Source organism: Salvia miltiorrhiza, chromosome 5 (assembly GCF_028751815.1).
Source record: "Salvia miltiorrhiza cultivar Shanhuang (shh) chromosome 5, IMPLAD_Smil_shh, whole genome shotgun sequence".
NCBI lineage: Eukaryota > Viridiplantae > Streptophyta > Magnoliopsida > Lamiales > Lamiaceae > Salvia > Salvia miltiorrhiza.
Genome location: NC_080391.1, coordinates 46,537,729 through 46,609,817, shown reverse-complemented (window position 1 = coordinate 46,609,817; position 72,089 = coordinate 46,537,729). Strand labels below are relative to the sequence as shown.

General features: G+C 39.6%; 2 protein-coding genes across 2 annotated transcripts; both read right to left on the bottom strand.

The window, feature by feature from the left end:
• Positions 1-12,741: 12,741 nt before the first annotated feature.
• Positions 12,742-16,680, bottom strand: LOC131026016 (uncharacterized). The gene is made up of 2 exons (XM_057955797.1): positions 16,150-16,680; positions 12,742-16,092 (listed from the first exon to the last, which is right to left on the bottom strand). Exons 1-2 carry the CDS (start codon positions 16,678-16,680, stop codon positions 12,742-12,744), a joined length of 3,882 nt encoding a protein of 1,293 aa, XP_057811780.1.
• A 3,113-nt stretch (positions 16,681-19,793) lies between these two features.
• LOC131026015 (uncharacterized) lies at positions 19,794-71,506 on the bottom strand. The gene is made up of 5 exons (XM_057955795.1): positions 71,081-71,506; positions 70,651-70,987; positions 70,150-70,583; positions 69,183-69,723; positions 19,794-20,035 (listed from the first exon to the last, which is right to left on the bottom strand). Exons 1-5 carry the CDS (start codon positions 71,504-71,506, stop codon positions 19,794-19,796), a joined length of 1,980 nt encoding a protein of 659 aa, XP_057811778.1.
• Between the last annotated feature and the right edge of the window lie 583 nt (positions 71,507-72,089).

The following is a 72,089-nucleotide window of genomic DNA, read 5'->3' as shown; positions in this document are numbered from 1 at the left end:
ATTTGGCAATGGAATCGACTTTCGCCTTGTCCACTTCAATCCCTCTTTCTGAAATCACGTGCCCAAGCACTATCCCTTCCCTAACCATAAAATGGCATTTCTCATAATTAAGGACCAGGCTTTTCTCCACACATCTTTTCAAAACAAGCTCTAGATGCTTCAAACATGTGTCGAAAGAACTGCCATATACGGTGAAGTCATCCATGAATACTTCAATGCAATTCTCCAATAAGTCGGAGAAGATACTCATCATACACCGCTGAAAGGTTCCCGGTGCGTTGCAGAGTCCGAACGGCATTCTCCGGTATGCAAATGTCCCAAATACGCAGGTGAAAGTGGTTTTTTCCTGGTCTTCATGTGCCACAAAAATTTGCATATATCCAGAATACCCATCTAGGAAACAGTAATAGGCATTACCGGCTAGTCTCTCCAACATCTGGTCGATAAAGGGTAATGGGAAGTGGTCCTTTCTGGTAGCATCGTTCAGCTTCCGATAGTCAATGCAAACTCTCCATCCAGTTTGCAATCGGGTGGGCACGAGCTCGCCTTGATCATTCTCCACAACCTGTACCCCTGATTTCTTCGGTACGACATGGACTGGACTCACCCATTGGCTGTCGGATATGGGATAAATGATTCCCAATTCCAACAGCTTAAGGATTTCCTTCAGCACTACCTCTTTCATGACCGGGTTCATCTTTCTTTGAGAGTCTCGAACGGGTTTGACTCCCTCCTCAAGGTAAATGTGATGCATGCACTCCGTAGGGCTGATGCCTTTGATATCGGCTAAGGTCCAACCGATGGCTTCCCTATTTTCTCGTAGTACTCTCACCAAACGCTCTTGCTGCACAACAGTTAGATCAGAACTGATGATAACTGGTAGCGTCTCTTCTGGTCCCAGATAAGCATATTGTAAATGCTTAGGTAATTGTTTGAGCTCCAAAACGGGTGCTTTCTGGATTGAAGGTAGCAGCTTCTCGTACTGCCCATACTGAGACAATAACTCCGGTTTGCTTATCTCTGCTCCTCCAGCTAGATAGACTTCCTGGATTAATTCCTTGATCTTCTGATCCACCTCCACCTCGGCTTCTAAGGTGCTTTCTCTGAGGGAGTAGAGTTCCATGATAGCTTCCTTCATTTCATCGTCCTCCATATGCTCAGCATCCCGATCCGTTAGACCATACTGAATCACCTTCTCTGTGGTATCCCTGGAACCGAAAGTAATTCCTTGTTCCTGCACCAAGGGTTCAAATACGTCGACCATGTCCACCGTCTCCATTGCTTGTTTCCTTTTCATAGTCTCATAGATGTTGAATTCTACTTGGACCCCATCGAACTCACATGTCAATATTCCTGTTTTCATATCAATCTTGGTTCCGGCGGTCATCATGAATGGCCTTCCCAATAATATGGCATTCTCTCCAGTTTCAGGTCCGGTATCTAGGACGTAGAAGTCTGCTGGAAAAATCAAATCCCCGACCTTGATCAGCACGTCCTCCACTACTCCTTCAGGGTAAGCGTTGGACCTATCAGCTAACTGTATGACCACACGGGTGTTCCTCATCTCGCCAATATTTAGTCTCTTGTATACGGCCAATGGCATCACATTAATGGAGGCTCCCAGATCCATCATCGCCTTATCCATGTTGGTTCCTCCTATGTTGCATGGAATAGTGAACATCCCTGGATCCTTCCGCTTAGTGGGTAGCTTCCGTTGGATCACCGCCGACACACTTTCTCCCATCACGTATCGGACCTCTTCCTCCATTTTGACTTTTCTTGAACAGAGATCTTTCAAGAATTTGGCATATTTAGGAATCTGCCTGATGGCATCGAGTAGAGGTATGCTCAGTTCAACTTTTTGAAACATCTTCATCATTTCACTTGCCTCTTTCTCTCTGGCTTTCTGCTTCAGGCGTCCTGTGTAAGGTGCTTCGGTTGGGTTACTACCTCCAGCTTGTTCATCAGTTGGACCTTTCCCGTTCTTATTCCATCCTCCTCGAAGCAATTCAGCCTCTGCTAACAATTCTTCCTCCTTTTCTTCCCCCTCAGGAAATTCGGTTAACACCACTTGGGCATGCTCTCTGGGGTTGATTCCCATGGCTGGGAGTTTACCAGCGTTCTCCTCTAGTTTGGCCACTGCCTTAGTCAAATGACTAATTTGCTGGTTAGTTTGGTTCATGCCGGCTCGAATTTCATTGCGAAACTTCTCGCTCTCCTTAGCCATGCTTTCAATTGCTTCTTCCCAGGGTGCTCTCCGATGTGGGGGTTGGTAAGGAGGTTGTTGCTGATTCTGGTTATGGTGTTGATGTGGTCCTAACTGGTACTGTTGTTGTTGCTGGTTCTGATTATACTGAGGACGTTGCATTGGTGCGCCCATATTGTTCTGTTGCTGGGGCTGACCATCCTGCTTCCACCGAAAGTTGGGGTGATCCCTCCATCCGGGATTGTAAGTATTTGCATAAGGATCGTACTTTCGTGGGTTCCCATCATGTCCTCCGATAGCATTGACATCAACAATATCTTCACCAAAATTTGGACAATTTTCAGATTGGTGTCCAGTGGCATCGCAAAGGCCACACTGGCGAACCTTCTTCGGTATAGTCAAGCCCGACAGAAGTTCTTTGAGTTCATTCATGCTCTTCTCCATTGTTTTCTCCAAATTAGACATCTCCCCTTTCTCTTCAGCTTTCCTTGGTCTCTCAAGATTCCTTTCATGCCCTTCATCACGTGATTCTTCTGCCATGGTGCCCAATAACTGGAAAATCTCCATCGGGGTTTTGCTCATCAATGATCCATTACAAGCTGCTAGAACCAGACTGCGATCGTTCCTCCGCATGCCCTTTACAAAGCCCTCCACCTGATCTTTTGGAGAGATTTGGTGATGGGGGCAATTGCTTAACATTCTCTTGAATCTCGTCCAGTATTCGTAGAAGGATTCTAGCCCATCTTGCCTGATGCTTCGGATATCCCACCGCATTCGCTCCACTCGTGCTGCTGGGAAGAATTCTTCTAAGAAAGCTTGTTGCAGTTGTGCCCATGTAGTAACACTACCCGCGGGTAGATCATACAGCCATCTTCTTGCGTTGTCCACCAAGGTAAAAGGGAAGAGTATCAACTTGACATACTCTTGCTGCTCATCGTTTGATTGGTGCATGATTGTCATCTCAAAATCTTGGAGATGAGTATGAGGGTCATCTCCTTGGTATCCATTGAACTTCGGTAAGATCTGAAGCAATGAGGGCTTCATTTCATACCGACGAGGTGCGAACGGATTTGCGGGTAAGGTGATTCCGTTCGGCCTCAAGTTGAGGTTAGTTGGGTACGCCAACTGTCTGAGGGTCTGCTCCGGCACGGCTTCTGCATGTGGTGCATCTTCTGCCATAGCTTCGCGTCTCGCTATCCGTGCTCCTGCGCGTAATCGTCTTTCGGTGCGATCAATATCAGGGTCAAACACCAACGCTCTTACAGCTCTACGAGTTCCACGCATACACCAGTAGCGGAAAATGGAATGAGGAGAGAACAAAATTGCTGCGCGTCACTCCCCGGCAACGGCGCCAATTTTGACACACACCCGTCGTGCGGTGTGGACAAAATACCTGTGTAAACCCAGTACGGACAATACACGCTCCTACTTCTCACGGCAAGGACTTAGTCTTAGCGGTAAGCGTAGGGTCGAATCCCACAGGGAGTGAGGAACCACTTTGTTCTCCAACGACAAACTGAGGTGTCACAATTCTCAATCTGTATACTCTGCACAAGAAATAACAAAATCAATGATAACAAAGGGGTGAGGTTATTCGGTTAGGTCATAACTGTTGTTAACATTCGTTTCGGTCATAGGCACACTGATGATCCGTCTATGATCCATGCAATTCCGAGGCGTGGCCCAAAGACATCGGGGCGTTTCACGGGATTACACTTCACATATAGGATGGTTGATCTCATTGTGGTCACTTGGTCCGAAGGTCACACGATCCCCGGTCACAAGGCAGTGCTTCACTCCTCCTTAGATAGTAGTCATACCCGTTACTCACCAAGTATGACCCTCACCAACCTTCTCTCCCGAGGTCCCCAACTCCGCACTAGGGTGACACATGCCTCCTGGACTCAACTATTTCCGGCCTTGTCGACCGACCAGTCATAGACATGCTACGGCGCCGAGATTGCTTTCCTCGTTTGATAACCATGGCTTTATGCCTCGTCACAGTTGATGGATATTCTCTAGAGAAGCCCAAGACTGAGGGAGGACAGTGTATCCCATCAATCCTTTCCCCACCTTCCGGATCTACAACGTCTTTTGTTGACGTTGCTCAGCTACTCGGTCTTTGGTATACCGGTTGTTGTTCCTTGGTACACCCTGGCCTTTGCTTGACACGGACAGCGTTTTACCGAACGAGGGTCTCCCGCTAGGCCTCTACTGCCCATGATATCGAACAGATCCTTCCGGAACCACGAGACTCAACCGAAAGAACAGATGCCTCACGAATGTTTACATGTTAACAACAATTATTTCCTCCCCTCAAACCTCACCTAAAGGACTACTCACGCATAATAAAATTCATAGATGCGAAAAGAAGTAAACACATGATTGAACGAAATGAAATACTGAAAAATAGATAAAGTAATACCTAGGCTTCAAACCTTCGAACTTGTTCAAAAGTAACAACACGACGGAATTAAAGTACGGAAATGTAAAGTGTTTTTGATGCCACACGCGGCGAATAAAAGCAATAACTGATGAAAAGTAAAATGTTCGGGGTGCCAAGAACTTCTTCACGTTGCACAACATTAGCCTTTTATACTGCCGAATGGTAGAGGCCTAACCCTAGCTGCGCCGGTTCCAAATCTTCGCCGGGATCTTCTTTCCTTAATTAGCTCGATCTTTGATTGATCCTGATTGAAGATGGCGTCCAGCTGCAAGCTTAGTCAACCTTTCCCATCCCTTCGGTCCTTCTAGTCTCTTCTTCAACCTTCCGCTTGTTCCATGAGATCTCCGAGATTGACCTTCCTTTTATGGCTCTGGCTGCCTGCTTCTTCCGGTAACGATCAGATCGACTGCTCTTATCGGTGTGGCTCATACCAGGTGGTTGCTCCAGGTTCCCATGCCCCAAGTTGAATTGGAGAGGTACTTGTTGGCCGAAGCTTTATGCTGGTAAACATGATGTAGCAATCTGGGCTTGGTAAGGCCCATACTGACCGCATTTCTTCCGTTTCCGCTCCACTGATCTTCCTTCCTCCACAACTTTGTTTTCCCCCTGGACAGACCTGAACTGACACAAATAAAGAGAAAAACAGGGCCAAATGGCCCAAAAGTCGAAGACGCATCACTCCTCTCGACAAATATAGTAGACTGGGGGCCCAAAACGTTCCGTTTCATCAACGCGTGGACTTCTCATCCTGATTACATGAAGGTGGTTAAGAGAGTGTGGGAGGACTGGGATATCTCTGGGTGGAGTTGTTTTATGCTCAAAGAGAAACTAAAGAAATTGAAACTTGAGTTGAAGGAGTGGAATAAGCTCTCCTTTGGGAATATAGATCATTCTATAAAATCTCTAAAGGATGAGCTGCAAGCTCTCAACATCCTTGATGATACTTTTGGGTTGGAGGAGGAGGAAACCGTTAGGAGAAACGAGATAAAGGCCAATATTATCATCCACTCGAGGAATAAAGGGAGATTTCATTCAAGTAATGGCAGATTTCCATTCGAATGGCAAGATACCAAGAGGGTGTAACTTGTCCTTCATCGTCCTCATTCCCAAGAAGGAGGGTGCTACTTCAATTGAAGAGTTCAGATCGATTTCACTGATTGGGAGTATTTACAAGATCATCGCCAAGGTTCTAGCGGGAAGGCTGAAAGAAATTATGGACTCCATCATTTCAGAAAATCAAAGCGTGTTTATCAAAGGTAGGATGATCCTTAATGGGGTGGTGATTCTCTACGAAGCTATTTCTGAAGCGGCAAAAAAGAAAAAAGAAAGGTTGATATTTAAAATTGATTTTGCAAAAGCTTATGACTCGGTTGAATGAGACTACATCGACGTTATGTTGGAGAGATTAAATTTCGATATCACTTGGAGAAAATGGATGAGAGGGTGCTTTTCGTCAGCAACGGCTAATGTTCTCGTTAACAGATCACCGTCAGGAAAATTCCGACTCGATAGGGGATTACGGCAGGGAGACCCTTTGTCTTCATTCTTATTCTTGATCGCCACCGAGGGGCTGCACTCTCTTACTTGCCGTGTTGTGGAAAGATAGTATCAAGGTCTCTCATCTCCAGTATGCCGTCGATACTATTTTCATTATGGATCAAGGTGAGGCGAATGTGACAATAGTGAAACATATCCTTAGCCCATTTCAATGGATCTCGGGCCTTGCGGTGAATTACAATAAAAGCTTGCTCATGGGAATCCGGGTTGACGAGAGCAGAATGGTTAGATTGGCTGACATACTCAAGTGTAAAGTCGGGTCTATTCCTTTCAAATACCTTGGAATTAAAGTCGGTGGTCGGAGTAACAAAGTGGTGGACTGGAGCTATATGGTTTGATAAAGTTAAAAAGAAAGTGGAGGGTTGGAAGAATCGAAAGCTATCTCTTGCGGGGAGAAGCACGCTGGTACGCTCGGTACTTCAAGCTATTCCTATTTACCAACTTTCTTTCTCTCTGATCTCAAAGTTTACGGTAAAATAGCTCATTTCCGTCTGCTGATGGTTTTTGTGAGGAGGGAGGGGTGTGGCGTCCTCTTCAATTCTATGGGTGAAATGGAATGATCTATGCTTGGATTTAAAAGAAGGGGGGCTTGGCTTTAAAAATATTGAATGGTTTAATAGAGCCCTTGTTGTGAAATTTAATAGAGCCTTTGTTGTGAAATGGGTGTGGAGATTTTTGGAGGGCAAGGGTGAATTGTGGGCTAGAGGTCTTACGTCAGTATACAGGGAGTTGAAGTGGGGTCTGGAGGATGGTACTGGTGTCGGCCTTAGGAGGGGGGGTGGTAGCTGGTGGGGTAAAATAGTGGGCATGGCTTGTGGGGTGGCCGGGGATTGGTTTAAGAAGAATTTGAGGCGAGTTGTGGGGGACGGGAGAGACACCAAATTCTGGACGCAGGTGTGGTTTGGGACGCAGCCACTCAAGAACTCGTTTCCTAGACTATTCCACATTTGCAAAGATTCGGAGGCTAATATTAGTGATTTGGGGAAGTGGGTCAATGGGCAGTGGGTGTGGGAGCTTAAATGGTGGCGTGAACTTTGGAGAGGGAGAAGGAAACGACTTATCATTTGCTTGCTAGGCTGGTGGGTTTCTCCCCTTGTGCAGATAGGAAAGATAGATGGGAATGGGGTGGAAAAAAAGATGGAGCTTACACCACAAGCTCGGCGTATCGTATTATCAAGGATCACTCCCAGATGAACCTGCCAGAAAGTGTCAGTTCAAATGCCTATGGTAAAATTTGGAAAGCTCCGGCTACTCAAAAGGCTAGAATGACGGCATGGAGAGCTCTAAAAAATTGATTACCTACCTGCGACAATCTGATTAAGAGAAAGGTGAAATTGGACGTGGTGGAAAGTAGTTGTAATGCATGTTTTCTGTCGAAGGAAACGACATCTCATCTTTTTCTTCGTTGCCCAAAGACAGAGGCTGTGTGGGATTGCATTCAGGGATGGATCAGTATTCATACGGTACGGCCGCTTGGCCTCGAGGAGCATCTCACGGCTTTCATACATCTGGCACATGGCAAGAGGAGCCTACACTTCCTGCTAGCATTATGGATCTGTACGACTTGGGTGTTGTGGAGACGACGCAATGAGAGCTGATTTGAAGGGAAGGCTTGGGAGATCAAAAATACTTTTGCTGAAATTCAAGCTCGAATGTGGAGCTGGACCTCTATCTTTAATGTACTCGAGTGTGGTGGAGCACTGAATCACCAACATCTAAACTAGAAAGTTGATAATAGATCGGAACCTGAAGGAAATAGACGGACGGATGCTTCTTTCACTCTTCAATGGAACAGTTCTTTACAAACACCAAAATATACAGGAAAAACTTGAGAGAAAAGATCGGTCCCTTCTACTATTACAGATATGCTATTTATAAGAGATGAAGAGGAGAGGGTAAGATTGTCTTTTCCTTCATGGCACGTGCTCGGTACGTCCTTGGTGTCGTTGTCACTGGTGATTGTCCTTGCTCCAACGGCCTTGCAGCTTTTGCCTCCTTCAGAAAGTAGTTGGGAATTCTTCGCTTGCGCCGGCATCTTCAGGTGTTGAAGTCTGCGCTGCCTTCTCCAAGGAGCGCTGGTGCTGCGCTGCTCTCTCGTAGGGTGGCGATGACTGCGCTGCTTTTTCATGGGATGGCGATGACTGCGCTGCTCCTTCATGGGATGCCGATCGCTGCGCTGCTCTCTCAAAGAGGGCGCTAACTGGGATCTCCATTCTTTGTCCTGCACTGTTAGTTTTCCTATTTTGTGCAATAATCATTAAGGCAGTAGATCTTTCATATTGGTAACATATGGAGTACGGGTCGTGTGCTGCGCTGATGAGGACCTTATCCCTCATCAGCTACTCCCCCCTTATTCTACGAAAAGAAGTAGATTTTCACGTGAATTTTCGTAGATGAAAAGTGTTTGCTTTGAGGTATGGAGGAATGGCCGATATTCGGGAAGGCAGTGAGTGAGCCTGCGCAGGAGGGCTTCATATCGCCGTCTGTGTCGACTGGCATGGTACAGAACTTGTCCCATCGCATTTAATGTGATCTGATGTTTTTGAGTACTTTGTGACGTCCTTCCACGCTTTTATTTTTGTGAGGATGAGATCTCGACCCTTCGTTTTCACCCACCATTCTGGGATGAAATCCTAACCTTCCATTTTCCTTTCGCACATCCCAACCCTAATGATTATTCTCCCTCCCTTCCCTCGATTCAAATTCCCCTCTTATAAATACCCTCCATCACCTTCATCTTCTTCTTCTTCTCCTTCTCCGAACTTCCTTTTAGACTTTTCCGATTTCTCCGATCTCTCGTCGTCCCCAATTTCCTTGTTAGGCTTCCCCTCCGACCATCACTTCTCCTACCAGGTTAGGTTCTCCCTTCCTTCATTATCCCCTGTGGCCTGCTCGCTTCCTCTCGGTTGTGTTGTTGCGTGCTTGTTTTCTTTTTGTTTTGTGTGTTGTTTTGTTGTTTTTTTTTTCGTGCGTTCGCCATGGCCACCGTGGGTGCCCGACAGCAACAAATAAATGAGGCGGATGATATGACGTGCCAAGGTTGTCATTTTCCTCGTTCCACCATCTCCACCGCCCAAATGGCGGAAGTACGGGGGTTGTTACGCATTAAGCCGGATGATCGTGAACTGAAAATCCGGATGCAGCGGGAATCCGGCGATATGCCTGATGCGGACGGACAATGGCGCCCGGACACCATCCCTATTTGGTATGCGCAGGTGAAGGCGGGTCTGCGCTTACCGCCTTCCCCTTTTCTTGTGGGAATATGTGAACGATTCGGGATCCCCTTTTTTCAGATCTCCCCTTCTTCTCTCCGGAGAGCCCATATTTTACATATCCTCTGCGCTGCTAATAACTACCCCCATAGTGTAGAGTTGTTTCACCAGACCCACATCCTAAAAAAGACCGATTGTCACTACAACTTTACTGCCAAGCCGAAGATGAATTTGACATTCCTAGGTAATCTTCATTCTATGGATAAGAAGTTTCGTGATAAGTATTTCTTTGTATAAGTGCGGAATGGGACTTGGGCGGACTGCGCAGGGACTGACGAGGTGGAGTGGCATCGGACGAAGCACTCCTCTCCTCCAAATAGAAAACCCCTAGGTGACCTAGAAATCGCCTTCATCGATCTTCTGGGCCAAGCCTTTGCTGCCAAAGATTTTGATGTCCTTAAACTAGTCGCTTCTCCCTCTGTCTTGGCTGGGGCTGGCCTCTTCTCCCGTTATCCCCCAACCTCCATCGGTATATTCCAAATGTTTGTATCGTCTTTCGTGCTAAAGATCTTCATTTCCTAATCATTCTCCTTCCTGCGCAGGTATGTGGAGATCAGCTGAGCACGGTACCATTGCTTCATTCAGTTTCCTTCCTGATCCTGTTGTTGGGGGAGACACTACCCCGTAGACTGGGTCTGCGCAGCACGTGTCCCCTGAGTCTTTCAATCCTGGGCGGCCCCGTCCGGGTTCGTCTGCTGCTGACATTCAACCTCTTCGACTCCACGACGAAGGTGATGCGAGTTCCGCTGAGGGTACTCGTAAGCGTCGCAAGACTCGACAGGTAGTCTCGTCCAAGAAGAAAAAGGTCCCTGCTTCTGGTGCCGAGAGTAAAGATTCTTTCGAAGCCTTACTCGATGATGTGCCTCGTCAAGCTGCGCCGGCAAGGGAGGGGTCTGACTCCGTTATGGAGATTCCAGGCCCTCGTGCTTTGAAGGATTTGACCGGTCAGGAGTGCCGGTCCCAGATGGAATCGCAGATCGCCTCTGTCGACCTGCGCAGGTACGATGTCATGAACATGGGGGACCTGGCCTTTGACATGTGCCTGGGCGTAGAGCAGGTAAGCTATGCGTGTTTTTGTTTTTGTGACATTACTATTGTGCGAGTATTTTTATTCATCCCCTGGATTGTGATTGTGTCTGCGCAGTTGCGGGTGAAGTGCTTGTCGGCCTCCCGACATATGACCCGGGCAGCCGTTGATCTTCATGAAAAGGAGGGGGAACTCATGGCCTCTCTGGCTGATAATACTGAGTTACGGGAACAGCTGCGCCAAGCTCAGGCTGAACTGTCTCAGATGAAGGTGAAGAAGGAGTCCCTCGAGACTGAGCTCGCTCGTGTGTCCCAGAGCAAGGAGGAAGAACTCAAGGCTCTCAAGCATGAGATGTCGGAGGAGTGCCGGGCAAAGTTGAATCAGATGAAGACAACGATTGCCGATCAAGAAAACCAAGCCTTCATGCGGGGGATACAAGAGTTTCGCCAACAATACTTCCTGACTGCGCGTGGTCAATTGTTCCTGCGCTATATGTTAGAGGATTCTCTTCAAGCTTTCCGCCGTTCCCCTGACATGCTCCTCTTGATGGGGCCTGCCATGCAGTTCTTGGTTAAGGAAGGCAGTCGGCTCGCTCTTGACCAGGTGGGAGCGACGCCTGATCAGCGCAGCAAATTTGACTTTGAGGCTGTACTGAAGCAAGTGGATGACACCAGTCTAAATGGGCTGTTGGGCGTCGATCCTTCCGCCCCTTCGACTCCTGGTTGGTGGCTTCCTGTTTTGGATAAGGCCCTCCAGCTCTTTGCTAGGGATGAGACGAGGGATGCCCTACCTGCGGCGCCGGTGATTCGGTCTCCTTATCTGAATGAGTTGCGCTGCCATATGCGTTCTCCTCGAGGCAACTATCCCGGGGGGAACTTGGTCTACCCTCCTCCAACTTCCTCCTCGGTCGTGCCCGACTCTCAGGGCCAAAAGGGGTCTAGCTCCCGAGCGGCGCAGGGTGGGACGGAAGTTGTGGTAGCAGAGGCTGCGCAGGAGGAGGTTGTGTTTCATCTGCCGGTGGTGACGGATCCGGTGATCGAGGAGATTGCGCAGCCTGCCTTTGTTGAAGATCCCCCTGTTGAGGAGTTCATCGTGGATCCTCCTTCTTCTCCCCAACGCCTTGACTGACCAACTCCCTTCTATGTTTCTTTTGTTTGTAAAAAGATTGTTCTTTTTGTAGACATTATCCCAATTGTAAAGTTTCTCTTGAACCCATTTTATATAATCGTATGGTTTGATTTTCTTTGAATGCTCTGGATGGTGTTATTTTATTTTATATAACCATATTTCGTGTTTATCTTCATGACTTCCTACTTCTCTGTAAAAGGCTCGTTGTTGAAATCTGACTAATTATGAATATGATCAGAATTCTGTTGAGTACTTATGTGTTGGGAAAAATGTATGTAAGCAACTATGAAGAATTTTGTTTTAAGATTTTAGCTCTCTATCTTTCTGTCATTTGTGCGGCCATTGTGTATCCCTCTTTTAAGCATCCGCTGTCCCGTTTTCTGCGCAGTCACATCTGCGCGTCCACTATCCCCTTGGTTTGCACAGTCACATCTGCGCGTCCACTACCCCCTTGGTTTGCGCAGTCATATCTGCGCGTCCACTATCCCCTTGGTTTGCGCAGTCATATCTGCGCGTCCACTATCCCCTTTGAGTGATAGTGCTATTTTCTTTCTTTAGATCCTTAGTGATAGTTTCTCTTGAATAGTTTCCCTCATGATGGTACGCCCTTAAGATGGAACACGGATGGTACACCCCCGCAGAGCGGCCCTCAAGATGGTACACCCTTAAGATGGAACACAGATGGTACACCCCCGCAGAGCGGCCCTCAAGATGGTACACCCTTAAGATGGAACACAGATGGTACACCCCCGCAGAGCGGCCCTCAAGATGGTACACCCTTAAGATGGAACACAGATGGTACACCCCCGCAGAGCGGCCCTCAAGATGGTACACCCTTAAGATGGAACACAGATGGTACACCCCCGCAGAGCGGCCCTCAAGATGGTACACCCTTAAGATGGAACACAGATGGTACACCCCCGCAGAGCGGCCCTCAAGATGGTACAAGTTCAGTGTTGGTGTGTGTTTAGGTGTTATGCAAGTAAGAGAAGGTTTCCCTAAACCATGAAATCCATTTTATTAAGATGTCCATGGCCCAAACCTCGTTAAAACCCAGTGGGAAAAAGAGTGTTTGGTCTACATGATGGAAACTGAAAAAGAGTGCTTACACGTAAAATTTCTTAAGGTTATTTATGTTCCATGGCCTGGTTAAGGGCCGCCCTCCTTGATCTGCTAGATGATAAGCTCCTCCCCCCAGGACCTCCGTGATAACAAAAGGACCTTCCCAGTTAGCTTCAAATTTTCCTACAGGCTTCAATGCGTCTGCCCGCTTGAGTACCAAGTCTCCTTTCCCAAGTCTGCGCAGCTTTACCTTCTTGTCGTAACCAGCTTTGATGATACTTTTGTATTTTGCCGCCCTCACCTGTGCTTCCTCTCTATGTAGCTCAATCAGATCCAAGTCCAGTCGGCGCAGTTCCTCATTCTGTGCAGTGTCATAGGTAGTAACCCGATGAGATTCCAGCCTTACCTCGGCAGGTACCACAGCGTTCGACCCGTATACCAAAGTGAAAGGAGCCTCTCCGGTTGCGGTTTTCGGACTGGTTCTAAGTGCCCATAACACTGTATCTAATTCCTCAACCCATCGTCCCTTGCTTCGTTCGAGTCTCTTCTTGATCCCTTCGCATATGGTGCGATTTGCCAATTCTACCTGTCCATTGGCTTGAGGGTGGGCGACTAACACAAATTTCTGTGTGATGTCCATCCGCGAACAAAAATCTTCGATCTTCTTGCTCGTGAACTGGGTTCCGTTGTCTGAGACCAAAATCCTTGGCACCCCATACCGACAACAGATGTTCTTCCATATGAACTTTTCCACTGTGTTATCATCGATTTTGGTGACAGCTTCCGCCTCGATCCACTTGGAGAAGTAGTCTACGGCAACTATGAGGAAGCACTTGCCTCCCGGAGCAGTTGGTAATTTACCCACAATGTCGATTCCCCATTTGTCGAAAGGATGCGCAGCATGCATGATCCCCATTTCCTCCCCAGGTATGTTGATTTTGGGAGCGTGTCTCTGACAAGCTTCACATTTTTGCACGAAGGCTTTCGATTCTTTGCTGATTCCGGGCCAGTAGAATCCTGCTCTGATTATCTTCCTTGTCAAATCCCTGTGTCCACCGTGATTACCGCAGCACCCTTGGTGGATCTCTTTTAAAGCAAACCGTGCCTCCTCTGGGGCCAGGCATTTCAAAAATGGATGGGTGAAAGACCTCTTGTATAGCTGATCGTCAATGAGGCAGTAATTCTCGTATTTGGCATACCGTGAGGTATCCTCCTCCATTCGTTTGCCATTTTTCAAATAGTATATGATGGGTGTTCTCCAATCGTCCTTGGTTTCAATGTTGTATACCTGTGCCACCACCGCTCTCTTGGGTTCGAACACCAAGGTAATGTCCTCGCTCCACGTTTGTTCGACTGCACTGGCTACTCTGGCCAGGAGGTCTGCTCGTTGGTTTTCTTCTCTCGGCACTTGTTGTATTTCAAATTTCTCAAACTTTTTCCCAATCTCTTGGACTTTGTCAAAGTAGTGTTTCATTCTCTCTTCTTTTATCCCGTAACCTCCTGTTAACTGTTGTGCCACCAGTTGAGAGTCAGTTTTAATCACTGCGTTGTCGGCTCTGAGTTCTCTAAGTATGTGGGCTGCCCTTAGCACTGCTTCATATTCGGCTTCGTTATTGGATAGTTTATCTTCAAACTTGATAGCGAATTGGTAGATTTCTCCTTCGGGCGCGGTGATGTAGATTCCCACCCCACACCCTTCTTTGGTGACCGACCCATCAACCTGTGCTGTCCACGGTCCCCTCATAGGCCACCTTGTTGCTTCTTGAATGAAGTCCGCCAGTGCCTGCGCTCTAATGGTAGTGCGCGGCTCAAACTCGACTTCGTACTCTCCGAGCTCTATGGCCCATTTCACCATCTTCCCCACTAGATCCGGTCGCCCTAAGATTTGTTTGAATGGTATTATTGTTCTCACAATGACCTTGTGCGATAAGAAGTATGGCCTCAACTTTCTGGCCGTGATCATGATTGTGTACGCGGTCTTTTCAACCTCAGTATAGCGTAGCTCTGCACCCTGGATGACCTTGCTTACGAAGTATATTGGTTTTTGTTGTCGATTCTCCTCCCGGACCAGCACTGAGCTCAGAGATTCAACTCCCACGGAGATGTATAAGTATAATGGTTCCCCCGGAGAGGGTTTTGTCAACACTGGTAGTTTGGTCAGGTAAGCTTTTAGGTCTTCGAAGGCTCTTTGGCACTCACTACTCCATTCAAACCGACTTCCTTTTCGTAGAACCTTGAAGAACGGGAGACTTCGCTCAGCTGAGCGTGAGATGAACCGACTCAACGCGGTAATTCGCCCGTTGAGTGTTTGGATTTCTTTGACATTCCTGGGTGAGGTCATGTTCAGAATAGCTTTAACTTTGTCATTGTTAACTTCGATCCCCTCCGGTGTTACCCTATAACCCAAGAACTTTCCTGACTGCACCCCGAAGGTGCACTTAGCGGGATTGAGCATGAGTTTATTCTTGCGGACTACTGAGAAGGTTTCCTCCAGATCGGCCACGTGGGAGCTGGCCTTAATGCTGCGCACCAACATGTCGTCGACATATACCGAGATATTTCTCCTCAGCTGCGTCCTGAAAATTTTGTCCATCATACGCTGGTATGTGGCCCCTGCATTCTTGAGGCCGAAGGGCATGCTTTCCCACCCGAAGACTCCTGTGCACACTGCGAAGGCGGTTTTGGCTACATCATCTGGATGCATCTTTACCTGATGATATCCTTGGTATGCGTCCATCATGGACAAGAGTTCACACCCTGAAGTAGCATCCACCAGTTGATCTATTCGATGGAGCGGGTAACAGTCCTTAGGGCAAGCTGCGTTGAGGTCTCTGTAGTCCACACACATTCTCCACACCTTGACCTTCTTTTCTACCATGACTGCATTAGATATCCATTCGGGATATTGGATTTCCACGATATGTCCTGCCTCTAGGAGGGCTTGGACCTGTTCCCGAATAGCTGCATCCTTCTCCGCGCCAAAGTGTCTTGTTTTCTGTCTGACTGGTTTAACCGTCGGGTCCACATTAAGACGATGTTCGGCTAGCTCTCTGTCTATCCCTTTAAGATCAGAAGTGTTGAATGCGAATACATCCGCGTTCCTGCGCAGGCATGCGGTAACTTCCTTTTGGAGGGTTGGTGCCATTCCCGCTCCAATTCTGGTAGTGTATCCTTCCCTGTCAGGAAAAAGTTCAATGAGCAAGCATGCATCACTCGTGGAAACGAGTGGCTGTTTATCAACTCCATCTCTGAGTTCCATGATTTCTCTGCGTTCGGGGTTTGACGCGGTGACTATCCCCATCTTCTCATTTCTCTGATCATTAGGTTCCCCCGGGACATTTGCTTGCTTTCGTTTCTGCTTTCGGGTGTTGGGATCGTCTCCAACACTATCATTCTGTTAAGTTAGTGTTTGCACATGACATTGCTTCGATGTAGCTTGATCCCCCCACACCTCCCCAATTCTTCCACCGTCTATCGGAAACTTCATTTTGAGGTAGAATGTGGAAACTACTGCCTTGAAGGTGTTAAGCGCGGGCCGCCCCAAGATGATGTTGTACGTAGGTTTCAGAGCGTCTATGATCAAAAATCTGATTGTTCTGGTTTTATAACCCTGCGATCGTCCCAAGGTAACTGGCAGTTCTACCATTCCGATTGGTACTACTGATTCTCCTGAGAATCCATAGAGTGGTGCATTCGTTGGTTCAACATTGACATCCGAGCCAAGGGCCTTCCAGCAGTTCCAGTACACAATGTTCACCGCGCTGCCTGAGTCCACAAAAACTCGGTAGACCAGGCATCCAGCCACGTCTGTTGAGAAGACTAAGGCGTCATCATGGGGGTACATTAACGGTCTGGCATCTTCCGGGCCAAAGGATATGGTGGGTTCGCTGGCTGCGCTGGTGATAGCCATGACCTTAGAGTTAAAGTGTCCTGTTCTCACAGCCCTGACAAGTTGTTTCTTCGCTCTGTTTGATGTAGGCATACCGTTTTCTCCAACGATCATATGAATTTCCCTCTGGAAAGGTGGTCGTTCTGGTGCCTCATTCCTTAATTCTCTTTCCCGCCTGTCGTCTGGGTCATTCCTTCTCTCCCCCCGTCACGCCTATGGTTACCCCGGTCACGGTTGTGCTGTTCTCCGTTCATCGCTCTCGGGGGTCCAGTGACGAATCTGTCTAGTCGACCTTGTCTCACCAATATCTCCAACTGATTCATCAGGTGTCCGCAATTTGCGGTTGTGTGCCCATAAGCGTTATGGTATTCGCATAATTGGTCATTTTTCCCTGGTTTGGGATCACCGCGGGTGTAATTCCATGGGGCTCGGAACCAAACTTCATCTTTGACAAGATGGAAAATCTCGTCAGCAGGTCTGTCCAAAGGGTGACGCTCATGTGTATCCCCAGTTCTGTTGCGCCGGTCTGGCTGCGCAGGTCTCGGAGAGGGAGGCCTTGTTTCGACCGCCATGGCTGGCATTCTCGGTGGCAGACCCTTATATGGTATTCTCTGAGAGTGTTTTTCGCCGGGATGCATCCCGTTGTCACCTTTCTTCACGCGGAGTTTATCGGCTTCAGCCCTACGTGCAGCCTTGGCATCCTCCAATTGTAGGTATCCTGGTAATATAGCCATGATGTTGTCGAATTCCTTAGGCGGTGTTATTTGTAATGCGTCGAAAAGGGGACCTTGCTTTAATCCTCGAACGAACGCATAACATTTGATCAATGATTCTGCCTCCGGTGTGTCTAACACGGCCATGTTGAACCTTGTCACGTACTCCCTTAACGATTCCTGTGGTTCCTGTTTGACATCCATCAAAGATATAGCGGTCTTTCCCATTCTCTTGGAGCTAGCAAACTGTCGCATAAACATGAGGTATAAGTCCCCATAAGAGTAGATGGAGCTGCTTTTCAAGTTGTGGAACCATCTCTGGGCCATTCCTGATAAGGTGGTGGCAAAAATTCGGCATTTTATGCCTTCTCCATATTGGTGTAACGATGCTAGGCCCTCGAACCGTGCCATATGTGCTTCCGGGTCAGTTGTCCCATCATAATCGAGAGATACTGGGCGATAATTCACTGGTAAGGGTTCCAGTAAGATCTCGTCTGAGAATGGACTATTGCTTAGTCTTGGCACTTGTCGGTGAGGTGCATTCCTCATTCTTCCCCCAGATGTGCCCATGGCCCTGCGCTTGTGTGGAGTTTCCCTTCGAGGTTCTTCCTCCTGTTCTTCCGATGAATATGCTTCCTCATCGGAGACTTCATTCCTTACGGTTTCTTGGGGATGCTCTCTCAGTTCCGTTTCTAGGCTCTTCAGCTGACTTTTAAGAAATGATACTCTCTCTTTGAGTCTAGTGTTCTCCCTCTGGGTGCCCCGACTGCGCTGTGGAGTAGTGCCGCTTGTAGAGTCGCCTACATCCTCTATTTGGACACTATTAGTGACAAACCTCCTCTTGTTCTTCCCTTGTCCTTCCCCGGTATTTCCCATTCCTTTTTGCGTGACCGGGTGTGATATGTTAGGTAATTCGTGGTTCCTGTCCTGGGTTGGTACTGTGGTGGTTTTCTTGTGTATGATAGGCTCAACTTCTCCCAATGCTGTCGGGGTAACGGGGGGGGGGGGTTGCATCCCTGCCAGTTGCCGGATTGTGGCATAGTTGAGCATCGTTAGCATTTGCTCAGTGAGCGTGACATTGAGGAGCCCTTGCGTGGAAGTAGGCACCGTACCCTCTGGTGCCGAAGTTCTGATCAAAGATTGTGTTGTTCCCGGAGTAGTCCCAGTAGGCCCCGAGGCCGGGTTGTTGAAAGTGGTGAAACCTGGCGGTGTGAGTTCAGACAAATTAATCCCTTGGGTCGAAGGGATCCCAGCCTTCCCGGTTCCTGACTCTCCTGCGACTGTATCAAAATCCTTAGCCAGATTCCTGTACGGGTCATCGGTTCCCATGATTGGTACCTGAAGGAAATAGACATGTTAGTATAAGGACATATGAAAAATTATCGCTGCGCAGGGGGCCTGCGCAACCCTGTTCTCGTAACCCCTAGAATCATTGTCTGCCCTGGTGGGACCCGTAAAACCCTAGAGAAACCCTGGAGAGATTCTTAAAACGAAAGATTCATAGAAGCCCACGAACTTCGGCCCATAGAGCCATTCCGGATCAAATGTACGGATTTCTTCGAAGAGAAAAGTTGTGTAGAAAACCCTTCCTCATAGATATTCATGAGGAACATCAAGCTTTTCTGGGAAATAAACCCAGAAAAGATATCTCCACATTTCATCGCCAGGAAGAAAAAAAAACCATTGTGACAATAAGGAGCTCGGTTATGTGGTAATCGTTACCAAAGAAAACAAACGTTAGTGAACATTGATATTATGCACAACAACATGTAAAAACAGAGCATGCATGTAAAATTTCAGAGCTCTCAAATCAACAAAAACTCTCGCCCAAACTCAACTGTTCCCATGTGCACACGAATGATAAGTGAACTTCTACAAGCGGAAAAGACTCATCTAAAGAACGAACACCCCATCCCCCAGCTAAGATTTGCAACAAACACATTAGGATCTAAGAATCATACGAGCTCAGTAGGTGTCAAGGAAATTTTTCATGTCTTCTTCCAAGATTTTTCATGCATAACACGCAAAGAACTTAGATCAAAACACACGTTTGAAAATTTTCCTCACAGCATACTCATACACCATAGATCTCCACTTATATCGAACAAGAACATGAAGAACAGAACCTCCAGACACACCCAAAAACTCACGCCTTAACTAGCATTTTTCCCACAGACGGCGCCAGTTGGTGGAGCACTGAATCACCAACATCTAAACTAGAAAGTTGATAATAGATCGGAACCTGAAGGAAATAGACGGACGGATGCTTCTTTCACTCTTCAATGGAACAGTTCTTTACAAACACCAAAATATACAGGAAAAACTTGAGAGAAAAGATCGGTCCCTTCTACTATTACAGATATGCTATTTATAAGAGATGAAGAGGAGAGGGTAAGATTGTCTTTTCCTTCATGGCACATGCTCGGTACGTCCTTGGTGTCGTTATCACTGGTGATTGTCCTTGCTCCAACGGCCTTGCAGCTTTTGCCTCCTTCAGAAAGTAGTTGGGAATTCTTCGCTTGCGCCGGCATCTTCAGGTGTTGAAGTCTGCGCTGCCTTCTCCAAGGAGCGCTGGTGCTGCGCTGCTCTCTCGTAGGGTGGCGATGACTGCGCTGCTTTTTCATGGGATGGCGATGACTGCGCTGCTCCTTCATGGGATGCCGATCGCTGCGCTGCTCTCTCAAAGAGGGCAGCTAACTGGGATCTCCATTCTTTGTCCTGCACTGTTAGTTTTCCTATTTTGTGCAATAATCATTAAGGCAGTAGATCTTTCATATTGGTAACATATGGAGTACGGGTCGTGTGCTGCGCTGATGAGGACCTTATCCCTCATCAGAGTGGAAGGATACCTTCTTAACATGATGTTCTAAAGACATCTCGAAGGTCTTGTGTACTTGATTTGGGCATTTTTGATGCCTACCTCCTTTTAATAAGTTTTATTTTTCGAACAAAAAAAAAATTATTGTAGCAAGAAAAAGTAATTATTGATATGAATAAAAGTAATGTAATTTTTTACTCGTTAGAAAACTTGTGTGCGTGGGTTGACGAAGCGGTAATGGGTTAATTCCTAAGGCCAAAGGTCTTGGGTTCGAGTCCCCTGTGGCGTTGCCTTTTAATTTCTTTATTTAATATTGTAAATTTATCAAAAAAAAGTAACTATTGATATAATGAAAGGTAATGTTTCAAAAATATTACATTTCGTCATGTCGATAATTATTTTTCATCATAATAATAATTACTTTGAAATAACATAGAAATAAATAAAATACAGAAAGATTAAAAAAAAATACAGAAAAAAAATCAAGTAATCATTCAAGTAATTATCGCCGTAAGAAAAACTAACTATTAATACGATGAAAGGTAATGTTTCAAAAATATTACCTTTATTAATGTCGAAAATTACTTTTCATCATAATAATAATTACTTTGATATAACATAGAAAAAAAATAAAAAAAAAATAACTATTAATACGAAAAAAGTAATGTTTATTTTAGTCATGAGAACTTGTATTTTTAACTATTTGGTCAATTAATCATTATTCTAAGAAAAATAATCATTATCGTAAGAAAAAATAATCATTGATATTAAGAAAGGTAATGTTTCGAAACATTACATTTCTTCAGGTTCAAGACCGCGCGCGCCCAGCCCGTCCAGCCTGCTTGCGCGATCCCGCGCCCAACCCGCCCAATCCACGCCCAGCCTGATCCGACCCACGCCCCAGCCTAACCTGACCTGTCTTTTTCATACATTTACAGGAGGCCAACTCTTTTCTATGTTCAGAGTAAAAATCACTTCAAATTTGCCCCTTTCTTAAACGAATTCGCCGATATACGAATGCATTTTATTTTTCGATGAACTATATTAATCTCATTATGTTTAATGATTAAAGTTAAAGGTCTTGAGTTTGAGTCCATTGTAACACAATAGTATTAATTTATAAAAGAATCAAAACCAAAAAATCACACATACACACACTATTGAAAAAATAAATATACATAACATTGCATACACGATAGTATTTTTTATGAAAAAACGTCATATACCAGCACTTTTTTTGTATATACAACGCTTGAAAACTCGTTTTTAGGAACCACATACTATTTTAGGAAAGTGCCAATTCTAGTAGGACAAACAAAAAAGGCAAGTGTGCCAATTCTAATGGGACGGAGGGAGTACAAAATTCACTATATTTTGATGGGAATAATCTACATTATTTTCCATCTCCAATATTAATGGTCAATTTATACACGGTTACACATGTGGAGTATTTACACTCTTAAAATATTCAATGAAATATTGTATTTTTTTGTCGGCGTAATTTTTGAAGATGTTGTAATTGCAAAATAATTAAATACATTATTATAATTGAAACAATTACATAAATATGCTGTAATTGCAAAATGTTTATATGTTTTGATTTTCAAGACTGGTATCCGTACTTTTAAACATAAAAAAAAAAAAAAAGTAAGACTACTATTTGTCGTTTGCGAGGTATTTATTTCCTATTATGTATATTATTTTTGTGATATGACCTAAATCTTTGGCTTTACGAATTTTATGATCTATAAAAGTCGGTTTGAGATCAGTCTCATCCGGTTCTCACCGAGAGGGTGATCTTGTGTACACCCAGGTGTATTGTATACTCGGGTCAAATTTGACCCGGATCCGTAAAGATAGTATATTAACTAAGGGCTTAGAAAGTTAATCAACTGAGCAATCAGCTCAGGCGGTTCGAACCCTTTCCTTTAATTTCAAAGGTTGCGCGTTCGATTCTAAGCAGGAGCATTCCCACTTCCTTTATTTTTATTCAGGCGCATTTTGGTGAATTAAGGCACTTCATTTATTTTGTTCTTCTTTTTTCTTTTTCTTTTTTCGTTTTTTTATTCTTTTTTTTTTGTTCTTTTTAGTTTTCAGTTTCTTTTTCTTCTTCTCTTTCTTTTTTTGTTTTTTTCTTTGACACAATTTTGCTTAATAAAAAAATATTATTTGCTTTAATAAATGAAACAATATTTATATTACAAATGACACTTTTAAATATATCTAAATAACACTAAGTAAATAACATTTTTAATATATCTAAAAATTACATTTTTTAAATTAAATAACACTATTTTTTAGTAAATGACATTTTTAATATATCTAAATGACACTATTTTTCTTAGTAAATGATATATTTAATGTATCGAAAAATGACACTATGTATATGAAAATGACACTATTATGTTTTACAAATGACATTATATGGAAATGACACTAACGCTATTATAAATGACCAAATAAACTAAAAGTACTACAAGTTCTCGCATTATAACATTTATCAAAACATTATTTTTCTTCATTCAGTGGTTATTTTTGTCTTACGATAATAGTTACATGACCAAATAATATATTAAAAGTACAAATTCTCGTGAGTAAAAATAATAATTATCGTGAAGAAAGTAACGTTTTACAAATATTATTTTTTTCATGTCGATTATTACTTTTCATCAGAATAATAATTACTTTGAATCATTTATGTTTTTCAACCAACTGTGACGCGTGATCCACACTCAGCTTTCTCCGATCCGTACTCTCCTCTGCCCCTACCCGCACCCAAACCCACCCCTCGACGACCTGACCGGCGGCCCAACTTCACTCCAATCAGTCTCTTGAATGAGGTTGATCTCATCCAAATTTTTGCGGATCTATAAAATCGTTTCGCATAAATATTTGTAAAAGAAAGAAATCGAACATACTCCCTCCGTCCGCCAAAAGTATGACACTTTGGCAGGGCACGAGATTTAATAAAATTAGTGATGATTTTGATGTAGTGGAGAAAGGTTCCCACTACTTTATGAGATGTGTGGTTGAGATTGAATTTGAGATGAGTTTTTTCGTAAATAAAGAGTGTTTGTAATGATAAAATATAAAAGTGGATGATGGGATGAGACCATTGTCTTAAAAAGAAAGTGGTATAATCTTTGCCAACACCCAATATAATAATTGTGTCATATTTTTGACGAAGGGAGTATTAATTATATGGTCTTAAAGTATTTCCAGATAAGAAATAAATAAAACACAATTATATTGTCATTTTAAGTATGTGGGTGAGAAAAGTTGTGTGTCCGGGAACATACATTCAAAAGAAACCGGCTCACTTTGTGCCGGATAAAAGTGGTTACAATAATATTTTTGTGACCCCATCACAATTAATAATCAAACTTTTGTGTTTCCTGTCCAACCATATGTCAATCATAGCTACATAGACCTAAATAAATATATAAATAAATGAATTTTGTATTATGCTAAATCCAGCTATGTAGTTTGGTTGAATTGTCAACCTCATAAACATGCAATCTTCCTAACAGTCGCCCTTGCATGTTTGTGACTCGTTTTAAATGGATAAGAGATTTTAAGTAAAAGTTAAGCAATAATTGTTGTGTTCGAATGTTTTTGTCTTAAATAGAGAACGGGAAAAAGGAAAATAGAGGTGAAAAATAAATCGAATTTAACTTTGCATGAATTTTTAAAAGTTCGAACTCGAAAATTATGTGTCATCCTTCATCTATATGGACTATGGTGGTTCAAAAGAAGACGTATAAGCTTTGAAAATGAATGTATATATATATGTATGTGAAGTGTGAAGTGTGAAGTGTGAAGTGTGAAGTGTGAAGTGTGCAAAGGGATTAAAAAATATATAGTTCAGAAGATTTTGTGTTAGATGGTCTACCGGTCATGATTCTTCAAACGATGTCTATATTTGAACTTTAATTTATAGTTGCTTACGTATTTGTAATAAGGAGAAGGGGCAAAAATAATCCTCCATGTACTAAAAAAATTCAAAATTAACGACGGAATATTTCATAGTTAAACCGCAGAAAATCACCATTCACGATGGAAAATTCAAAATTAACGACGACATAGCAGGCGTCATCTTATGCTTGGTCATATTGTTCACCTACGACGACAACACATAGTTGTTAAATTTAACGACTCATTAACAATGAAAATAGCGATGTAAACCTTAACGAGGACCACGTTAACATCGTTAATATATGTTTTTATTTTTCGTCATAAAGTCATAGCTATATATATATATATATATATATATATATATATAGGGGAGGGCTAGAATAAAAACACATTTTTTTGTATAAAATATGAACAATTTTTAGCCCTTAGATCATTAAGATGTACGGTTGATTCATCACCTTGTTGGATGAATTCAGGTCCTAAGTTCGAATCCCAAAGGTAGCAAAAAAATTATTTTTTCGCAATTCATACAGTTACACAATTGATACGTGTTCTACATAGAAGTCATACATTTTAATTCGTTTATAGTTTATACAAAAAATGTGTTTTTATTCTAGTCCACCCCTATATATATATATATATATATATATATATATTCCGTCGTAAAGGCGTAGTTAATCATGTATTATCTTTTTATTTTTATGTTTGCATTCCATTGTACAAACATCGTAAATTATGTAATATTTTTTATTTTTTTTACATTCCGTTGTAAAGTTGTCATTAATTTTTCATATATATATATATATATATATATAATCCGTAGTAAAGGCGTTGTTAAATATATACTTCATTCGTCTCACTAAACATGATTCACTTCTTTTCGACACGGGGATTAAGGAGAATGAGTAAATTGGATAAAAGTGATAGTGTTCACAGCTTTTCAAAAGTTAAATATTATCTTTTATGGAAATGAGTCATCTTTAGCGGGCCAACCCAAAATGAAAAATGAGCCATCTTTAGTAGGAATGAGGGATTTTTTTTTTGGTCTCAGGCCATCGTTTTATATAATCTTTTTTTTGTTTTCTAATAATACTAGTTTCCAATCTACCTAAAATACAACATTATAATAAATACAAACTAATAAAACTGTCTCAATAGATACATGTTATTGTAGTAAATTCATAAACATCTCAATAAGAACAAACTAATAACAATATATAATAAGTACGTACAAATCATGTATCTAGGGTGGGGGTGAGGGACGGGGGAACACTCCACCAGCCCGAGGATGACTGGAAGAGTGCATAATTTGAGCGAGATGTTGTTGCATCTCCAACTGTCAAGTTTCTATTTCTGCATCCCTCCAACGTTGATCCTTCACCTCAGTCTATAAAGCATCCTCCCACGGCTATGTCCGCTCTAACTCCGAGCGGAGAATACAACTAAAGAAAATTGAGACGTGCTTGTCGAACCAGAAAAACACATCTGAGACATCATACCCAATCCTAGTCTACGCCCTTGATGGTATGGCGTCACCATCTCTCTATAAATCTAGATGACCTTCTCTGGAGTGACATCTCATCCCTGAGTAGAGTGTAACTCCTCGACTCGCCATTATATCTTATGTTATATTTTGATGGCTGACGCACAACTTAAAATGTTATAAAAATATAATTACATGCTTAAAATAAAAAAATTATTTAACTTATGCCCTGAGTCTGTGCCCATCCGTAGAACTATCCTTTTTTACAATGTATCCCCATGAAAGTATTTTACTGTGCATCTGTGATAGAATTGTTTTTCTATTAAGCCTATAATGAACATAGGGGTTCAAAATTATATTACTGAAATATTTATTTTTTACAAAGAAAAATACGTTTGCAACAACTCACCAGATGCTCAGCGTGATCAATATCATTACTTGAGCTTCCAAAGTGGATACATATTCATGTACCTGGACTATCGGGCTCGAATCGACAATTCTTGCTCGCCTGGTGCAACTTAGCCTTGAATTCAGGCGTCTCCCAAAATTGCTTTCACTTTGTGACAATGTCTTTAAGAAGGAATTTAGGGATGTTCCCCATTTCAATATTAATCTTACACCCGTGTACAAAATCTTTATCAGCAATCCTAGTCAATGCGATCCATGTCGTGCGAATGACATCCGAGCTGTAAACTTTCTCGTCCCATGTAAATGCTTTCTAAAATATTTGAATTTGAAGTTAGTATAAATTTAGTGATATCTAAATAAAATAGGGTAAATATCACTTTAAATCTCAAACTATTTTCGCACTATCAATTATATCCTGAACTATCGAAAACATTTTTTCAAACCTTGAACTATCAATTTTGTATCAATTGTACCATTTGTTCATTTTTTTAGCTTCAAAAATTTGACGTGGCTCACCGAATACCACAATGTATTTAGAATAATTCTTTTCTTGACCTATATTATATAAAACGACGTGGTTATATGCATTACTAATTAAAAATTCAAAGGAGGAAAAATGGATAAAGGGTATAATTGATACAAAATTGATAGTTCAAAGTTTAAAAAATTATTTTCAATAGTTCAGGATATAATTGATAGTGCGAAAATAGTTTGGGGCTTAAAGTGATATTTACCCTAAAATATTTACTATAATATACCTTGAACTCAGTGTAATATATGTCTATGGAGTTGGTGTAGGAATATTAAACTTAATTAATACTTGATTTGCCCGAAGATCGTTTTTTGGATTATCTTAATTCACCATACATCGATTAAACCTAGCATGCTCCTATTAATTTAAGTGTTGCACCTTGGAGTTAGAATAACTTACTTGTGAATTGAACGCAGAGGCTGTTGACGATTGATTCAAAGACTCCAGTTCTGACCCAATTCGTCACTGAACAGGTCAGCCAACTTCAATTCTCTGTTTGACCCCTCAAACAACCTCCAATCGTATTTTTAGAAGAAATACGACTTCTTCGTCTTCGAAAGTGTTTTCCGTGGCTACCTGTTTCACCCCAATCTGAGTTATGTAGAGGAAGTTATGGCTATTTTTCGGAGACTGCCAGAACTTGGTTTCCTGCGAAAAGCTGACTCCAGCTCAGATCTTCTGAACTGTATCCCGCTTAGTTCCGAACATTGGATGGTCAACGAACTATGAGAACTCCCACAGAGAATTCGACCACCTAGAAATCGGCGCCCCCTACTGCTCTCTATAAAACCCTAATTTTTGTGTGTCTTATTCTGAGAGCAGATATCTGTATTTAAAGACAAAACACAGTCCTAGGGCTCCAACAACTGTAGTGGGCGAATTTTACTCCTACTAGGCTCAGGAGACTTTAGGCCAGTTCAGGGATCAGATACAAGGAATAAAGATGGGCCTCTAATGAATTAATTCTTATGATCAGCCCAGATCATAATTAATTCATAAGTATTAATTCATTCCACTAGAGAATCAATACTAACTTACCCCTTTATTACCGATGATGAGTCGGTGCTTGTATTTAGACTTATTAAATCCCCGTATTTAAAATATCCGACATCCATTAATTAATTAAAGCTCTGACAACTTAATCTCTTTGTAATCCTTAAGCAGTACCACTCAAACGTTATTATTGCGCCTGAACTTAATCAACCTGCAGGGTTTAACGCAGTAAACCTTATTGAGCTCCTTAAGGGGATGTCATTATCCTATACCGGGTACGGGTACTAATACAGATAATCAAATATCATATATTGAACGCTATCACCCAAGATACAGAGTACTCAAATTAATATATAACTCTCGCCCATAGTAAATCAAAGTGATACACGAATCAACATATATATCTGAAATCTTATTAGTATTAAGATTATATTAAGTCACCGAGATCTTGATTCTTCACTTATGTCAGATAGAAGAATACATCTCACTGTGATCCTATCAATACGTTTTGACGTACTAGTATAGACAAATAGTCAAGACAAACTATTTCCATCTATACTGCAGCCTAGACCAACGACTCGTCCTAGAGTCATCTCGGGTGTGATCTATTTATATCTCTTAAGTATATTCCAATTATATGACCTTCTGTGATATGTTAATCACCATATAACCTACTTATATAGAGATAAAGGACATACATATGCAATCATGAACACAATCAGATAGGAGATAAAATAGTGAACTTAGGAAATATTGTATACAAGCATAAAACGTTCTTGCTTTCAGTATACAAATCCAACAGTTGGATATTAAATTCTTCCAGTTGACGTTGTCAGGATCAACGAACTCCTGAAAGCTTGAAGTAGCTGTACGTTGGATATGGTAAGTCGGCCTCAGAATGTTGAATTTTTAATTATTTAATTCAATATTAGTATATTAAATTAAAGATATCATTGCATTTTAATTAAGTTGACACACATATATGCATACCCATCTTCCAACCAGCATATCCGCCTACCGCCAGGTGCTAAGATCGGATGGGTCATTGACGCATGCGTGCGTATCAGGAACGAGGGTCTCAAGCTAATCATCAGATCCTGGTAAGGTCGCGTTTGAGTCGGTGTGATGCGAAGCAGTACTGCTCATCCTCTATATAAAACAATCAATTATATGAAATTAGTTAATTAAGATGAGAATAAAGGTGTTCGTTTGAGAGTTTAATGATGATTTAATATTCACATACATGTAATATGAATAACTACTCTATATAATCTAAATCATTAGCTTCAAACGCTGACGTTTCCAAAATGCCTTCTGGATCATCATCTATTATTATATGATGTACTTAAGAAACTCATCTTAAAAAGTCAAAGACGTAATTGAAGTTGCTTCATTGCTCGAAACTTCTACAAGCGGTCTTGCCGTCACTTTGTAAGTTGCCAACCAGTTTCGCCTAATCACATTTCTACTTGGGTACGTTTTGAAAAAAATATCATAAATCTATATTGTTATGTTTTGTAAAATTTAATCCTTAATGTCCTAAAAATAGTGCAGATTGTCCGTATCACAAACAGTCATTCAAAACCATTAAGTTATGTTGCTTTACGCCCCGGCAGGGCAACTGTGCCGAAACTACAACAACAAAGACGATGAGGATTAACGATTCTGTAATCATAGTGACAAATTAATTACATCAATAGCTATAAGGACAATAACTGCGATAACAATTATTAAGAAGAACAACGCTATCGTTGATGATAAAGGGTAATTTTGAATGTAGATTGTGACAAGACTGTGTTGGCTTAAAGTCAAATGATTTGAAAAAATGATGTTGATCCGTACGCATGGATGTTTGACGATGAACATACCACAATTTTTAGCATCAAACAATAGTTGATAATCCATATCAGGTTAATTTTTAGTTTTGTCCATAAATCTAGCTTTGTGTTATTTATAATGAATTGATTTAAACATAACGATAAAGGTTTATGTGATTTTCGTTAATATATATTTAGGAGCGTTTTTGCCGTTGTTTCCTTTATAATATTATTGATGTTTGTTAGTGTTTGTATTGAGACCTTGTCATCTGATAGTTATTTATTTGGTTGACGCTAAGGTTTTGTGATTGTTCAAGGTGGAATGCTGCATGTCGTCAAATCGATGCTAAATTGAAAATTTAGTTTGAGAATTTATAGCTCAAGTCAAGGATATTTAGTTTATCTTATCTCAATTTCAAATTGATCGATGATCGGGCCGTTTAGAATTGACGCCTCAAGAAAAGAAAGTCGACATGTTCAATCAGGAGCTATGGTAGAATTGTTAAAAAAAGTGATGAGATGTGTTTTAATAATTTTATTTATATTGAAGTACAATTATGAAAAGGTTAAAATATTAGAATATAAAATAATATATTTTCTCAACATATATTTTAGTAATTGAATAAATAAAAGTCAAGATGTACTTGTTTAATAATTTTAGAAACTCATATTTATGCTATATTAAAAGGGAATTTTCAATTTGAAATTTGTTTCAAATCAATATTTTTTTTTGTAAATTAAGGAGAAATTAATGTCATAATCTATGCAAACTTTAAAATCAATATATGAAAATCATATTAATTGTCATTATTTTTTTTTTCTTTTTCATTTTGTAGATAGAGCATTTTTTTTGCTTATGTTTTGAATAAAATATGTCATATACATCTCGAATGAAATATAATAAAAGGGCCTTTAATTTGATATATCACATGTAAAAACTGAATTCAAAATGAATAAGTTATTATTATGTAAAGTTTTGACATATTAAAAATGTGTTAATGGTGCGAAATATCCACTGGGGATAGTGAAAATCAATAGTTATCCACCAAACATTATTTCAATAAATTATAGTTAATGGTGCGAAATATCCACTGGGGATTACCCCACCTTCTCTCTTGTACGTACAAAAAAAACGGGCTCTCATTGTTTTCATTACTTTCGCACTTTTTTTTAATCTCTGAAACCTTAATTATCCCGCTGCGTATCCACCACTGAGTCCCTAATCCTCCCGTTGTTATGCGCTATTGAGTTGCTATTTTAAAAAAAAAAAAAAACTCCAACGAACTTCTCTACATAATTCGGTGAACTACGAGTTTCGAAAGTTCCAGCAGTTCAAGGAATTCCAGATCTATGAGAATTATGAGATGAAAATGTAGATCTAAGAAGCTTTGAAATGAAATGGTACTAATCTGTACCACCCGTTCGAAGATCTGTCATGTTACCCGGGGGTATGGATGGTCCAAATAGTCCCGCTGTCACCATCCATCCCAGCCTTTCATAGATTTTTCGAACATCTAGGCAACATGAATGGTACGAAATATGCCATTTTGCATCGTTCGAGGATGTTTACGCCAACCGATACTATCTAGCCTTCTTTATAATACATGCATAGATTAAGGATTCACAGGTGCAACTGGTGGTATCGATTTAAAATCATTGTATATTTAATTCAAGCATATATGATTATTTTTGTTAGATTTATACTTGTATTTGTTGTTAAATAAAGAAGGTGAATAAAATTTTGTTTTGAATTTGTGTTATTTTAAATTTGTGTTATTTTATTGATTTGTACAATTTGTTCCAACTTTTGTCTCGACATCACCTGAGGGGAATGATATTTAATGGCATGTTCACATCACTCCTTCCAAGGTCGTCGTGCCAAACGTTGGGACAAGTGGTACACATAAACCATTCCGCACCTTTCTTCCCAAAGTTTTGTCGTGCAAGTATTGACACGAATAAATCATTTCGTATCATTTGTCCCACAAAAATGGCACATTTTTTTTTTCAATTAAAAAAATATAGCCTTGTAGTTTGTATCAGCAATCAGCAAGAATGGTACGAATATGTCATTTGGCAGTATTTGTGTCGTGCCATCACCTGAGACGAATTGTACCATTCGTCTAAATGTTTATCACGCCAAGTTTTTGACACGAATGGTACGAGTATTCGATTTCACAACATTCGTGTCGCGGCAACACTTGTGACAAATTGTATGAATATGTAATTTCATACGATTTGTGCCAAGTCTGTAACATCCCACATTTTTTTTTATTATTATTATTGTTGGGAACCTTGTGGAATATCCTAACCCTTGTTTTGATGATACCAAAATTCATAGGACTTAAATGTAATAGACTAGAATCGTTTTGAACTCAAGTGTTAGAGTTCGTTTCTAGTTTAGTTGCGGTGTCGAAGACTGAAGACTAAAGACTGAAGAATGAAGACTGAAGACTGAAGACTGGAGTTACCAACTGAAGTGTCAGTTGAAGAATCAGTTGAAGACTAATTATTTAATGCGCGCCATAGACTGATACTAAAGTCAAGTATCAGTTGAACATTCCTCCTAGGACTGATCTTCCAACGTTCAGAGGAAGCCACGTACGCTCAAAGTACAGCCGCATTAAATGCAGAGATATCTCAATATCTTATCTCTGCAGAGGTCATTCCTATCTGGTGGCTACTTTTCAGAGATGTCACATCTCCTGTCCTTCAAAGAGAGCCGTTTCCACACAGACAAGGAACCTCGAAGATTGAAGCCTCAGCCCAAATTTGAATTGCTCTCCAACGGAAGAAATCTTGAGGACGATTTACGCCAACGGATCTATTCAAAAGTTCTCCTACAAATAGCGCTCGAGGATCACTTCAATCTTCACCGATTCAACGACATAAGCTGAAGCTCTGCCGAAATAGTTACTCAGCCTAAAGCTTAACCGCTCAAAGCTTGAATCGAAGAAGAGAATTCCAAAGCCAAAATCAGTCACTGCTGATTACATACATTCTCTTAGACCCTAGGCATATATCTGTGTACCCAGAAGCCAAAGGTCAAACTTGCTTCAAAGAACTTGTTCTTTGTAAGTATAGTTGGCACTCGTTTAAACCTGTCCCCCATAAGAGTGTTTGAGTGACTCGGAGTTCAGGAAGGTACTCTGAACTCTGAAAGGGAAGTCTGAGCACGAGGTGTGCTTAGCAGGGAAATCCTACGCGAGTTGTGTAGGTGCTGAAATCCTACGCGAGGTGTGTAGGTGGGGAAACCCTACGCGAGGTGTGTAGGTGCTGAAGAGAGTTTATCTTCAGTTTACGGTTTGCAGTGCACCAGGCAAGCACTTGCGGAGTGGATTGTTGGTCTGATCAACCAGCCGTGGATGTAGGAAAGAGTTTTTCCGAACTACGTAAAAGTCTCTGTGTTATTTACAGCTTTCAGTTTTACATTCATAACTGTGCTATTTCAATTGATAAAACTGAACACTGACTAACAGCAAAGAGAAACCCGAATCCAACTATCTGCTCCACTGAGGCTATTCGAAACTAAGTTTAATTTCCGCTGCGTATGATATCAATCTGACTCACTATCCTCTGATAGTAAGGAAGAGAGATATCATCTTCATCTTTGCAAACACGACTGAAGCCCTTACGTGGATCAGTTAAGTTCTAGTGACTTAACTGATAACTCTTTACTGAAGAGCTTTCAGTATCAGTCGTCAACCCTGTTGGTCAAAACTAATTTCGGTTAAACAGGTGTCTGGTTTGCATGCAAAGTTTCTTTTCTATCTCTGACTGAGATCCCTCTGATTGAGGTCGGTAGATAGTCAAAAATAGCCTATAGGTGTATTCCCCCCATACACCTATTCGAGACCCCCCCGGACCTAACAATTGGTATCAGAGCAGGTTGTTCGCAAGAACTATCTGTCTCTGACTAGTTCCTACTTGAACTAGATCCTTCTTCTTAAAGGTCTCGAAGAAGTTTTACTCTTTTTTATTTTTGTGCTTGCTATTTGCTCTATCTGCTGTTGTCTGTTCTCTCTTTTTTGATGGAGACTAACCACAGCAGATTATCTTCTCTACCTATGTTTAGTATTGAAAAATACGACATATGGAAGTTTCGGCTTGAAAGCTTCCTCACCGCCCAACATTGCAGAATGTGGGAAGTCATCACCAGCGGTCCGATCATCATCACCGAAACTGTAAAAAGGGTTCCTAATGACATCCGTCAGGAACCTTACGATGAGGACCAGCCCAAGTCAAAGGCAGACTTCACCACAGAAGAAATGAAGCAAGATGAGTTAGATAACCTCGCCAAAAGCATCATCTCCGGCACCGTTCCCGACAAGCATGTCATGAAGATCATCAAGTGCAGAACAACAAAGGAGAAGTGGGACATTCTGGAAAGAATGTGCGTAGGTTCTGAGGAAATCAAGGAGAATAAGCTATCCATAGCTTGCCAGAAATTCGACTCCTTCCTCATGCTCAAGAATGAATCTGTCGAGGAAATGGAACAAAGATTCAATCTTATATTGAATGAAGTTCAATCCATTTCCAAAGACAAATACACTCAACGAGAAATCAACCTGAAGATTCTTCGAGCACTGCCACGTGGAGAATGGCAGATCTACTCAGTCGCTCATCAGCATAAGCCAGGATTCAGTCAGCTCCCGACAAACAAGCTTTTCTCCGATCTCATGGCAAATGAGTTCGACCTTCTGAGAAAACTTGGTAACAAGAAGGCTGGAGGATCAGACGAAGATGGTCCATCAACCTCAAGAGGAGTTGCACTAAAGGCCTCGACCAGAGAAGGCAAGAAGCAGATCAAGGAGCCAACGAAACTCAACCCTGAGGACTTCTTCAGTCAATATGCCTTGTTGACTGACAGATTCAACAAGATGGAGTCCAAGTTCCGGAAGTACAAAAGGTTCCACAAGCAGCACTTCAAGGGAAAAGAAAGAGAAGGGGACTCCAGACATTCCACAGATCGAAGCGGAGAAAAGAAGTCAGCCGCTTACGACATCAAAGAATTGGAATGTTTTGGATGTAGAAAGAAAGGGCACTTTCGACATGAATGCCCTGATTTGACTCCAGCTGAGCGCAGGGAACTGAAAGCGAAGAAAGATCGCAGATCTTCGAAGAAGAAAGTGATGGTTGCTGATGATGCTGATTCTTCCAACGACACATCAGAATCATCCGACTTCGACAGTTCCAGCTCAGATGATGAGAGCCGAGCCCTGATGGCCAACGAATCAGAAAGTGTAGCTAACAACAGCTACGACAATGGAATGAATGGCTCAGAGGTAAAATCTCTCACAAAAACTCCATATACTGATAACTTCCTGATGCTTTGAGGAGACCACTCAGAATCTGGAGATAGCTCATCCTTTGAAACTGACGAGTTTGATCAGCTCCTGACTGATCACTGTCAGCTGAGGAAAATGTTCGAAGATCTCCTCAAGCAGAATCAGAAAATGGACAAGCAGATCAATGATGAACGAGCTAAACATCAGACAATCATCTACTTTCCGGATGAAACTTGTCTTGATCAGCTAATCATGGAGAACAGCCGACTGGAAGAAGAGCTCAGAGTCTCCAACTCAGAAGGTGAAAGAGCATCTCATGAAATCAAGAGGCTCAATCACAAGCTGGAAGAAACAGTCAAGAACTGCATGATGCAGTCTCCCATGATGAGCAACTTTCCATCGAAAGGACTGGTCAACAGCATCGGAGGAAAGGTTGCAGCTGCCAAAGGAAAGGATATCATGATCATCTCTAAGAATGATCCTTCTGAAATCACAACCTCAGAAGAATCAAGAGACCATGATATGGATGAAGTTCACAAGCGCAGACTGATGGCCAGATCAAATGTTCCACCTCCACGAAGCTACAGACGAGCTAAGGAGACTCCCAACCAGATCATCTTATTGAAAAGGCTGGAAAGCAGATTTCAGTCAAAGATCCGGGAAGGAACATCAGGAGCCAAGAAGAATCTTCCTCATCAATCCATGGGGAAGAAAGGCCACATCAATCAGAAACTGACATCCTCAGTTCAGTTTCAGAAGGAACAACATCCATGGAGATCAAGCAATGCTGAGTCCAGTCGAGCCATGCCACTTCCTCGACGACAAACCACTGGACGTCAGACAAATCTCCATAAGTCTGCAAAGACTAAAGTATCTCAAGGAAGATACTTCGCCGAGCAAAGAAGACCTCAACCACTCATCAGACAGAACTGCTACAAGAGTGAGGCCTTCAAAAGGATTTCTCAACAGAAGAATGCTCATGTGCCACCTGAAGCGCCAACGACATCGATCAGACATCCAAAAATGCGCAAAAGATCAGCCAGACCAATTCTGAAGCAGATTTGGGTTCCAAAGGGAACTCGAACTAACATTGAAGGACCCAAAGCTTGATTGGGTGCCTGAAGCAACTCTTCCTTGCAGGTTAATGTCAGGAAACATAAAAAGAAGGAAGAGGCCAAAGCTTCAATCAGAACGTGGTATCTGGACAGTGGCTGTTCAAAGCATATGACGGGCTACAAAGAATATCTATCCCAGTATGTTGAGAAAGCTGGATCCAAAGTTGCATTCGGAGATAACTCGATTGGAGAAACAAAAGGCTACGGTGTGCTCAACCTGGGTAACGCCAATATCAGTAATGTTAGCTTTGTTTCTGGTCTTAAACATAATCTGTTGTCTGTGAGTCAATTTTGTGACAGTGGTTTCACAGTGAAAATCAAAAAGGATGAATTCACTGTTAGAAACAATCAGAAGAAGGTGGTTCTGAAGGGATTCAGACAAGGGAGTCTCTACGTCGTTTCTTGGGAAGACAGCCCAGCAGAAACGTGCCTCATCAGCAAGAGCAGCTCGGAGCTCAATTGGCTATGGCACAAGAGACTCAACCATCTCAACTTCAAGACGATTAACAAACTTGCTAAACATCAACTGGTAGAAGGTCTTCCTTCTATTGTATTCCAGAAGAAGCAAGAATGTGAAGCATGCCTCAGAGGAAAGCAGACGCGGACGTCATTCAAGTCAAAGACAGGACACTCCTCTGGAAGGATTCTGCATCTACTTCACATGGATCTGTTTGGCCCGATCACTCCAGGAAGCTACAACGGTAGGAAGTACACCTTGGTAGTTGTGGATGATTATTCACGATATACTTGGGTTATCTTTCTCTTCAAAAAGAAGGAGACACTGGAGGAACTGCCAAAGCTGCTGAGAAGACTGAGCGTTGAAAAAGAAGTCAACATCATCAGCATCAGATCAGATCGTGGGACTGAGTTCCTCAATACTGTCATTAGTAAGTATTGTGATGAACAAGGAATCAGTCATCAAACTTCTGCAGCAAGAACTCCCCAGCAGAATGGAGTCGCAGAAAGAAGAAACCGGTCTCTAAAGGAAGCAGCCAGGACGATGCTAGCCGAGTCAAAACTTCCCTTAAAGTTTTGGGCCGAAGCAGTCAACAACGCATGCTACACGCAGAATCGCTCCTTCCTCACTCAGAGACATGGAAGAACTCCATACGAGTTATGGAAGAACAGAAAGCCATCGATTGCCTACTTTCATGCTCTCGGTTCTAAGTGTTTCATACACAACAATGATAAGAAGAGGTTGAACACCTTCGATAGCAAGGCTGATCCAGGAGTCTTCCTTGGATACTCTGGAACAGAACGTTCAAGCAAAGCCTATCGAGTGTTCAATACTCAAACTCTTTGTGTAGAAGAAACACCTCATGTGATCTTTGATGAGTCTACAGATGGTTTCAGGGAACAAGATGCTGAAAAGGGTGTTCAGATCGCTGAAGGTTCCAAAGCTGAAATCCACACTGTCGAGCCCTCTACTGTCTTGGTGTGGGGACCTGGCAGATCAACCAACGGTCTGAAGTCCAGACTGGAGCCAATACAGATGGCATCAGTCAAGGGGGAACTCCAGTTGCTGAAGTTCAAGTTGAACGCGCAGAAGCCGCCCCAGCTCAACTCACCCCTGCTCCAGAAGGTGCTCAACATCCCAGAGCTATTCTAACCAAAGAAGCTCCACCATCCCCTGAAGAGATCAAGAAGTATCGAAGATGGTTTGAACTCCACTCTAAGGAGAACATCATTGGAGAACCATCAGATGGCGTCAAGACTCGGAGATCAATGTGCAACCTCGTCTTCGACATCAACCAGAACTGCATCAACGAAGATAAGAATTTCAGCTGTTTCTTATCAACTACAGAGCCCAAGGATATTGAAGAAGCTCTGAAGTCCACTGAATGGGTCATCGCAATGCTAGAGGAACTCAATGAATTCAACCGGAATTCAGTTTGGGAGCTTGTGGATCGACCAGACGATGCAAAGGTGATTGGCTTGAAATGGATTTTCAATAACAAGGAAGACGAAGAAGGAAACGTTGTGAGAAACAAAGCAAGGCTTGTGGCTAAAGGATATAGTCAAGAAGAAGGAATCGACTACGACGAGACATTCGCCCCAGTTGCCAGATTGGAAGCAGTCAGACTCTTCTTAGCCTTCGCAGCTCACAAAGGTTTCAAGGTACACCAAATGGATGTCAAGTGTGCATTTCTTAATGGAGTGCTCACAGATGAAGTCTATGTAGAACAACCTCCTGGATTTGAGGTTGCTGGACCAGAAAAGGTGTACAAGCTGAAGAAAGCGCTCTATGGGTTGAAGCAAGCACCAAGAGCGTGGTATGATACTCTCTCGGAGTATCTGGTTGAACAAGGCTTCAAAAAGGGATCTGTGGACAGAACTTTGTTCACTCTCAAAGAATGAGAAGATCTCTTGCTTGTTCAAATTTATGTCGATGACATAATCTTCGGATCCAAATCCGAACGCATGTGCAATAAGTTTGCTGACATCATGACGAACAAATTCCAAATGTCCATGATGGGATAAATGAATTTCTTTCTCGGATTGCAAGTCAAGCAGACCAAAGAAGGAATACTGATCAGTCAGTCCAAGTATGCCAAGGAGCTGATAGCTAAGTTCGGTATTCAGCACATGAAATCAGTCAAGATCCCAATGAACACAAACTGGAAAGTCGATCCAGGTTCAGAAGGAAGCTCTGTCTCTTCGAAGAAGTACAGAGAAATCATTGGATCTTTGCTGTATTTGACTGCGAGCAGACCAGATATCGCATTTGCAGTCGGGGTTTGTGCAAGATATCAATCAGATCCTAAGGAAGCTCATTTGGATGCAGCTAAGCGGATTCTGAGATATCTCAAGGGCACACCCAATTTAGGATTGTGGTACCCAGCAGACGACGACATCAAGCTCACCGGATTTTCAGACTCCGACTTCGGTGGATGCAAGCTTGATCGCAAATCAACCTCCGGAACATGTCAATTCCTAGGCAACAAGCTCATCTCTTGGTTTTCAAAGAAGCAGACTACAGTCGCCACCTCTACAACTGAAGCTGAATATGTTGCTGCCGGAAGCTGCTGCTCACAAATCCTGTGGTTAGTCCATCAACTAAAGGACTATGGGACCGAGGAAAAGGAAGTTCCTATCTATTGCGACAGCTCCAGTGCTATTGCAATCTCCCAGAATCCAGTTCATCACACCAAAGTCAAACATATTGAGATTCGACATCACTTCATTCGTGATCATGTCGAAAAGAAGAATATCTCTGTGGAATGGATTCCCACTGCCATTCAGAGAGCGGACCTGCTGACCAAGGCTCTTCCAGAAGAGAGGTTCAATGATCTATGTGCAAAGATCGGCCTCATCAACCCTGAAGAGTGATGCTGTGTTTGAAGATTTTCTCAAACAGTCATGCTGACTGGTGGTCAACCAACTGCTGCTTCTACGATCGCCGACGTGGAAAGCAATGAAGTCCAAATGCTCATCTGAAGAAGAAGTCATCCTGATGATTCAACCAGGATCACGTGGTATCAACTGACTACTATGTTCAGTTGATCAGTAAGTATTTTAAATGCTTACCTTTTCAAAAATCAGTTATTTCAGTTTAGAGCTTTAAGTGTTTAGTTCAAAACCTTTTCTCTAACTGATCAGTTTCTTTCAAAAACTTTAACTGATTGTTGGAATTGTTGGAAAATGGAATATCCGAAAAGGACAAGATTTTTATAAAAGAGAAAATCTGTTTTGATTGAACTTGTCTTAATCTTTTTGCCAAAAATCCTTCCAACCTTTTTGCCTCTGCAATAAAATTTCTTGAAACGCTCATTGACATGACATATGTAATGATGCCTTTCAAAGTCCCTCGCAGTGACGGCGGACGCGAAATTTTTCTTCAATTGCATTTTAGGCACAGTTTTCGAAAAATCTTTTCATCTTCTTCATGGTTCACATCTTGTCTATTTATACACCAAGCTGTCTTCACGATTCTTCTGCATCAACTAACAACTCTCCACAGCCTTCACTGTGAGAAAAAGTTTCAATTTTTTTTCCAAAGTTGCAGAGAAAAATTGTTCCGACTAAAGGAGAAATCTATGACTGCAAAGTCATGGAGTGGAAGAATGACACTCATAGTCTTGGTCTTCACCGGACCCTTCCACTGGATCTCAACGTCTCTCCGGCGTCAAAGTTTGCTCTACCCTCACTTGTATCCAGCGAAGCGAGTGTCTTCCATCCTCATGCTCGGTGCATCGGCTTGAAGTACATGTCTGAAATAGGACAGACTTCATCGTCTTCACCGAAAAGCTTCTTGCTCTTTGTGGAGAACCGATGCGGAGCAACAACAATGAGATGGAACTCATTGTCAACCGGCGCTATGTCAACAGGGAGACCCTCACAATCTCCTCTGTTTTGACAACCCCTCATCTCTCAAACCCTCTGCTTCTCTTCTTTTCTTCCTCGTCATTTCTTTCTTCTTCCTAACCTCCTTCTAAGCCTTCGCCTTCTGCATCCCCATAACCCCAATATCTTCCTCATGCGAACTTACCTTCGCATGTTATGTGCTTCTTTCTTTTGTTCATCCTTCTTTTTGATGTTGCCAAAAAGGGGGAAAGAAGAACAATCTAATGGACTTAAGTAGGTTAAGCAACATGATCATCCTTCATCCGATGATCATGAGGAAGATACGCCAAGAGGAAGAGACCTCCATTCAACGGAACACAAGTGAGAGTGGAACAAGCTTAGGAACATGAAGACACGAAGACAGAAGATGAAGATCAAGAAGTTCAAGGCGCAGCCAAGCAGACTGCTGGAGTCCATGGTTTATCCATGATGTTTTCTTGTTTTTCTTGTTACTCCAATGTAAGTCTTGCTCTGTTCCTCGACTGATGGCTTATTAGTCTTTTTAATGAAATAAACTTCTTATTGATCTCACCCTGAAGACAATGACTCTTTGTCCAGGCTCTGATTTATGGTTTTTCTGTCTTCTTTAAGTTCTGTGTTTAGAACTGTTTTCGTTCTTGCTCTAAGTACAAGTTGTTTAGGTTCTATTGTTAAGGGGGAACTGTTTTCTCTCCTTGTCTAGAACTTGTACTGAGAGCTCAGTTTTTTTATTGTCTAGAACTGCTGTGTGGTTTTGGCATCATCAAAAAGGGGGAAATTGTTGGGAACCTTGTGGAATATCCTAACCCTTGTTTTGATGATACCAAAATTCATAGGACTTAAATGTAATAGACTAGAATCGTTTTGAACTCAAGTGTTAGAGTTCGTTTCTAGTTTAGTTGCGGTGTCGAAGACTGAAGACTGAAGACTGAAGAATGAAGACTGAAGAATGAAGACTGGAGTTACCAACTGAAGTGTCAGTTGAAGAATCAGTTGAAGATTGATTATTTAATGCGCGCCATAGACTGATACTAAAGTCAAGTATCAGTTGAACATTCCTCCTAGGACTGATCTTCCAACGTTCAGAGGAAGCCACGTACGCTCAAAGTACAGCCGCATTAAATGCAGAAATATCTCAATATCTTATCTCTGCAGAGGTCATTCCTATCTGGTGGCTACTTTTCAGAGATGTCACATCTCCTGTCCTTCAAAGAGAGCCGTTTCCACACAGACAAGGAACCTCGAAGATTGAAGCCTCAGCCCAAAATCGAATTGCTCTCCAACGGAAGAAATCTTGAGGACGATTTACGCCAACGGATCTATTCAAGAGTTCTCCTATAAATAGCGCTCGAGGATCACTTCAATCTTCACCGATTCAACGACATAAGCTGAAGCTCTGACGAAATAGCTACTCAGCCTAAAGCTTAACCGCTCAAAGCTTGAATCGAAGAAGAGAATTCCAAAGCAAAAATCAGTCACTGCTGATTACATACGTTCTCTTAGACCCTAGGCATATATCTGTGTACCCAGAAGCCAAAGGTCAAACTTGCTTCAAAGAACTTGTTCTTTGTAAGTATAGTTGGCACTCGTTTAAACCTCTCCCCCATAAGAGTGTTTGAGTGACTCGGAGTTTAGGAAGGTACTCTGAACTCTGAAAGGGAAGTCTGAGCACGAGGTGTGCTTAGCAGGAAAATCCTACGCGAGTTGTGTAGGTGCTGAAATCCTACGCGAGGTGTGTAGGTGGGGAAACCCTACGCGAGGTGTGTAGGTGCTGAAGAGAGTTTATCTTCAGTTTACGGTTTGCAGTGCACCAGGCAAGCACTTGCGGAGTGGATTGTTGGTCTGATCAACCAGCCGTGGATGTAGGAAAGAGTTTTTCCGAACCACGTAAAAGTCTCTGTGTTATTTACAGCTTTCAGTTTTACATTCATAACTGTGCTATTTCAATTGATAAAACTGAACACTGACTAACAGCAAAGAGAAACCCTAATCCAACTATCTGCTCCACTGAGGCTATTCGAAACTAAGTTTAATTTCCGCTGCGTGTGATATCAATCTGACTGAACTATCCTCTGATAGTAAGGAAGAGAGATATCATCTCTATCGTTGCAAACACGACTGAAGCCCTTACGTGGATCAGTTAAGTTCTAGTAACTTAACTGATAACTCTTTACTGAAGAGCTTTCAGTATCAGTCGTCAACCCTGTTGGTCAAAACTAATTTCGGTTAAACAGGTGTCTGGTTTGAATGCAAAGTTTCTTTTCTATCTCTGACTGAGATCCCTCTGATTGAGGTCGGTAGATAGTCAAAAATAGCCTATAGGTGTATTCCCCCCCCCCATACACCTATTCGAGACCCCCCCCCGGACCTAACAATTATTATTATTATTATTATTATTATTATTATTATTATTATTATTATTATTATTATTATTATTATTATTATTATTATTATTATTACTATTATTATTATTATTATTATATTTATTATTTTATGATTTATTAAAATTCGAGAAAATAGTCTCTTTATATTTTATTTTGAAACAATGTGGTCGGCTAGCCATAATGAAGATCAAAACTCAAATTTTGGCCACTAATCTTCAAACTACAAAATATGGCCATTAATTAGGCGGTATACCTAATTTGCCCTTTTACCCATCTCACGCACCAGATCTCAGCTTCCCTCCCCTCTCTCTCTCGGAGATCCGCGCCAAATCCGACTCGGAGTTGGTGGTGTCGAGAAAGGTCCGCAGGGTGGCGCCGCCACCGATGGTGGACGTATTCGCGGGAGCGGGGTTTGAATCATCGTCGTCGCAGCGATGCCTGCCGCAATCTACTTTATGCAGCAAGAAACTGGAAGGCGATTTAGTTAGACTTTTTTTCTTATAGTATTTAATCACAAGAGTATTTATTTTTAGCGATTAGCTTGTAATTTGGTTAATTGTGTAGTTTTTTATTACTATTATTTATAGATTATTGTGAAGACTGCAAAAATTTTGATTTTGGCATAATAAACCGATGGCGGAGGAGATGATTGTTGTTGCTGTAGTTTCTGTATTTCTGCTGCACGTATGGCACTTATGGCACTAATAGTGCCATAAGTGCCAAGATGACCATTTTAAACACTTCCCCCTAGGGTTTAGATATTCCATTTAGGGTTTAGATTATCCATTTAGGGTTTAGATGTTTTATTTAGGGTTTAGATTATCCATTTAGGGTTTAAATGTTTCATTTAGGGTTTAGATGATGTTGTTGTTTCTGTATTTGTTCTGCACGTTTGGCACTTATGGCACTTATGGCACTAATAGTGCCATAAGTGCTAAAAAGACCATTTTACTTTGTTTTTTGGATTTTCGTTGGCACTTATGACACTAATAGTGCCATAAGTGCCAAGATTTTACTTGATTTTATTTTGGATTTCGTTGGCGCTTATGGCACTATTAGTGCCATAAGTGCCAAGATTTTACTTACTTATGGCACTAATAGTGCCATAAGTGCCTAACCCGACCCGCGTGCCTGATCCTACCTGGCACGCGACCCGCGCTCCTGACCCTACTGATTTATGCTTAATTGTTCTAATTTTAGGGGTTTGCATGTGCATGTTTTGAGTTAAATCTTCTAGAAATTGGTGCGTTTTATGGTTTATTTTATGCTTTGCAGGAGATTTAGGTTTTATAGATGGAAGAGTGCAATTTTGGAGATTTTTGGCTAAGAATGGCGTTTTTGAGATAGCTCTGTCGCCAGAGTTGAGCTGCGAGCGTAGCCCTGTCGCCAGAGCTGAGCTGCGAGCATAGCCCTGTCGCCAGAGTTGAGCTGACTTGCAAAGTAGAGCCGAAATTTCCAGAGCTGAACTTCCCTTTGCATAGCTAAAATCTGCAGAGCAGAGCTGAATTCGTCAGAGCTGACTTCCAGCTCTGTCATGCTGTTCCAGAGCTGACTTCCAGCTCTGACTACCTTTCCCAAGCTGATGCACCAGAGTTCGCCTTCCAGAGCAGAGTTACTCTCGCTAGAGCTAAATTTCCAGAGCTGACTTCCAGCTCTGTCATGACCGCCAGAGCTGACTTCCAGCTCTGCCATGATCGCCAAAGTAAATTTGACAGAGCAGAGCTAGGGATCGACAGAGTCAACTTATGCAGACCTGACTTTTCAGCTCTGCACTTTTTCAGAGCTCGCTAATACAGAGCTGACTTTCAGCTCTGCACTTCCCTTTTTAGAGCTGAACGTGTTGAATTGATGATTCTCGCCAGGATGAGATTTCTTGAAGAACACGCTAGCTGGAGTTACCTTATCTTGCATGATTCTATTGCCTTTAGGAGTCCAGCTTTGGATGGCAACTTTGAGGAGAAGTCTATAAATAGGGCTTTGTTTTGCATTGAAAAACTAACGTCTTTAGCCCTAATTTTGCGTTCTGCCAGGAGAGAGTTATTCCAGCGCTGCAACCTAGATTAGGCATTTTATTGCTTTCTTAAGTTTCTTCATAATTTCGCTTTTATTGTTCTAGTTAGTTTAATATAGTTCTTTCAATTCATGTTTTAGATTAGTTATTCGTTTAGAGTTGTAATTACGTGACAGATTACTTCTCAAGACGTTTTACGGTATTTCGGTATTTAATTTAATTTACTTGCTTTCATGTTTATGCTTTCCTTTACATTCTACACTTTTAAATTCTGCAATTTCGTTTCTGCCTAGTTAGATTAGATTAGAAGATTTCAATTAAAGTTATTTAAATTCAATTTGCCTAGTTAATTCCTTTACTTGAAGTTGGTTTAATTCTTGCCTAGGGTTTTATAGCTTAATTCGCCTAGATAATTTTATGATTAAAGTTTTAGTTAAGTTTAATTTCACGTTAATTTACTTTTCATGTTTTAGTTTAATAACCACCAGTTTACAGTTTTCGTGTGACATAATTAATTGCCCTTAAAGATCTTCCTTGAGAGACGACTTTGGGTTAGCTTATCACTGCTAGGATGTCCTTGTTCTATTGCAAGTCAATCTAGAGGTGTTTAGGTTGAGTCACCTACCCAGTCCGCCCAATTAAGGGCAAAAACGTCCCAAAGCTATAAAAATGGCCAAAATTTACACTTTTTCAATTGGTGGCCATAATTTGTGTTTTATGATTCATTTTGGCTATTTCAAAATTTTACTCTTTTATTTTTGATTTTATGTGTAGGGGATTTCAGGAAGTTCGAAATTGCGCCTAGATCAGATTTTTATTATTGAGTTGATAATAAATATTTACGTATTATTTTTATTTGGGCCTTAGGATGTATTAATTTGTTGTATTTGAAATATTGGGCTTAAGTATGTGTTAGCGGGCTAGGTATAATATTTATTTAACTTAACTGATAATGTATCAGTATATGATTAAATTTCTGATAAATAACTATAGTAGCGTGTTCACAGAAACATTTCTGAAAATCTTTTATAAAATTCGTCCAATCTAGCGGTTTTTACCGATGAAACATGTAGAAACTGTTCCGCTGTTCCCTCTTCTTTTCTGAAGACTTGCACATACGGTTTTCACAAACTGATCATCTGAAAATCCTCATTCTCCAACTTTATATTCTGCTATTTTCTCCTTTCGTTTCACAACCATTCAAAAACTCTGAAAACTTTCTCTGCTTAAGTTCTTCAAGTATTCAAGTTGTTAGGTCCTGAGGGTCTCGAATAGGTGTATGGGGGGGGAAATACACCTATAGGCTATTTTTAAATTAATCTACCGACCTCAATCAGAGGGATCTCAGTCAGAGATTAAAACGAAACTTTACATGCAAACAAAGACGCCTGTTTTACTGAAATCAGTTTTGACCAAACAGGATTGACGACTGATACTGAAAGCTTTTCAGTAAGGAGTTATCAGTTAAGTTGCTGGAACTTAACTGATGCAAGTAAGGGCTTCAGTCGTGTTTGCTAAAACAGAGATGATAACACTCTTCCTGACTATCGAAAGATAGATCAGTCAGACTGATATCATACGCAGCGGAAATTAAACTTAGTTTCGAAATAGCCTCGGTGGAGCAAGTTGTTGGTTAAGGTTTCTCTTTACAGTTAGTCAGTATTCAGTTTTATCAATTGAAATAACACAAGTAAGAATGTAAAACTGAAAGTTGTAAACAACACAAAGACTTTTACGTGGTTCGGAAAAACCCTTTCCTACATCCACGGTTGGTTGATCAGACCAACAATCCACTCCGCAGTGCTTAACAGGTGCACTGCAAACCGAACCGTGTGCTTGCCGGGTGCACACAACCGTACACTGAAGAAAACCCTTCTCCAGTACCCGCGCTTCACTCGCGTAGGATTTCCCTTGCTTAACACAACCCGTGCTAAGACTCTCAGAGTCAAAAAACCCTTCTGACCTCCGAATCACTCAAAACACTCTTATGGGGGGGAGGTTTGAACGAGTGCCAACTATACTTACAAAGAACAAGTTCTTTGAAGCAAGTTTGACCTTTGGCTTCTGGGTAAACAAATATATGCCTAGGGTCTAAGAGAATGTATGTAATCAGCAGTGACTGATTTTGGCTTTGGAATTCTCTTCTTCGATTCAAGCTATGAGGAGTTTAAGCTTAAGGCTGAGTAGCAATTTCGGCAGAGCTTCAGCTTATGTTGTTGAATCGGTGAAGGTTGAAGTGATCCTCGAGCGCTATTTGTAGGAGAACTCTTGAATAGATCCATTGGCGTAAATCATCCTCAAGATTTCTTCCGTTGGAGAGCAATTCGAATTTGGGCTGAGGCTTCAATCTTCGAGGTTCCTTGTCTGGGTGGAAACGGCTCTCTTTGATGGACAGGAGATGTGACGTCTCTGAAAAGTAACCACCAGATAGGAATGACCTCTGCAGAGATAAGATCCTGAGATCTCTGCATTTAATGCGGCTGTACTTAGTGAGTATGTGGCTTTCTCTGAACGTTGGAAGATCAGTCCTAAGAAGAATGTTCAACTGATACTTGACTTTAGTATCAGTCCTTTGCGCGCATTAAGTAATCAGTCTTCAACTGATTCTTCAACTGATACTTCAGTTGGGATCTGCAGTCTTCAGTCTTCAGTCCTTCGTTCTTCAGTCTTCAGTCTTCGACACCGCACACTAAATTAGAAACGAACTCTAACACTTGAGTTCAAAACAATTCTAGTCTATTACAGTTAAGTCCTATGATTTTTGGTATCATCAAAACAAGGGTTAGGATATCCAACAAGGTTCCCAACAATTTCCCCCTTTTTGATGATGCCAAAACCACACAGCAGTTCTAGACAGCAAAAAGACTGAACTCACAGTACAAGTTCTAAACATGGGGTGAAAACAGTTCCCCATTAACAATAGAATCTAAAAACTTGTACTTAGAGTTAAGAACGAAAACAGTTCTAAAACAGAACAAGGAGAAGACAGAATAACCATAATTAGAGCCTGGACAAAGAGTTATTGTCTTCAGGTTGAGATCAAAAAGAAGTTCTTTTCATTAATGAAGACTGATAAGCCATCAGTCGAGGTACAGAGCAAGACTTACATTGGAGTAAAAAGAAAAACAAAAACATCATGGAAAACCCATGGACTCCAGCAGTCTGCTTGGCTGCGCCTTGAACTTCTTGATCTTCATCTTCTGTCTTCGTGTCTTCATGTTCCTAAGCTTGTTCCACTCTCACTTGTGTTCCGTTGATTTGAGGTCTTATCCTCTTGGCTAATCTTCCTCATGATCATCGGATGAAATAGGATGATCATGGTGCTTAACCGACTTAAGTTCATAAGATTGTGCTTCTTTTCCCCCTTTTTGGCAACATCAAAAAGAAGGACGAACCTAAGAAGGAAGCGAAGACCATACGAAGGTAAGTTCGCATGAGGAAGATATTGGGGTTATTAGGGATGCAGAAGGCGAAGGCTTAGAAGGAGGTTAGGAAGAAGAGGGAAATGATGAGGGAGACAAGAAGAGAAGCAGAGGTTTGGAGAGGTGAGGGGTCGTCAATTCAGTGGAGATTGTGAGGGTCTCACTGTTGACGTAGCGCCGGTTGACAACGAGTTCCTGCTCATTGTTGTTGCTCCGCATTGAAGCTTCACAAAAGGCGAGAGGCCTTTTGATGAAGACGATGAAGTCTGTCCTATTTCAGACAGGTGCTTCAAACCAATACACCGGGCATGAGGATGGAAGACACTCGCTTCGCTGGATACAAGTGAGGGTAGAGCAAACTTTGACATCGGAGAGACGTTGAGATCCAGTGGAAGGGTCCGGTGAAGACCAGGTATGTGAGCATCATTCTTCCACTCCATGACTTTGCAGTCATAGATTTCTGCTTTCATCGGAACAATTTTTCTCTGCAACTTTGGAAATATTGAAAATTTTTCTCACAGTGAAGGCTGTGGAGAGTTGTTAGTTGATGCAGAAAAATTGAGAAGACAACATGGTATAAATAGACAAGATGTGAACCATGTGAGAAGATGAAAAGTTTTTCGAAAACTGTGCCTAAAATGCATTTGAAAGAAAATTTTATGTTCCCCGTCATTGCGAGGGACTGCGTCTTCAAAAAGTTGAAAGGCATCATTGCATTTTGTCATGTCAATGAGCTTCTCAAGAAATTTTATTGCAGAGGCAAAAATGTTGGAAAGATTTTTGGTAAAAGATCAGGACAAGTTCAATCAAAACAGATTTCCTCTTTTTAAAGATTTTTGTCCTTCTCGGATATTCAATTTTCCAACAATCAGTTAAAGTTTTTGAAAGAAACTGATCAGTTAGAGAAAAGTTTTTGAACTAAAAACACAAAACTCTAAACTGAAATAACTGATTTTAAAAGTAAGCTTTTAAAATACTTACTGATCAACTGAACATCGTAGTCAGTTGATACCATTTGATCCTGGTTGTTTCATCTGGATGACTTCTTCTTCAGATGAGCTTTCGGACTTCATTGCTTTCCACGTCGTAGAAACAGCAGTTGGTGACCACCAGTCAACATGACTGTTTTAAGAAAGTCTTCAAACACAGCATCACTCTTCAGGGTTGATGAGGCCGATCTTTCCACATAGATCAATGAACCTCTCTTCTGGAAGAGCCTTGGTCAGCAGGTCCGCTCTCTGAATAGCAGTGGGAATCCATTCCACAGAGATATTCTTCTTTTCGACATGATCACGAATGAAGTGATGTCGAATCTCAATATGTTTGACTCTGGTGTGATGAACTGGATTCTGGGAGATTGCAATAGCACTGGAGCTGTCGCAATAGATAGGAACTTCCTTTTCCTTGGTCCCATAGTCCTTTAGTTGATGGACTAACCACAGGATTTGTGAGCAGCAGCTTCCGGCAGCAACATATTCAGCTTCAGTTGTAGAGGTGGCGACTGAAGTCTGCTTCTTTGAAAACCATGAAATGAGCTTGTTGCCTAGGAATTGACATGTTCCGGAGGTTGATTTGCGATCAAGCTTGCATCCACTAAAGTCTGAGTCTGAGTACCCGGTGAGCTTGTTCTACATAGACTTCATCCGTGAGCACTCCATTGAGAAATGCACACTTGACATCCATCTGGTGTACCTTGAAACCTTTGTGAGCTGCAAAGGCTAAGAAGAGTCTGACTGCTTCCAATCTGGCAATTGGAGCGAACGTCTCGTCGTAGTCGATTCCTTCTTCTTGACTGTATCCTTTAGCTACAAGCCTTGCTTTGTTTCTCACAACGTTTCCTTCTTCGTCTTCCTTGTTCTTAAAAATCCATTTCAAGCCAATCACCTTTGCATCGTCTGGTCGATCCACAAGCTCCCAAACTGAATTTCGGTTGAATTCATTTAGTTCTTCTAGCATTGCGATGACCCAATGAGTAGACTTCAGAGCTTTTTCAATATCCTTGGGCTCTGTAGATGATAAGAAACAGCTGAAAATCTTATCTTCGTTGATGCAGTTCTGGTTGATGTCGAAGACGAGGTTGCAAATTGATCTCCGAGTCTTGAAGCCATCTGATGGTTCTCCAATGATGTTCTCCTTTGAGTGGAGTTCAAACCATCTTCGATACTTCTTGATTTCTTCTGGAGATGGTGGGGCTTCTTCGGTCAGAATAGTTCTGAGGTGTTGAGCACCTTCTGGAGCAGGGGAGAGTTGAGCTGGATCTGCTTCACCACGTTCAACTTGATCTTCAGCAACTGGAGTTCCCCCTTGACTGATGCCATCTGCATTGGCTTCAGTCTGAACTTCAGACCTTTGGTTGATCTTCTGATACTGAAGTATTTCAGTATCTTCATCTTTGCCTGGTCCCCACACCAAGACAGTAGAGGGCTCGGTGTTATGGATTTCAGCTTTGGAACCTTCAGTGTTTTGGACACACTTTTCAGCTTCATGTTCCCTGAAATCATCTGTAGACTCATCAAAGATCACATGAGGTGTTTCTTCAACACAAAGAGTTTGAGAGTTAAACACTCGATATGCTTTGCTTGAACGCTCAGTTCCAGAGTATCCAAGGAAGACTCCTGGATCAGCTTTGCTATCGAAAGTGTTTAACCTCTTCTTTTCATTGATGTGGATGAAACACTTAGAACCGAAAGCATGAAAGTAGGCAATTGAAGGCTTTCTGTTCTTCCATAGCTCGTATGGAGTTTTTCCATGTCTCTGGGTGAGGAAGGAGCGATTCTGCGTGTAGCATGCGTTGTTGACTGCTTCGGCCCAAAACTTCAAGGGGAGTTTTGATTCGGCTAGCATTGTCCTTGCTGCTTCCTTCAAAGACCGGTTTCTCCTTTCTGCAACTCCGTTCTGCTGTGGAGTTCTTGCTGCAGAAGTTTGATGACTAATTCCTTGTTCATCACAATACTCACGAATGACAGTATTGAGAAACTCAGTCCCACGATCTGATCTGATGCTGATGATGTTGACTTCCTTTTCAACGCTCAGTCTTCTCAGCAGCTTTGGCAGTTCCTCCAGCGTCTCTTTCTTCTTGAAAAGAAAGATAACCCAAGTATATCGTGAATAATCATCCACAACTACTAAGGTGTACTTTCTACCTGTAGCTTTTTGGAGTGATCGGGCCAAACAGATCCATGTGAAGTAGATGCAGAATCCTTTTAGAGGAGTGTCCTGACTTTGACTTGACTGACATCCGTGTCTGCTTTCCTCTTTGGCATGCTTCACATTCTTGCTTATTCTGAAACACAATAGAAGAAAGACCTTCTACCAGTTGATGTTTAGCAAGTTTGTTGATCGTCTTGAAGTTGAGATGGTTGAGTCTCTTGTGCCACAACCAGTTGAGCTCCGAGCTGCTCTTGCTGATGAGGCATGTTTCTGGAGGGCTGTCTTCCCAAGAAACGACGTAGAGACTCCCTTGTCTGAATCCTTTCAGAACCACCTTCTTTTGATTGTTTCTAACAGTGAATTCATCTTTCTTGATTTTCACTGTGAAACCGCTGTCACAAAATTGACTCACAGACAACAAGTTATGTTTAAGACCAGAAACAAAGCTAACATTATTGATACTGGCGTTACCCATGTTGAACACACCATAACCTTTTGTTTCTCCAATTGAGTTGTCTCCGAATGCAACTTTGGATCCAGCTTTCTCAACGTACTAAGACAGATATTCTTTATAGCCCGTCATGTGCTTCGAGCAGCCACTGTCCAGATACCACGTTCTGATTGAAGCTTTGGCCTCTTCCTTCTTTTTGTGTTTCCTGACATTGACCTGCAAGGAAGAGTAGCTTCAGGCACCCAATCAAGCTTTGGGTCCTTCGATGTTAGTTCGAGTTCCCTTTGGAACCCATATCTGCTTCAGAATTGGTCTGGCTGATCTCTTGCGCTTTGTTGATTGTCTGATTGGCGTTGTTGGCGCTTCAGTTGGCACATGAGCATTCCTCTGTTGAGAAATTCCTTTGAAGGCCTCACTCTTGTAGCAATTCTGTCTGATGAGTGGTTGAGGTCTTCTTTGCTCGTCGAAGTATCTTCCTTGAGATACTTGAGTCTTTGTAGACTTATGGAATGATCATGATCTTCTTTCCTTTGTCAGCTGCAACCTTTCCTCCAATGCTTTTAACAAGACCTTTCGATGGAAAGTTGCTCATCATGGGTGACTGCATCATGCAGTTCTTGACTGTTTCTTCCAGCTTGTGATTGAGCCTCTTGATCTCATGAGATGCTCTCTCACATTCTGAGTTGGAGTTTCTGAGCTTTTCCTCCAATCGGCTGTTCTCCATGATTAGCTGATCAAGTTAAGTTTCATCCGGAAAGTAGATGATTGTCTGATTCTTAGCTCGTTCATCATTGATCTCCTTGTCCAATTTCTGATTCTGCTTGAGGAGATCTTCGAACATTTTCCTCAACTGACAGTGATCAGTCATGAGCTGATCAACCTCGTCAGTTTTATAGGATGAGCTATCTCCAGATTCTGAGTGGTCTCCTGAAAGCATCGGGAAGTTATCAGTATAAGGAGTTTTCGAGTGAGAGATTACCTCTGAGCCATTCATTCTATTGTCGTAGCTATTGTCAGCTACGCTTTCTGATTCATTGGCCATCAGGGCTCGGCTCTCATCGTCTAAGCTGGAACTGTCAAAGTTGGATGATTCTGATGTATCTTTGGAAGAATCAACATCGTCAGCAACCATCACTTTCTTCTTCGAAAAGTTGCGTTCTTTCTTAGCTCTCAGTTCTCTGCGCTCAGCTTGAGTCAGATCAGGGCATTCATGTCAAAAGTGCCCTTTCTTTCTACATCCAAAGCATTCCATGGCTTTGATATCGTAAGCGGCTGACTTCCTTTCTCCGCTTCGATCTGTGAAATGTCTGGGGTAGCTTTCTCTTTCCTTTCCTTTGTAGTGCTGCTTGTGGAACCTTCTGTACTTCCAGAACTTGGACTCCATCTTGTTGAATCTTTCAGTCAACAATGCATATTGACTGAAGAAGTCCTCTGGGTTGAGTTCCGTTGGTTCCTTGATCTGCTTCTTGCCTTCTCTTGTTGAGGCCTTTAGTGCAACTCCTCTAGAGGTTGATGGACCATCTTCGTCTGATCCTCCAGCCTTCTTGTTTCCAAGATTTCTCAGAAGGTCGAACTCATTTTCCATGAGATCAGAGAAAAGCTTGTTTGTCGGGAGCTGACTGAATCCTGGCTTATGCTGATGAGCGACTGAGTAGATCTGCCATTCTCCACGTGGCAGTGCTCGAAGAATCTTCAGGTTGATTTCTCGTTGAGTGTATTTGTCTTTAGAAATGGATTGAACTTCATTCAAGATTTGGTTGAATCTGAGTTCCATTTCTTTGACATATTCATTCTTGAGCATGTGGAAAAAGTCGAACTTTTGACAAGCTATAGATAGCTTATTTTCCTTGATTTCCTCAGAACCTACGCACATTCTTTCCAGGATGTCCCACATCTCCTTTGCAGTTCCGCACTTGATGATCTTCATGACATGCTTGTCGGGAACGGTGCCAGAGATGATGCTTTTGGCGAGGTTGTCTAGCTCATCTTGCTTCCTTTCTTCGGTGGTGAAGTCTGTTTTTTGCTTGGGCTGGACCTCATCGTAAGGATCTTGTTGTGGATCAACAGGAACCCTTTTGACAGTTTCGATGATGGTGATTGGTCCGCTGGTGATGACTTCCCACATTCGGCAATGTTGGGCGGTGATGAAGCTTTCAAGCCGAAACTTCCATATGTCGTATTTTTCAATACTAAACATAGGTAGAGAAGATAATCTGATGTGGTTAGTCTCCATCAAAAAAGAGAGAACAGATAACAGCAGATAGAACAGATAGCAAACACAAAAAAAGAGAGAACTTTTTCGAGACCTTTAAGAAAAAGGATCTAGTTCAATTAGAACTAGTCAGATACAGGTAGTTCTTTCGAACAACCTGCTCTGATACCAATTGTTAGGTCCTGAGGGCCTCGAATAGGTGTATAGGGGGGGTAATACACCTATAGGCTATTTTTAAATTAATCTACCGACCTCAATCAGAGGCATCTCAGTCAGAGATTAAAACGAAACTTTACATGCAAACAAAGACGCCTGTTTTACTGAAATCAGTTTTGACCAAACAGGGTTGATGACTGATACTGAAAGCTCTTCAGTAAGGAGTTATCAGTTAAGTTGCTGGAACTTAACTGATGCAAGTAAGGGCTTCAGTCGTGTTTGCTAAAACAGAGATGATAACACTCTACCTGACTATCGAAAGATAGATCAGTCAGACTGATATCATATGCAGCGAAAATTAAACTTAGTTTCGAAATAGCCTCGGTGGAGCAAGTTGTTGGTTAAGGTTTCTCTTTGCAGTTAGTCAGTATTCAGTTTTATCAATTGAAATAACACAAGTAAGAATGTAAAACTGAAAGCTGTAAACAACACATAGACTTTTACGTGGTTCGGAAAAACCCTTTCCTACATCCACGGTTGGTTGATCAGACCAACAATCCACTCCGCAAGTGCTTAACAGGTGCACTGCAAACCGAACCGTGTGCTTGCCGGGTGCACACAACCGTACATGAAAAAAACCCTTCTCCAGTACCCGCGCTTCACTCGCGTAGGATTTCCCTTGCTTAACACAACCCGTGCTAAGACTCTCAGAGTCAGAAAACCCTTCTGACCTCCGAATCACTCAAAACACTCTTATGGGGGGGGGGAGGTTTGAACGAGTGCCAACTATACTTACAAAGAACAAGTTCTTTGAAGCAAGTTTGACCTTTGGCTTCTGGGTAAATAGATATATGCCTAGGGTCTAAGAGAATGTATGTAATCAGCAGTGACTGATTTTGGCTTTGGAATTCTCTTCTTCGATTCAAGCTATGAGGAGTTTAAGCTTAAGGCTGAGTAGCAATTTCGGCAGAGCTTCAGCTTATGTTGTTGAATCGGTGAAGGTTGAAGTGATCCTCGAGCGCTATTTGTAGGAGAACTCTTGAATAGATCCGTTGGCGTAAATCATCCTCAAGATTTCTTCCGTTGGAGAGCAATTCGAATTTGGGCTGAGGCTTCAATCTTCGAGGTTCCTTGTCTGGGTGTAAATGGCTCTCTTTGATGGACAGGAGATGTGACGTCTCTGAAAAGTAACCACCAGATAGGAATGACCTCTGCAGAGATAAGATCCTGAGATTTCTGCATTTAATGCGGCTGTACTTAGTGAGTACGTGGCTTCCTCTGAACGTTGGAAGATCAGTCCTAGGAGAAATGTTCAACTGATACTTGACTTTAGTATCAGTCCTTTGCGCGCATTAAGTAATCAGTCTTCAACTGATTCTTCAACTGATACTTCAGTTGGGATCTTCAGTCTTCAGTCTTCAGTCCTTCGTTCTTCAGTCTTCAGTCTTCAGTCTTCGACACCGCACACTAAACTAGAAACGAACTCTAACACTTGAGTTCAAAACAATTCTAGTCTATTACAGTCAAGTCCTATGATTTTGGTATCATCAAAACAAGGGTTAGGATATCCAACAAGGTTCCCAACACAAGTTTTAGTTGCTACCAGGAAATCAAGAATTCTTGTAAGTATTACATTCTAATTTTATTTAATTTGTGAGTTTTTCTCAAATTTGGTATGATTTTAATTTTATCTGTAGTATTGAATTATAATTTGAATTTAGAGTAGGAACTCATCGAGTACATAATTGAGTTTGAAATTCGTGAATGTTGGTCTGTTTTTGTTTCTCAATTACGGCTGTCGAGATAAGTTTGCGTTATTTGGTAAAATCTTTGTGAATTCATTTAAGTTTATATCTTTGGGACTTTTGAGATTACAGTCAAAACTCGGTAATCCACTTTTTATAGTTGATGGAATCAGCTGGTCTCCTGTGCGGTGGTTTATCCAACCGGACCCACATCAACGTTTATATGAAAACTTTCAGTGAACAAAATCATAAATGTCCTGTGGTGCAATGGTAATGATGTGCCTCTTTCTTCTCCTAAAGGGCAGTTGTTCGAATCCCTCTTGCCCCAATGTTTGTGGATTATCCTCTTTTGGTTCTTTTTTCTTCCTTTTTCGTTTTTTTTTTGTTCTTTTTTCTTCCTTTTTCGTTTTTTTTTTGGTTTTTTGTTTGTTAATTCTTTTGCTTTTTTTTTCCAGCTGTTTGCATGTTTTGTTTTTTTTTTTCAGTTTCTTATTTTAGGTTTTTTTTGGTTATTTTTTCTTACAACTATAAAGACTTAACAAAATAATTAAAATTATAGATTTTCGTGAGTAAAAATAACAATTTTCCGTGAAAAAAGTAATAATTTTAAAGTGTTACATTTCTTCATATGTATAATTATTTTTTATTAAGATAATAGTTACTTTTAATAAGTATAAAATATACATTTGTTAGCACAAATGTATACTTATGTTAATATAAGTATTTACATTCATTCGATATAAAGTAGTAAATTTTTTAACTCTTAAACCCTGACATTAAATATTAAATCCTGAACACTAAATCTTAACCCTAATAGGAATATTTACTTTTCATAAGCATAATATATTCATTTGTTAACAAAAATATATACTTATGTTAATATAAATATTTACCTTCAGTCAATACAAAATATTATATTTTCTGAGCCCTAAACCGTGAAAACTAAACCCTAAACCCTAAACACTTAATCTTGAACTCTAGTAGGAATATTTACTTTTAATGAGCATAAGATATACATTTGTTCTCAAAAATGCATACTTATGGTAATATAAATATTTAACATCATTCAATACAAAGTATTATATATTTTTCTAAACCCTAAGCCTTGAAAACTAAACCCTAAACACTAAATCTTGAATCCTTATTAGAGTATTTACTTTTAATAAACATAAGATATACATTTGCTTTTATGAATAAAAATAACAATTATCGCGAACAAATGTAATAATTTAGAAACATTACTTTTCATCATATCAATAATTACTTTTCCTTACGACAATGATTACTTGAATAATTATTTGATTATTTTTTATTTTATTCTAGTATTTATTACTAGATTATTCAAAATAGTTATTATTATAATAAAATTAATTATTGACATGAAGAAATTTAACGTTTATAAAACTTTACTTTTCATCCCGTACATCAATAATTACTTTTTATTACGACAATGATTACTTGACCAAATATACAAAATTACAAGTACTAACGAGTAAAAATAACATTACTTTTATACATATCAACAATTACGATAATTATTATTTGGTTAAATAACTAAAAGAATAAATTCTCAAAAATAAAAGTAACAATTATCGTGAACAAATGTAATAATTTAGAAATATTACATTTCATTGTAATAATAATTACTTTTGTTAACAAAAATATTTACTTTTCTTCATATCAATAATTACTTTTGTTTACAAAAATAATTACTTGAGAAAATAACTAAAATAAATGTTCTTATAAATAGAAATAAACATTATACTAAATAAATGTAATAATTCAGAAATATTAAATTTGTTCGTATCAATGATTACTTTATCAAATAAGTCGAACAATAATCAATAAAATAAAAAAATATTGTAAAAAGAAACAGTAAAAAATGAAAAAAAAGAAAAAACTAAAAAAAAATGAAAAACAAACATAAAAAAACCCAATTTTTTTTTTTAAAAGAAAAACAGTAAAAACGCAAAGTAAGATAAAAAAAATACATCAAAAAATGCAAAGAAAAAAGAACAACAAAATGAAAAACAAATATAAATAAACCCAAATTTTTATTTTTTAATAAACAGTAGAAACGCAAAGAAAGGAAAAAGAAAAGAAAAAACTTAAATAAAAAAAAATGAAAAAAAAAACCATCAAAAAACGCAAAGAAAAAGGAACAAAAAAAAATTTACATAAAATTCAGCCCTACACGAATTCGAACCTGCGACCTCGGAGGGACACAATGCTTTAGAGCGCAGGAGTTACCGCTGCACCACAGCTTTCTATTAGTTTTCAATTGTCAAGTGTTTAATATATAGTTTTCTATTCGGACCGGGTCAAAGACAGACCCGACCCGTCGCATGGCATGCGACCGTCACATGGGATAATTTGCCTGATGGAATAGCTTTTCAAGAAAATCAAAATTTCACATAAATGCTCTTGTTTCCTAGTTCAATCCTTGAATAAGTCTTTAAGTTTATTTATTTTTCTTTACTTATGATTGCTCAATTTTTAACTTTGAAGTTCGTAAGTTTTACTAATGGTGGGTGGACCAGTTTTCATTTGGAGTAGAATCAGATTATATATGTATTAGAGTGTTGGGAGTCCATATATAATTAGTTAATTATTTTGTTTAATTTGAGGTTGGTTTTTGAGTAAAATTTCATTGGTGTAAACCATTATGCATGTATATGTAATTGGCGTGGATACTGTTAGATAGAGTATATGATTTGGAAAATTTATTAGTCCTATTATTTTATTTGTTAAATTTATTTCAATTTCTGAAGTGATTTATTCTTCTAGTTAAATTCTTAGTTCATAAAAACTATTTTAAATTTCTGTAAATTGCCATGTAGCGTTTTAATTCATAGAGGTCAGAGGTAATTCGTTAGACATTATTAATGTCAATAGATTATTTTAGATAGGCCTATATTGAGGTATTTATATTTATGTGATTAGGTGTGGCGCAATTAGGATCTCTATCCCCGAGTTAAGCATTAGTCAAGTTTACTACCAAGGATTTGAGGTGGGTAAAATAAAGAAATTATTTTATTTCAAGTTAAATTCCGCAAGAAAATGTTTAAGTTATTTATTGTGAAAGTTATTTCATGTCCAACGTGTTTACATATGCTATGATTTATGAATGAGATTATGATGTGAGCATATAGCAATATGCCAAGTTTATGTTCCTGTGCATAGTTGAAGTGATATGTCCCATGTGTTCATACTTCCTTAAGTGTTGTATTGAAATGTGGTTGAAGTTATGTCCCATATTTCCTCTCTTGTTATTTGAGCAAGTTGTTGGTTTATGGTTGAAGTTATGATTTTATATTTCATATGCTATGTTGCACGTTTGGACAAAGTAAAAGTTAGTTATGAATTCCCTCTCACTGAGTATATTTAAAATACTCACCCCTTTTTATTTAAAACCCTTTTCAGGCGAGGAGCAAGGAGATGCGTGATGGATGTGTGTGGTGCTTAGGATATTTTAATCATGCTATCTGTATTATTATTAAAGACTCTTTGTTGCTTAAGAAAATTTTAGGATTTGAAGTTTAGTTTATTTTGATGGTAAAGTTTAAGAGTTTCTAGTGAATCATATTTGACTTTCTTACATTATGTTAGGCACTTTGATAAATTAGTATTATGTTTTCTGTCGAGTGTGTACGGTATTTTTCTAAAAATGATATTTGGTCGATTTACTTTTGATTATTAGGTTCTCTACAGGGTTTCGAAATTAGATTATTTGAGTTTGTCAATATTTTTACGAAAATACTATATGATATTTAGTTAGATCAAAGTTTATATTTAGGGTGTTACAAAGTCTGTCGCGCTAGTAGTGGGGGAGAATGGTGTGAATACGTCATTTCGTACCATTCATCCGACAAAAATGACCCAGTAAAAAAACTATAGACTTGCAGTTCATTCTAACAAATTCAACTATAATTGAAGGACATAATTTAAATCAACATTTTATTAGTTTTTTTTTTTCATTTTGCAAACAATACAATTATTAATCATATTATCAAATCAATATGAAATCTTACAACTAACACAAAAGTTAGCTAAATTCCTAAACTATATTTTCATTTTTCATTACTTCCTTCACTTTCTTGCATAGGAGGAAAGCATTATGCGGGGGGCGGCAGTGATGAATTGAAAATGGCCGGAGATTGTTGTCTTCTTCACTGTAATACGTCTCCGACTGGGCACTCTTCACGGTTGAAACAAAAGTATTTTTTTTGTTCCACTTCTTCCTCGCATATGCAGGACAAATCTCGGGGCGACTGGCATGAATGGAACCATTAGCACCATTCTTACTAAGTCATCGCCCTAACAGGTCTTGGTACGGATGGCATGGATGAGGCTAATGGGCATATTGGCCACTTCCATTCCTTCGGGTGACACGACAGATCTTGAAACGGATGTTACGAATTTGTACTGTTTCGTTCCAAATTTTCTTAGATTTGGATTTGCATCTTATAATTATCGTAGACTAGAACTCCTTGAACTCTTGGAACTCATATTTCACAAGATTATGGAGGAGATGATGTTGACAGCGACGACGAAGAAAATCTGAGAAATGGGCTCGTCGAAGAGAGAGAGAGGTACTTCAGAGAGGTGGATGCACGACAGATGGACTAGGATTTCATAGAGAAAGAGTGCGAAAGTACTAAGAGAGAGAGCTCGTGCTTTTTTACTTACAAGAGAGAATGAGCGGCGATAATTTTGCTTAAACACTTAATTTTGACTATAATTTACTAAAATATGTTTGGGGTCTATTGATTTTCACTATTTTGTATAGCTAGTGCAAAAATCGCTTCTTAAGTAATTTATACTTCGTATTTTTTATTAATAATATTTTTATTGAAATTACAAACTTTATAATATTTTTTTATTTTTAATATTTTAATTTTTATTAATATATTTATATTTATTTTATATAAAAAACTATTAATAGGACATTGTGTTATTATTATAGTATAATACCATATTATATATTATAATTTATTTTAAGAATATAATCTCATTTAATATATCCCACCCCTTTTTTTTTTAATTCATCCACAAAAAATAGTTTCATACCACAACTCTAATTTTAAATGTTAGTATTACCTCTTATTTACCAAACTTGTTGTTAATGGACTCACACAATTCTCTTATTTACCCTCAATAATTACTTTATCACTATAATAAGAATGTGATCATTATTTTACTCATATCATATTTAATCAATTTCTTAAAAATTTGTATCGTTATAAAAAGAATCATAAATTATCACATTTAATCATTTTTTTTTAAATTTCGTATCGTTATAAAATGACTCATTAATTAATGGACGATGTAATTATATTTCTATTTTTTATTTTAATTATAATTATTATCGTGCACTGATGAATGACTATTACAGTATAATTAAATGGCGCATATGCATATATTTAAATAAGTGGGAATGATCACATATAGTTCTTTTTGTTAGAAACATAAGTTTTATAGCTCTAGTTTATAATAGATAAGTCATATAGCTATTTTAGACTTAAAAGACTATAACACCCTTGGATTTTTTTGTATTTTTGTTTAACACTTTACATTATATTTTTATTTAATATTTTACATTTTATTTAACATTTTCTTCTTTACACATTCCCTTCCAAAATCAAAACTGCCTTCGGCGAGTCGCTGCTGCCGCGCCGTTCCAGTCGCCGCCGCCGTACTTGATGGCACCATCAAGTACACAATCGAGTACTCGAAATACTCGATGGTGCCATCGTGTACACCATCGAGTAAATGAAAATACAAAAAGTCAAAGGGTATTATAATCTTTTAAACTTAAAATAATTAGATAACTTATCTATTATAAATTAGAGTTATAAAACTTATCTTTTTATGAAAAAGTCCTATAATAAGATTTTCCTCGTTATAATACTTAAAATAATATCGTTATCTTACCTAGTAGTAAGTGCCATAAATTGAAATTTGTTGCGCGGATAAAATATTATATTGAACATGTTATAGAGATCACACGAATGAGTTGGACAAAGTTGGAATCAAACGTGAGACAATAATAGAATGACAGGGATATTTAAATTTATTCTACACTTATATATTTAATCCCATAATGATTTATGACTATGGCAACCTTTGCATTTTTTGCTCGTTAAGCAACTCTTTGTCCCCTTTTAAGGATATATTTTTGAAAAGAGGGATGCTTTCCACCCACCCACCACCAACACATAGACATATATATTTATAATAAAAACCCTAAAAGTTAATGACGTGTATTTCAAAATTATAGTACTAAATGATTATGAATCACTGTATTTTGATTGAGAAAGAGGGTTCAAATCGAATGGAAATGACCCACGAATAAGTGGATTTCATACCATGTTTAGATTTTGATTTTGACCGCTAAAATTATTAGATGGAATTACTCAATTTAGTTTTGCCTGCTCAAAAAAAAAAAACTAGAGAATATTGTAAGGAGTTTATTTTTAATATCGATTTTTTAATCGGACACCACAACTGAATTGTTTTGCAAAGTTAAATTTATAAGAAATAGACGACAGTTTATATCTTGAAAAAAAAAATCCAAAATTATGGCCACAAACTATACTTAGGTATTTATATTACTAGTACACACTCACTCGTGCGATGCACGATAAATATCAAAATTGAAAGGCATGTTATATATATATATATATATATATATATATATATATATATATATATATATATACAAAAATGAATCTCAATTATAAAAATAAAGTTATCCACGACATGATTTAAATAAACAAAATTGGAATTTGAAAATATATAAATTTTTATTTTAGTATTTACAATTTTCAAAATAGCAATTAATTGATTTTCATTGATAATGTGTTTAAATATATAAATTCACAATAAAAAATGAGTATAAATAATAATGAGTATTATTATATATCATATAATATTCTAAGATGTTCAGTATTATATTTTTGCATATAGTTTAATAATAGTATATTTTTTGGATTGGATATTTAATCATATTTATGTGGTTATTTTGTTAAATACAAATTTTAAACTAAAGTTCGTATACACATCCAAATATTTGAATTTGCAGATAATATTAAGACATGCTACTGCATCTTTAGTTTACTTTTTTTAAGAGAATCAATTATGATTCTCCAACTAATGATTTTTTCAATGAACCATTTTTTTTTTCCGATAAGTAATGGTCAATCTAATCAATAAATAATAATAACAAATATGTTGATATAAATAAATATAAAATTTCATGGAAAACATATTGAAAATTTAATAAATCTAAATCGAATTTGAAAATATAATTTAAATATATAAAATTATCCATCTATAAATTTATAGTAATATATATTTCACATAAAAATTGTGTTTAAGTTAAAGAGTTCTAATATAAATAAATATAAGTTTCATCCTTTAGTTGCATTAAATTGTTATAATAAAAATTATAAAAAGTAATTGAATAAAATATATAAAATAAAATAAATATAGAAAAATGAAGGAGAAAGAACCTTAAAATTAAAAGAAATGAGAAAAGAAAAAGGAGAGATGAAAGAAAAAAAAAATCATTTTGTAACTTTAAATTATAATAACTTATTTGTTTCAATTTTATTTTTTATATTTTTTACATCAATTTGTCGTTTTAATTTAACATCCATAGTGAATATCTTTTTATTAATCAAAGTTGATATTTTTAGAAAAGAATTAAAAAAAAAGTGAAGAAAGAGATATTTTAGTGGAAAAAATTTTATGCTAAAACTCATCTTTCATATATATAAAATAAAACCAAAAGATAAAAGATATTAATATATATGCAAAAATAATAGGAGAGAGAAAATTAATAAGTTTGATCTTTCTAACTTCTATACTATGTTTGTTTTAACACTATCGTTAATGCAAAATATATGCTTAGATGTAGTGGGGGAGGCAAAATAGGAAGAAAGAAGTTAGCCAAAAATATAGGAATTTTTAATTGAAAAAAAATTGATTTATTTTTTAAATTTTGACGGTAAAAAGTAGCCGTTGAACTGGTCTTTTATATATTACTAGAATGTCCATTCGTGCGATGCACGACGAACATCGAAATTAACGATATATTTAAATAAATATAAATAAATATTTTAAAAATAAAATAAAATAATTCACGTCAATTATACAATAAAATCTTGAATTTAAAAATTATATTAACAACTTTGTATAAAGTGTAATAAAAATGATTCAATAACAAAAATCAGCATTTACACATTATTATTATAGAGTTACACGTCATAATAAATATTTTCATATACAAACATAAATAAAAAGTTATAAAATTTTAATGAAAAGAGAGAAAATAAAATATTTAATGAAAAGAGAGGAAATAAAATATTTTAAAATTTTCATAACTTATTCATTTTAAATTTATTTTTGATGTTTTTATACAATAGTATTAAATTTAAGATGCATATTGAAAAAAATTATGAATTAAATTTGACAATATTTAGAAAAGAATTAAATTATGAAAAACTAAAAGAAAAAAACAAGAATGAAAAAATTGATGGAAGAAGAGAGAGAAAAAGAGGGGGAAAAGATGGAGAGAAAAACTCCTCTTTTATATATTATATAGATATAGATAGCACCTCTAAATTGTAGTAACTTGCATTTTGGTTTGAATGAATAGTAATTAGCATTTTAAACTTTGATTATGGAGTTACATTTGGCATTTTATATTCAATAGAACAAGAACGGTATAATCTTAGCCACAATCAACATTATTTAAATCCGTTTAGCAAATATAGAATCTGAATGCTATGAATTTCATATAAAATGATAAATAAATACTAGCATTTGCACCCGTTCAATGCACAAAAATGTTTTTATATTTTTATAAATTGATAACAACTTAATTATTATTATTTAAATATAATAAAAAATAACTTTAACTGAATATATTTGAGCTAAATATTGAAAAAGAAAAAATAAAGAAGAATTCACAATCACAAAAATTGATATTATGAAAAGACAACAAAATAAGTTAAAAAATAAAAATTAAAAATAAAAAAGAATTGAAAAATAGATTTATTCAAAAAAAGATGAACAGTAGAGTTACCTTTTTAAATTTAAATCTTTAAATAAATATAACTTTTACATTTTTAATTAAATATTTATATAAAATATTATCAAATTAAAGCTCTTATTGTGATCTTTAATTATATACACATATTAAAAGGGTTATAATTAGTCGAATTTTACAATTTTAGAAAGGAATAAAAAAAATGAGAATATAAATAAAAAGAAAAAATATAGTTTACAAATAAACTTTCAATTAATTTTAACTAAAAAATTGTCACTCAATTTAAAATTAGTTTCAAATTGAAATCTTGACTTTTTAATTTAGTATAGATTATATTGACCTTATTTAGAATATACAATTGAAAAAACTTATTGAGCCGACATCAACAAAATTAGTTTCAAAGTGTGTCTCCCTTCCATTGTTAATGAGAGCCAGTCTGCCTTTGTCCCGGGTCGCCAAATTACTGATAATGCTTTACTTGCCTTTGAGATTTTCCATATGATGAAATCGAATAAAGCCAAGTCTCATGGTGTGTTTGCTTTTAAACTTGACATGGCCGAAAATAATGATAGAGTTGAATGAGATTTTTTGGATTCCATGATGAGACACTTGGGCTTTAACCATAGTTTTGTGGACTTGATTATGCGCTGTGTTACTTCTGTGTCGTTTCGGGTTCATGTCAATGGTTTTCCAGGTACTGCTTTTCAGCCTAGCCGATGGTTGAGACAAGGAGATCCCTTATCTCCTTTTCTTTTCCTGTTCTGCGCAGAAGCACTTTCGGGCCTCCTCCGACAAGTTGAAACTCAGAATCTGTTACAAGGTGCTCGTCTTTGTCGTTCGGCTCCGAGGGTGAGTCGTCTTCTTTTTGCGGATGATTGCATTATCTTTGGGCGTAGTATTACGAGAGAGGTGGAGTCGATTGGGGAGATCTTAAGGAATTATGAGGCTGTTTCGGGATAGAAGGTCAATCTAGATAAATCTACTATATCTTTTAGTAGTGGTGTGCCTGAAGCAATACAAGTCAAGCTGGCTGTCTTGATGGGAGTGAACAGAGTTGGTCAGCGGACCACTTACCTCGGCATCCCAAGTACAGTAGGGAGATCAAAATGTGAGATATTCCAAATGTTGGTCGATAGAGTGAGGAAGAAAGCGAAAGATTGGAAACAAAGATTTTTGTCCGGAGCAGGAAAAATGGTGTTAATAAAATCAGTGATTCAATCTATACCATCATATCTGATGAGTTGCTTCGCCATTCCGGAACAATTATGTCAAAAACTTAATAGTGTGGCGGCAAACTTCTTATTGTTGGGAACTTAGTGAAATATCCTTGCCCTAGTTTTGATGATACCAAAATCGTTAAGTTTTCTTTGTAATAGACTAGAACCTTTCGAACTCAAGTGTTGGAGTTCTTTTTCTAGTTTAGTTTGTGTTTTGAAGACTGAAGACTGAAGACTGGAGGACTGAAGACTGAAGACTGAAGAATTCAACTGATGTAGCGATTAAAGGCAAAGTCAAATACTGATGTTTGACTAAACGCGTTTCTCAACTGAAGGATCAGTTATGACTGATTCACTAATGCAGGCCACGTGGATTTAGCGGACTGCTACTACAGTCAAGTATCAGTTAAACTTTTTCCTCGGACTGAACCTCCATAGTTAAAAGGAAGCAACACACTCCCAAGTACAGCCGCATTAAATGCAGAGATTAAGAGGATCGTCATTTTTCTGCAGAGCATTCCTTTTTGTTGATTACCTTTTCAGAGACGTCGAATCTCCCGTTCCTGTGTTCGCTATTTTATTTGACACGCCGCAAGTGTACGGGTGCAATTGTGTACAGTAGCAAGCAAGGTCGTATTCCACAGAGACTAATTATTATCAATTCCTATCCTAAATTATTCTACTCTATCTGGACAAACGAAATTGAGAATTTTGTTTTTAAACTAAATAAATAAATAAACACTGGAAATAAAATAAACAAGTTGTGAAACAGAGAAACAGATAAGACAAGATTTCCCAAGGCAAAGGTTTCAATAGATTCTCCTAACTAATATGTTCAATTCAATTAATAAGGCGACTCCTAAGGCAATCTCTAAGCTAGTCCATACCCACTCCCGTGGCATACAAACCGTTGATTACATGCAAGGCTACCATCCCTGGATCGCACTTCTAACATGTAACTCCTAAAAGTTCCTAGGATTAACGCCCTCACAGTTATCAATTCCCTTTAGAATTAAAATAAATGTGTTCTATGTTCTTAGTTCAGGTAATAATTATCATCTCCCGATCTCAAATTAAAACCTATGATTATGCTAAATTGGTGGCCAATCAATAAAGCAAACAATTAAAACAAGAACATAGAAAGGAATAACAATCCAATTAATTGAATCAAACAGTCAGAAATTCAAACCATGTTTACTCCCTAAACCCTGGGAAAAAAGGGATTCTAGCCACACATAGACATATGAACTAGAATACAATTCTCAATAAAACAAATAAACATCCACAAGAAAAACCGTAGTAGAATTGAGAATCTTCAGTTCTTGCTCTCGCTCCGTTCTCCGTCTCTCTCAGCTCTCAGGAAAAGTAAATATAAGCTGATAAAAGGTTCTTTCAATATGTTTCTGGGGAGTATTTATATGCCCTAGGTCTCAAAATATAGGTCAAAACCGTGTAGGATCGAAAAATAACTGAAATAATAGAAAAATCGCGCAAAAACTGTGTTGTCACGCGGCCCGAGGCGCGGCCGCGCGCCTAGCCCGCATGAGGCGCCACGAGGTTCTGACAGCTTTGCGCAGCAATTTTGTTTTTACTCGTTCTCCCTCGTCCGAACTCCGATTTACGATATTCGCTCACCTTGAAAATTTCCTTCAATCAATGGCCTCCAATATCAAAAAATAGGATTTTTCGATATTCGCTCGCAACAAAATTCACAAATGAAGAGAAGATGACAAAAAACTAATTTCAAAGACTATATACTAACTTATTGAGTCTGTCCCGAATTATACCTTTCAACACAATCAAATGTTGGAAAAATTTAAACCGATGAGGGATCTTGTATAAATTAACGAGAACAACCGTAAAACTTCAGCTCGATGCAAAATAACTTAAAAAACTCACCGAAAATGGAGAAATTTTGAGCTGTCCGATGAAGAAGAGTGTTCAGTAAGCTTGTTTTAAAAATTAAATGAAGGAACACGTGTCTTGGCCTATGACTTTAAAAACCGACTCTAGGCTGGTTATAGAGGAAATAAGAACCGGTAATAAGTGGTAGACCGGCTGGTTCAATAAAACTTAAAGAGGACACATGTCACAATCCTAAGGGTGATCCTCACTAAGGGTATCCTAGCATGGACTTTACCCGCATATCGGTATATTTGACCAACGTTGACTAAAAGCGGATCAACACTTATACACTTGTCTCCGTTTTGATTCATTAGTTGTCGTTATCTCTCGCTATCTTGAGATCAATGTTGACTTCTCATCCCAAAGTTTATCTATACAGAATCTTTTAGGCTTGCTAAGCTACTACTTCATCCATCCTCCAATTTCATGCCCCTTTCAGAATGACACAAGTTTAAAAAAAAATGATTGAGTGTGTTGTGAGTGTAATAAAGATCTCACATTTGTGATAGTGTTAAAGCGATTAAAATTGAGTAAATGTCCAACTTTTATGAGATAGTGTATAGTAATTATAGTGAAAATATAAAGAGGTATAAAATTGAGAGACAAACTAAAATAACGAAAAAGACATGTAATTAGAGGACGAATGTAGTATAAACTAATATTAATAAAATCCTTTAGGGCATTAGGCTTTTAGGCCCATTATACCCGATCACTAATCAATTAGACATATCTTATTAAGGGCTGATCAAAACCATTTCACATCAAATATATTATTTCAAAATATAAAAATAAATGAAATATATTAATTAAATAGCGATTTTATTGAAAAAAGAAAAGAAAAAAACCTAAGAACCCTTGAAAGCACAAAAAAAAAGACTAAGGGCCGAGCCTCGTTAAAACCTCTTTAGGAAAAACATCGAGGAAAAAATCCTAGAGAGGAAAAAGAGTACTCGTCTAAACACAACATAAAAAACCAAAAGTGAGAAAGAGCGGAAAAGAGACTACTTCCAGAATTCCGGCCTAACCATCGCCCTTAAGTAATCCCAGCTCTGACCCCCAAACCAAAAACGCAACAAAAAAAACCAGGAAAATGAAGACATAATCCCAACAAAAAAGAAGAGAAAACCCACGACCGTAGACCACTGCCCAAACTGCGCCCGAAACCGAAGGCCTCGATGCAACAACAGCTGCGATCTACAATACGAAGAACTTCCGCTATCATCAATGATGGAAACAATAAAAAGAAAACCGAAGACCTCACCACTATCCTGTCGCTGGCGAAGAGAGCCACGACACAACCAGCGAAACCTGACCTCAAATGACCCAGACTCTAGCGCACCAGTAATCTGAGAAAAGCCATAAGAGACGTTCCACCCCAGCAACCACCAAAAACATGTCATTATTTAATACGAATATGACTATGAGAGGTCATATCAAGCCGAACAGCGTTTTTAATATCCTCAATAGCATAGGGCCGCCAACCTTTATCTCTACTATAATTAGCCATGATATCAGCAGCTTTGTTCCCCTTGCGATAAATATGAGATATATGAAGTTGGAACTCAGAAAGCAGACTAAGAACCTTGTTCCACAAAACAATGAAACGCCACGGAACGGAGCACGACCGTTCCATCAAAAGATGAACAATGTACGTAGAATCCGATTCTATCCATAAATGGTGCCACCCTCGGTCATGAGCAATCATAATAGCTTTGATAACCGCTAGGAGCTCGGCCACAAAAGTGAAGCCCACCCCGTCCTTGTAATGAAAAGAACCACGAACCCAGCTAAAGTGATCACGAAAAACACCACCTGCAGCAATGTTACCAAGAGCACCCATAGCAAACCCATCCGTATTGACTTTAATCCAAGAGGACGCAGGAGGCCACCAATGAACAAAAATAAAATCCGGCGGAGGCGCCGCACGGGTAGCAACACCAAGAGCACGGAGAATAGTATAATCAGTCCACGAATTGTCCATATGACCGAGGTTAAAATTGCATTCCATCTCCTTGAAAGCAACCTTAACAATATGAATAATATGCTGATGATCAAACCCCTTATTGTCATGAATGCAATTATTATGCTGAGTCCAAATCGCCCAAATCAAAGTAATGATACACGCACGCCAATAACAGTCCAGTTGAGAACTGAACTTGTGATTCCAGGCACTGACTAAAAAGTTATGCATATTTGTAGCGGAGGCCTTATTAGAAAGCTGGAACTAGCTCAAAAACTCCTTCCAAACAGGAACCACACGACTGCAGGACCAAATGATGTGATCCATCGTTTCCTCCGCCTCAAAGCAGAAAGTACAATAATTAGCCATAATTATCCCATGCAGAATAAGACGATCATAAGTAGGCAACCTATCATGAATAACCCTCCAACAAACTAAAGAACGACGAACTGGGATATAGGGTCTCCAAATCCAAGAACCCCAACTGACTCTAGGAAAACGGCTACAATGATTCGCATAAGTAAGAGCAGCAGTGACCGTACCGTGAAGAGAAGGTCTCCAGTAACGAGTATCAGAATCAAACCCAATAGGAAGCACGAAAATGTCACCAACCACCTCTGGATAATGATTAATGAAGTCTTGAGTAAAATGCCAGACACCGTCATAGAAATAATCTGCTACAGAATACTCCAGCGAATCAACAATATAATAAGGAACTTTGCAATGATCAATGATCCTGTAACCCAGCCAGTCATCTTTCCAAAAGTTCGTGGCAGCGCCATCCCCAATGTAGCTATAAGAGTTCTCAACCAAATCGCCCACTTCCTCACGGAGACCCAGCCAAACCGAAGAAGAAGCAGAATAACTCTTAACCTGACCAAAAATATCCAAATATCTGTCCCTCAGGGCCGAATAACCAAAGCCTGTTCCACAAACGAGCTTTCAAGCAGCCTTCATCAAAAAAACATTTGTTCATTAAGGTGAAAGAACGAGCTCTCAATCCGCCCTCCTCCTTAATTGCACAAACACGACTCCAGCTAACAAAACAAGTCGGCTTCTTCCTGACATCTCCAGTCCAAATGAAATTGCGACATCTCCCATCCAATTCCTTGATCAAAAATTTGGGCCATTTGTAGACCATCATAGAATGCGTGATACAACTCTGGATGACAGATTTGACCAGGCAAAGACGCCCAGCCATAGAAAGAAGCCTCCCATGCCAACGAGAAAACTTTGCCAAAATACGATCATGAATCAGCCTGAAATAAGAAGCCCGAACATGACCATGGAAAATAGGAACCCCCAAATAAGTAAAAAGAGCCGAACCCTGCATAAAATTTAACTCACGAAAGATGGCAAGTTTAGTCAAAGGCCGAACCTTGTCAGAGAAAAACACATGAGATTTTTCCGTATTGCAAACCTGTCCAGAAATCCAACTATAATAATCCAAGATCTTCATAATCGCCTTAGCATTCCGAACAGAAGCCTTACAGAACACCAAAATATCATCAGCATAGAAGAGATGTGTGGGGAACATATGATGGCGAGTCATACTCATGGGAACAAGATGACCAGAGGCAACACAATCCCGAAACAGAGCACTAAGAATATCCTCGGCAATCCCAAAAAGAATAGGAGACAACGGATCACCCTTTCGAACGCCCCGCGAGCAACCAAAATAACCACGTAGTTTCCCATTATAGAGAATAGACAATCTAGCCGAATGAAGAATGATCTTAATCCAATTAATGAACCTGTCATCATAACCACTAACCTGAAGAACATTCAACAGAAAGTCCCATCTGAGAGTGTCAAAAGCTTTCCGGATGTCAATCTTACAAGCCATGTTCTGCCATTTGCCAGTACGCCTCATACAATTAAAACCTCTAGAACCAAGCAGAATACAATCATGGATGGAGCGACCGCTGGTAAAACCAAACTAATTCTGAGACACGTAGTGAGAAGCGACAACGCTAACTTTAGTAGCCAAAACCTTCGAGATAATCTTGAACAAAAATTGGAGAGAACAATCGGATGAAGGTCAGAAACAGAAGTGACAACCTCCTTCTTTGGAATGAGCACTAACGTACTCGAATTATAACCAATCCGGAGATAAGATTTAAGAAAAAAAGTGCGAACAACCAACCAAATATCCTACTTAATAATATCCCAACACTCCCTATAGAACTTCCCAGAAAATCCATCCAGACCCGGAGAACTAGCAGAATCCATACCAAAAACAGCTGTCGTGATCTCATCCTCCGAAGGAATTGCCGCAAGAAATGCATTATGTCTATTTGAGATCACAGGATCAATGACAGCTTCAATAGCAGTAATCTCCACATGAGTACTGCTAACCTCAGTTAATTCACAATATGATCCCCAATCTTCTCTTGATTCGACTATCTGCTCCCGTCAATCATAAGCGA

What these genes read in the sequence shown, in the direction of transcription:
- LOC131026016 (XM_057955797.1), bottom strand. Translation starts at nt 16,680, where the DNA reads ATGCCTACATCAAACAGAGCGAAGAAACAACTTGTCAGGGCTGTGAGA. An exon ending in ACGGTGGAAGAATTGGGGAG is followed by an intron (nt 16,093 to 16,149) that starts GTGTGGGGGGAT and finishes CTAACTTAACAG; the next exon opens with AATGATAGTGTTGGAGACGA.
- LOC131026015 (XM_057955795.1), bottom strand. Translation starts at nt 71,506, where the DNA reads ATGGCTTGTAAGATTGACATCCGGAAAGCTTTTGACACTCTCAGATGG. An exon ending in ATTGTAGCCGTTTTCCTAGA is followed by an intron (nt 69,724 to 70,149) that starts GTCAGTTGGGGT and finishes CATATTGTTAAG; the next exon opens with GTTGCTTTCAAGGAGATGGA. An exon ending in TAATTATAGTAGAGATAAAG is followed by an intron (nt 20,036 to 69,182) that starts GTTGGCGGCCCT and finishes TGCACAAAATAG; the next exon opens with GAAAACTAACAGTGCAGGAC.